This window comes from Malaclemys terrapin, chromosome 14 (genome assembly GCF_027887155.1).
Source record: "Malaclemys terrapin pileata isolate rMalTer1 chromosome 14, rMalTer1.hap1, whole genome shotgun sequence".
Lineage (NCBI taxonomy): Eukaryota > Metazoa > Chordata > Testudines > Emydidae > Malaclemys > Malaclemys terrapin.
In genome coordinates, this window is record NC_071518.1 from 7,970,057 (window position 1) to 8,031,004 (window position 60,948).

General features: G+C 43.8%; 1 protein-coding gene across 2 annotated transcripts; it reads right to left on the minus strand.

The window, feature by feature from the left end:
- Nucleotides 1-29,511: 29,511 nt before the first annotated feature.
- Nucleotides 29,512-60,151, minus strand: LOC128848702 (uncharacterized). 2 transcript variants are annotated; one of them, XM_054048788.1, is made up of 12 exons: nucleotides 59,610-60,151; nucleotides 56,512-56,646; nucleotides 53,250-53,374; nucleotides 51,410-51,478; nucleotides 48,967-49,080; nucleotides 47,505-47,620; nucleotides 45,954-46,009; nucleotides 43,014-43,066; nucleotides 41,066-41,193; nucleotides 38,735-38,891; nucleotides 36,489-36,657; nucleotides 29,512-33,535 (listed from the first exon to the last, which is right to left on the minus strand). In XM_054048788.1, exons 1-11 carry the CDS (start codon nucleotides 59,946-59,948, stop codon nucleotides 36,513-36,515), a joined length of 1,437 nt encoding a protein of 478 aa, XP_053904763.1. In that variant the 5' UTR covers nucleotides 59,949-60,151; the 3' UTR covers nucleotides 29,512-33,535; nucleotides 36,489-36,512. The 2 variants fall into 2 exon arrangements, with proteins under 2 accessions (XP_053904763.1, XP_053904764.1); XM_054048789.1 differs by lacking the exon at nucleotides 51,410-51,478.
- Nucleotides 60,152-60,948: the final 797 nt, after the last annotated feature.

Below are 60,948 nucleotides of genomic sequence, written 5' to 3' on the forward strand. Positions count from 1 at the left end.
ACACTGGAGTCAGCTGGCCTGGGCTCTGTCATAGGATTTGGGGGGGAAGGTCAGGGGGGGGGTTGTTTTGCAATGTAGATATACCCTCTGTGCCTCATTTCTGAATAATGGGAGGTCTCATTCTCCTGGAGTTGTAACCTCTGGAGGACAGGGACTGGTTCTCATTATTCCATCTTGTTGGGCTTCTAGCAGCTATTGTAAATATTAGCAATAAAGTAATAAGAACAATAATTAAAGCCCAAATCTGCATTTTGCTATTAAATACGCTTATTTTAAGAGGCAGGGAAGGATGCAAACTTCTTGCAGTATTGCAAATCAAAAGTAAAATCATGACTCAAAAAATCATGTCTGTTCCCTAATAATCACGTGGATGGCTAAAAAACCATGAGGTTTTAAAAAAACAATGTTGGGATCCTTTTATTTGTTTCTGGGTTTTGAGCATTTTGGATGATGTTTTCAAACTTTTCTCTGCAACTGTGAAGGCTAGAAACTTACTTGTTTTATTTTTTTAAAATGAAAGCTGAAATTCTCATTTTATCACCTGACTCCAGGAGCTCAGGCTTTAAGAAAAACATCATGAGTTTTGTGATACCTGATATCATGAATGGTGGCAAATATTCAAAATTCATGAATCCAGTAATTATGAGATTGGCTTAAAATTCTTGAGATTTTTTTAAAATCATACATTTTGAATTCTCTTTATTTCTCTTCTGGATCTCTGAAGGTGCATTATCTCAGGCTACATTATCAATCTTTTCTATGCAATCAGAAGGGCTAAAATCTTACTTTAAAAAAAACCCTAAGATTACTCCACAATAACTGGACTCCAGAAGCTGGGTCTTTAAGAAACATACTAAATATCAGGAGGGTCACAGTGAAATTGCCACAGTTGGCAACATGGCTGCTCTTGCTTTTCCTTTTCATGAGTGGCTGGTGGAAATGTGCCAGGCTAAGAGAAGGTGCTCCCTCCTTTTTGTAGAGGTGACGGAGTGGGGGAAAAAAAGAACTGAGTTGTTCCAAGCTACTACATCTCCTCAACACTGGAAGTGACTGAGCCATTTGAGGCTATCGCAGGGCAACAGGATGATTGGCTTGCCACTCATGGGAGAAACTGGTGATTGACAGCTTGACCGCAGGCTCCGGAGAGGAAATGAGATCTCTTATGGAATGATATACATTCCGCTTTGCATTTCCTATGAGCTTGTCTGAGTAACTTCAGCACTTACGGTTTTTAAAATAATCAGCATTTTTACATATATTAATTCCCCAGGTTTTTAAAAGGAGAGGAAGGGAACAAATTCCTATTTCTCCAAATCCCAGGCACCAATTAGTAATGGCCAGCTACTGCCTACCTATACTATTACCAATCTGAACACTGGTGAACTGAATAGGTACGGGTCTGAATTAGTGTCTGATAATATCACAGTAATTGGGTCAGAGTCTAATCTGTTACCAAACGAAAATACGCTAGTCAGTTTCATCTTTAGTTTATGGTCCCTATCTATGTATGGACAGGGTGCCCACTGGGGCAGTGTGGAGGCATCTTTTCTGGTCGATTTCTCTTTCAGATTCTCATGCATTAGCAAAATGCTGCAGTGTTTGGGGTTTTTTTTTTTAAAAAAAAAAAAGAACAGCCTCACCGCTGTTTTCATAGGAATTAAAATGTCTGGCAAAATTTCTGTGCATCTTACAGCTAGACCCAGACTTGTGGCTAAATTTGTCCTGAAAAATGTCTCTTTAAATTATACTAATTTATTTCCAATCCCTTTTATGCCATATTGATTGTGTTGTACCAGGGTCTGAGACATCATAGCACAAAGGATCATACAAGTGACACTTTCCTAAACATGATTCATAGAGCATCAATATGTGTGTGTGTTTCTTAAGCGAGAAATGCAGGTAACTTGCTTTTTTTCTGCAGTTACACTCCCTGGATCACGTACACCCCATCTCAGTAGGAAGCAATTCTCCCAAAGATATGTGCTTGGCTTGGCTGAACAGAATGCCTGCTAATCCACAGTGGTATTATTCCCATTAACACCCAGACCATATAATCAGGATCAGAATTTGGCAAACAGTTCATAAGTTGCTCAGTGACAAATGAAACCATGTAACTTTCCATTTACCAGCCTTCTAAGAAAAGAATATGCAAGCACTTGATTACAGCAAGTTATCAGATACCAGCACAGGGATTTTTTCCTCCTCTTGTTGTTTTTATGATGATGTTAAGTTGTTACAATCTTCATTTTACAAGAACATGATGGTTGCCATGTTAACTGATGGAGCTGGGTCACTGATTGCTATGACTTCCCTACAGGTAGAGAGGAGGAGGATTTACAGTAGAGGAAATTCATACTAACCGTAAATATCTTAATAACTAGCCATTTGGGGGACAACAAGGCCTACACATGGACAGCAGACTGATTGCTGTTCCATGTGTTCACCCTCTAGGAAAGCAAGGCTCTCAATTCGTCTTTGCAACAATCCCTTGGGCATGATTTATTTCTTTGCTGAGCTCATAATTTGATTTCTGTTTGGAAGAGGAAAGCAGGGTCTGCCGCACTGGCTCAGACCATTGCTCCAGTGAGTCTATTATCTTACATCCCACAATAGCCGATAGCTGACGTTTCAGATTAAACCTCAGGAGTGCAGCCTCCCATCCCTAGGGATCCACTGGAAATGGAATACCCAGATGCAGACAGGACTGGCCCCACCACGCTGCTCTGCTTGCTCCCAACATTCCAGAAGCTAAAACAAAAGATGCCACATCCCTACAGCTCAGTCCTCACCCAAACCTCAAAGGAACCACGTCCCAGTCACACAGTCATGGAAGGGAAGCAGGGTCTGCCGTTTCCATGGGGCCCAAGGATAGTTCCCAGGTCAAAGCCATTCCATCATCAAAGTCCCATGGGTTTCACGACTTTCTCCTACCCCCAAGGAATTTTCACTTCTCCACTTGTCTAAGCAGAGAGCCCATCTGGCTCATAGAATTTATCCCCAAATTTAAGTGGGTAATGAAGATGGAAATAAGAAATAAGAGTGTGATGTGACTCTTGACTCTCTCTGTAATTCAACTAACTTGCAGCTTCTTAGCGAACAGCTAAGGATTCACAGAAAACACTGAAAAGCAATCTGTTTGGGAGTAATTATTCTCATCGATTAAATATTTCTTCTGATTTTCTTTCCTCTCTTTATAAGAGACTTTTGCGCCCAAGCCAATGAGGAGGTGCCACAAAGAACTGGAGTTTTATTTAGGAATTCAAAGGTTTGGATGTTTCCCTAATTAGCCAAACCTCTTTAGTTGTTGAAATCTAGCTGTAAATATGAGGAAATTCTTCCTTTCACAACCATGAAAAAGTTTATGAAAGTATTTTTAACTTAATAGTCCACATTTGAGTATATGAAAGATGGGCCTGAACAAATCCCGAGGTCAGAACACCCATGAACTTTGCAAAAGTTTGGCTCTGGATCTAAACTTAATGGCTATCTTCATAACTTCTCGTTTTATCTACATTTTGATTCTCTGATCCCTCATTTAAACAGGATCTTAAAGTTTTAATTGTCCATTATGGGGTTTCTTGTATCTTCCTCTGAAGCAGGAAGAAATTGGCATAAACTAGCCATGAATAAATTTAGGCTGGAAATTAAAAGAAAGTTTCTAATCATCAGAGGAGTGTGGTTTTGGAACAGCCTTCCAATAGCCACACAACCTAATTAGATTTGAGATGGTGCTTGATAAATTCAAGAATAGTATTATATGATAGGGATGCCTGCAATAGCAGAGGACTGGATTTGATGACCTAGGATGTCCCTATCTGGCCACAGTTGGAGACATGCTACTAGGACAGCATTTCTCAAACTGGGGTCTAAGGATGAGGGTACTCCTGGGGATCCGTGGGCCTCGTTGATCAACTCCTACCCCTTCCTCCCTCCCTCAACTCCTCCCTCTCCCTCCCAGCACCTCTTGCATGATGGGAGCTGTTCCCCAGAGTGCAGAAGGCGCTGGGAGGGAGGGGAAGATGGGGGGGTGGGGACGCTCAGGGGAGGGGGTGGAAAGAAGCAGGAAAGAGGAGGGGCAGGTGTGGAAGAGGTGGGGTGGGGCCTTGAGGAAAGGGGAAGAGTGGGGATGGGGCCTGGTGCTGAGCAAGGGGCTTGGGGGTCCGCGGCAAAATTTTAAATCAAAATGGGGGTCCCCGGGTTACTAAAATTTGAGAACCACTGTACTAGAGTTTGCCATCTCCAATGCTCCTAGGAGGTCTCCTATTCTTCAAGCTCATTCCCCACAAGAGATCACCACCTTGTGTTTCTGGCATGGCTGAAGAGATGATTATGCTGTTGAAGAGGATCTAGATTTCAAGGGGAAAATGAGCAGATGAAACTCCTATCTTCTACAGCTGGTCCATAAGCCCCAAGTTGAAGAGAAAAAATTACTATAGAAAAGACATTCAGTGAGCAGAAAGATGTCCAAAGTGAATGTTTTCTCAATGTGGCCCATGAGGCCCCAGTTGTTCTTTAGACTAAGGATCAGAATGAGATGTCCTTAAGGAGGATGGTAGTTATTAAAACATTAGTGACTGGTGAGCAATGGCATGTCATGCCATATTTCTTTTCCAGCTAGCTTGTGTGTACTGCACACATTCACCTTCAAGCCAAGGAGTCTGCTGCAGCACCCATCCTCAAGATATATGCAGATAGGCAGAATCAAAAGCTGTACACGTGTGTTGCAGATGTTGGAATACAGGATAAAAAAAAAACCACCTTCCTGTAAACAGAAACTGTTTTTAAATATCCCTGCTCCGTCTCTACAGCCATGTATTTTTCCCTGAATGCTATTATTAACTCAGATCTCACTCAGCACGTTCTCTCTGAGCATTGGTATCTACAGAAGGGCATGCTGATTGCAGATAATTATAATTGTTCAGAAGCTGAAAGCCTCTAACATTTGTCCCCCCACCACCACCCTCAAGAATTTAACATGTCAGACCCTGATATGAAAATTGCAGCAATTGTCAGAGCAGCGTACAAACCAAGCCAATTAATTCCAACACCTAGCCACCTGAAAAAATAAAGCCCCAACAGAATTTGCCAAGCACAAATCAACATTCACTCCGGAGCTATGAACCAGACTTTATATGAGGCATTGGCTTCTAACTATTCTAACTAGGTTATAGATAGTTTTTAGTCTGGGCCTGATTCTGCCCAGATAGATAGGACAGCAAATATCATAATGCCACTATATAAATCCATGGTACACCCACCCCTGGAATACTGCATGCTGTTCCAGTCACACCATCTCAAAAATATATATTAAAATTGGAAAAGGTACAGAGAAGGGCAACAAAATAAAGATATGGAACAGCTTCCGTGTGACGAGAGATTAGAAAGACTGAGACTTTTTAGACTGGAAAGGAGATGACAAAGAGGGGATATAATAGAGGTCTATAAAATCATGAATGGTGTGGAGAAAGTGAATAAGGAAGTGTTATTTATTCCTTCACATAACACAAGAACCAGGGGTCATCCAGTGAAATTAATAGGCAGCAGGTTTTAAACAAACAAAAGGAAGTATTTCTTCATATTACGCACAGTCAACTTATGGAAATTGTTGCCAGGGATGTTGTGAAGGGCAAAACTATAACAGGGGTCAAAAGGGAATTAGATAAGTTCATGGAGGACAGGTTCACCGATGGCTATTAGCCAAGATGGTCAGGGATACATCCCCATCCTCTGGGTGTCCTTTGCCACTGATTGCCAGAAACTGGGAATGGGTGACAGGGTGATGATTACCTGTTCTGTTCATTCCCTGCGAAGCACCTGGCATTGGCCACTGTCGGAAGACAGGATACTGGGCTAAATGGACCATTGGTCTGACCCAGTATGGCCGTTATCATGGTTCGTTTGTTATTATGCCATCTATAAGTGCTTGTTTTGATGGACTAAAGGGGTATGTTTTTCAATTCTTTTAGCTCAGTTGAGGTAGCTTAACACAGTTGAAGAGGCAGGCTAACAAATTTGGAGCTGTGTCACCTGGCTGTGTTTTAACCTGAGGGAGAACCTCAATGTAAGCAGGATTGCAGAGTTGGGTCCTGTTTGAGAGAAAGAGTGTTTTAGGGTGAGAGATGCAAAATTTAGCCCTGCTTGTAAACTAGTGCAACTCCATTAATTTCCATTGGAGCCACACTAGTTTACGTCCCCATGCTTTTCTTTAAAGCCACTGGTCGTAAATGAACATATTTCTTCACTTGACATGGTGACCACCACCTTTAAAATGGAAATGGCTGTTGTGCAGCTGTCGCTCTGCTTTTTAGACGAGAACTTGCAGAGATACTAGTGAGGAAACAAGAATTAAAGTCACGAGGCATTTGTATGGTGAGTGTACTAGATATGGAAGTACCCTGCTGCGTTACTTCGTGTAAGTCATACACCAGGAAACAAAAGCTGCCTCTGACTTATGGGTGGTGATGTTCTATATGGTTTTTATTTTGTGTTTTTTGGCCAATCCCCAGGCATCAGAGTGTGAGTGTCGCCCCACCCTGCTTTAAAGCTATTAGGTACTGCTTTTGAAAACCCATCCTGCTTTCAAATATACATATGGGGCAATGGTGGCATCATGGATCGGCCTTTCACGTCTACGGAAGCTATGTTTAATGCCTGGCTTAAGTCACAAATGAAATGAGTTTGATGGCCTCAGCCTACACCCTAGTAAACACCAGTTCATGTTGCAGCCTCACAAAGCTACAACTAAATTGGCCGCAGAGCTGGGAAGCGCGCCTGTGGTCTACTTCCAAAGAAGTTTCAATTCAACCTCCCCCCCTCCCTTACTGCGACCTTTCTATGTCACTGTTTGAAGGTCTCAGAGGACCTCACACAAACAAGTTTTAGGCTCCAGTATTTAAATAGTTGGCAACATCGACATTTGAATTCTATCTTCAGTTGTAAATTTCACCACTCTCGCTGTATTGATTAGCTAGAAATGAGTCATCCCAGTCAAGGACCTGAAACAACACCACAGTGTGTGCGGAGGATGCCACCCGCTCTGCTTTCACTGCAAGGCCTTGCGCTTCCAGGAGAGTCTCCTCCTCTGCTAGGTTCCCTTCCAGCCCAAGGGATTCAAGAGACCTTATTTGATCCACTTTCATCAACAACTCTGGGCCAGGTGAAGCTGTGGCCACTACCTGAGGATTTGGCCTTCAGTTTATTTCTGGCACTATGTAACAAGGATCTGACATACACTAACCACAATAGGGAGGATTTCATAGTACAAATCTTCACAGCAGTAGATCAACAAAAGAGCCACAGACCAATTATTATTCTCCTGAGGGGACTTGAGACTTGCAAATCAGTGTTGAATAAAGAATGCAAATAATAAATACATTTGAAATGTCTCCAGCCATTCACAGAACTAAAGGCTGAAATGAATCAAATAATTATTTCTTCAGCTCTAGGAAGTCAATGTCTAACCTATCTTTAATGTGCCCATCACCATGGTATCTGAGTTAACAACTACTGAGTGAAGGACCAGTAGAGGGTGCTGCAGATCAGGATTCAGGTGCACTGATAGCTTTGTTATACACAATATTGCCCATCTTCCTGGCAGCTTAATTGCCCAAATACAATAATGCACCATAGGAATGAGAAAAAAGAGAAAGACAAAAGGCTGTGAAATCCCCTTCTTTAACTCCTTCCTAAATGTATTAATTGGCAGATCTCATTTTAAGACCCCGTACACTGATTGAGAAATGTGTCTCACATGATCTGTGTGTATTAGAGATATTAACATTAGATTAATCAACGGAGCATTAGGCAAAAATTTTCATTCAGTGGGTGTTAGGTGTCTAAATCCCTTGGGTAATGATAAAATTCTAGCCCAAAATAGCTTTGTTATCCTCCTCCGTAAAGTTGATTTAACAACACAGCTGGGATGGTTCTAATGTAACTTGGACCTGCTTTTCAGACAAATTTAGATGCATAAATGTATACCTCAGCTGAGCATGCAATTAGTGCAACTATGCACACAACTCAGGTAATTGCATAAACCAATGCACCTAATATACCAGGTAAATGTGCAATTGCCTGATTTTCCTACACCACTGTAGTAACTGACAGGCAAATTGGAGATGCAATTGCATGCAAATTGTGTGTATTTGTGTGTCTAATTTTTGCTGAAAATCTGGCCCACATCCTGCAAATAAGTAACATTATATAGTCACCCGCATATGTCCTTCTTAACAAACGGACTTTTTTAAAGGATGGCTGTTATAAATGAATGAGCAAACCCATAGCATGGAAGTTAACTCTTAAGAGAAATGGAAAGAATACAATTTGGCAGTAAAATCTTGGGCAGTTGGTACATAAATTTCTCACAAGCATGAAGACAACTGGCAGGCAAATGTCGAAGGCATTAACACCTACCTTTGAGTGTAATTATTTCAGGCTGTTAGCAGTCTCAGGGCTAATATGCATTTCAAAAACTCTGCAAGAAATCAAAGCTTGGGAGGTCTGTACAAACCATTTCAGAAGGTTGTAAATTTTATTTAAAAAGGAAGAATTTGGGATTGCATAAACACTGAGCCGTTTTCTGACTAAAGACTGGAGCATTTTACAGCTTCAGTCTTTAGCCATAATCAAATCCTCTCTTACATGAAAAAGAAACCTTGAAATGTAAAACTAAATGTACATTTTAGGCAAAATATCTATGGAAAGATCAAAACACTGAGAGCAAAAGACTTCAGTAAAAACTTCCCTCCCACGCACATGCTTTTCAAATTAAATAACATAGATGGATATTTAAGAGGCCAGATCTGCAAACCCCTTACTCATGCAAGTCACCCTTACTCACCAGGGTGTCTTACTAAGGTTCTGCAGGACTAGGCCCTAAACTCTTGGAGTGGAAATAGAATGGGCCAAATTCATCCCTGGGGGCAACTGCATTTCCAATAAGATGGTGTGTTTCCTTTCTGTCGGTACATGTATTTTGATGGCATCTTTAACTATGAAGTAAAGGCTGGAGGTATTATGTGTGGGTTCTATCATACAACCCCACCTTTTGCCGGACTTCTGTGCTAGCTTGCACAGTGGGGATTGAACCTGTGACCTCCAAAGCTAAAAGCATAATTATCTACAGCTGGAGCTAAGCAGTTATGGTGGTAACAGACTCCCATTGAGCACGGGGACAGGGGGGCTGCATAACACACCTGACTGGGGGTGGGGGTTACACTTCAGCATAGGGCCTTTGAGAGGATTTCTGACACTCTTGGGGCCACTATAACCCTTCACAGAGAGGCACAAACTCCCCCCTGCTCGCTTGCATACCAGGCCACCTCTGACCAGTGCAAAGGCCGGAGCCAAGCCACAGCCCCACCTCTGTCCCCTGCCTCCTCACCTACTTGCACTGGGAGGGTGGGGTGGATAGAGGGAGCAATACCTGCACGCCAGAGACTACAAGGGCTGCAATTACACCTAGTGGTTACACTGGAGCACAAAGAGGAAGGGGTCCTGGCTCCCCGGCACGCTCCTGGAATAGTTGGGCACAGTCTGGCAATGTGCTATTAATAAGGGAAAGAAACTCAGTTCATTTCTAGGGACTTAGGAAACCAGAACATTTTTAGCCCAAGAAATGAAGGACCTATTCTGCCCTCCCTGATTCCACATGCAGAATAAATCCCTAAGGCAACATTAAAAATACAGCTACACACTAATAACCAGCTATGGAATTAGCCGTAGAGATCACGAGCTTCCCTTATATAAACCTGTTTCAGAGCATGAGAAACTTAAAAAAGGCACAAAGATTGGAATCGACTTTTAGTGGAGTCTCTCTACATCAGTTTCTTTCCTGGACCCACTGTTTGTATCATGACAGCAAAAACCTGGGGATGAGATCTTGACTCCCATTCCCACTGACGTCAGTGGGGCCAGGATTTAACTGTAGAACATTCAAATCATTGTGGGTGCTTCTAATTCAGCCCAAATCATTTACTCACTGGATCAATGGACGCTTGACCTCTTTGTACCTTAGTCAACCCAGCTGGAGAACTGGGAGAGAGGCAGGAGCCTAGTGCGATTTGAGATATTTGCACAGATATCTAGCTATGTTCCCACAGCAGCATTACTTGAGAATATACCTGGGATGGCAGAAACTCAAAAGGTATAGATGTTCAGTATGGATGGCCATCTCAGCTACTTATACCTCTTGGGTCTATCGAATAGATCTGAGAAAATTGTGGGGAAGGGGTATTTCATGAGATTTCTGTTGCATCTAGGTTCTGATGGAGCTGACTGTACTGGGAAAATCCCCTCTCACCATATCTCGGCACTTCTGTATCCATTTCTGATTCAGTAAATGCAAAAGTCCATGACAGTGGAACACAAAGGGGTGGAGGAGGCGGGAAAGAGAGAGAGAATTTTATCTGACTTCAGTGAGATCAATCTTGGAATGGCTCCAAAATGACAACTAACTCATCTTCATCAAATGGTTACATAAGCATAAGGTCATTGCGTTATCAGATCATGATACAGTGTCAATGTACATTGATTCAGTGGCATGCTGAAACCCCCACGACATGTCGGGGACTCTTTAATTGTCCTGTAAATTAACTTGGGCCCCTTTGAACATCTCAGCCTAAATTCACAACAGCTAATAACTTTTGGGTTTCCCTTTTGTAATCCCAACCATTGCCAAACTCCCACATTTTATTTTCTATTATTATTGGTTCCATCATGGCTGCTTTGTAGCATCCAGGAACTTGGGAATAGCACTGCCTGTTTCACATGATCTCTGGTGCTCCAGTCGTCAGCATTCAAAATGAAGTCGGCTCCACTCCCGACTCCGCTTTCCAAACTCCGTTTGTGTAGAGAGAGTAAGCAAATAAGCATTCTTGAGCCGCTTGGTAAATTAATAAGCAAATACATTTCTCCCTTCCAGGAATTTAAAACTCAAATGTATTTGTTTCCATCTTGGCAGGTGGACGGGCCACTCCTGCAGTAGAGTGAAGTCACTGAATCACATCAGATAGGATTCTTCTCGCTGGTACTCAGCCCAGTACCATTTCCCCTACTGAGTTCAGAAACACAGTATGTTCAGCCTGCTGTGGAGACCCCCACTACTCCGACCCCAGCCCGATTCTCCATCCATCACCCAGAAATGATAAAACCTCAACCAAGGCAAAACCCAACGTGCTGGCCAAGAGTCTCCACATTGGCTCTGTCAACGCGGCCCACCTGAAAGCAGCAATCATAGGCCCATCTCTGCGCTTGGCTTGGTGCAGCAAAGAGTATCAACCACAAGGAGGAGCAAAGATACGTCACTCTCAGAACCTGTAAAGCAGAAGAGCCCTGTAGAGTGTTCCGGGCAGCTCTGCCTTGTGGTTGTGAAGGTAAACCATAAATGGTAGTGTGGTCAGTGGACATGAGCTACAACAGTATGTTAACAAGATCCAAAGTGTATTATTGTTCCCATTGATAGCTGTCCATCTCTAGATGAGGGCTGGGATCCTGCCTATGCTACTTATCTGGCTCTCTCATTACCATAATATCTGAGAGGCTCATCATCTTTTTAATGTGATTAGCTACGCAACAACCCTGTGTGGTAGGGCAGTGCTATTATCCCCATTGAACAGGTGGGACAACAAGGCACAGAGAGGCCAAGATTCACACAGGAGTCTGTGGTAGACCAAGGACGAGAACTCTCATCTCCTGAGTCCCAGACAGGCACCCGAACCACTTGACCATCCTTCCTCTTCTGTGAAATAGGAACCTTTTAGTATCTGTAAATGCACAACTGCCTCCGTTGTTCAATACTTTCCCCTGTGTGGTGTGTGGAAGTTGGATAGGATAAAGGGAAAGTCTTTGAAAGCTGATTGCCATTCTTTTGGGATTACTTCTTCTGGGATAGCTCCTGTTTTCTGGCATTGGCCAATATTTTGTCATGGGAGGGGATAGATGCTTTTTTTCTCCTCGGGGTTCACGTTGTGGCAGCTTCAGTATGTTGTTTATTGAGGCTGCAGTGCTGATGGGGGAAAGAAGCTGTATTTATCATCCACACTGTGTAATCTCTCCACCCGCTGCACATTTCCGTCTGGTTCAGAGGCTATTTTTTTTCCAGAGGCCAGAGCTAATCCTACCTTAGTGCAGCCAAGGGCCTGCCTGTGGCTTGCAAAATGACTTCACATCTTTTATCCCTTAGAACAAGGCTTCTCGGGGTTTTTTTCACACTGTGATTTTTATCCTCAGCTACTCAGAACAGCTGTCCATCAACTACAAGCCCAGAACCCTTTACACTGTTCCTGCAGTGCTTCAAAGGAGGGGGGTCGGTCCCAGAAATGGTTCAAAAGGAGGCTGTGTTGTGGAAATTAGTGCACACGTGGGAGCTCATCTACTCTGTGCTCCTGCACCTGGCACACTCTTAGATGCCGCCAGCCAGTCCTAAATAAGTAATACTAAAAGTCTTAGCGCATTGTTACTAACTCGTCTGAGAACTGGCCCTCAGAATAAATGGCCACTGAAAAGACTTTGACAGGTTATATATGAATGTTTTAAACTACGTCACCACCGTAATGGCAGTGTTATACTGACTGATGACAGCACCTTTAGCCAAAGGCTTTTCAACAATCATCACGCTTACTGTGACCCCAACAGAAGACATCTGTCTTCTTATAAATTGTACTGTACCGGCAATTATCAAGTGATCCAATAGCTTCATTAGCTTTTAAGTTTAGCTCACCCATGAAATAGGTGAATCTGAGAGCCAGGCTGAGCAGCAGGGTTAAATTGGGTAATACCCAGACGGTCAGCTCTTTGGGGCAGGGACTGTCTTTTGGTTCTGTGTTTGTCCAGCACCTAGGACAATGGGGCATGGCCCAGGACTAGGGCAGCTAAGTAATAATAAAATGTGCATTGAAAACATAAATATATTTTCTTTCAATAGGTTGAACGCTATCCAGAATGATTGCTATATGGTGATAGATGTTATATGTTATCGTGATTGGGACAATTTCAGTTTTACTGGCAGTGGGAGAGGTGACTGTTTTTCAGCATACAGACTGGCCAAGAGACCATTTGATAGGCCAAGTCCTCAACTGGTCTAACCTGACTTCACTGGAACTATGCTGATTTATAGCAGCTGACGATCTATCCCTATAAACCTGAACAAAATGACAAAAAGATTTTAGAGAAAAATAGTATTTTTATTTTATTATCAAAAGGGTGGGTAGATTAAAGGAGACACAGGAGAAGAGACAACTCCCCCATCCAAGAATCAAAGCATAATGCAATGCACTAAAAAGAAATTGTATTGTTAGGAGGCAGATGAAAGCACATGTAAGTTCAGCATGATGTCATGGTTGTTTATGCAGTTAAATCGCTCTTTATCATACACCAGACACATAATGACTTTCTAAAGCTCCCACTGGACTGATGGTCCAACTCTGTAATAAATGTTGACAAGTTTTATATAAAACTGTATATCACTTTCAATTCCCACCGTAGCATTTGAACCTGTGATTAATAACCTCACAAATCTTATCTGTTTGAAAATAAGAGGAGCTGGGCTTGTTTCCTTCAGATTAGGGTTCAGGGCTTAACAACAGGAAAATAGCCTGCTGAGCTCATGAAGGTTTTCATGGCACATAAAAGTAAGAGACCCCCAAAAAATTAAAAATATGTTTAAACATTCATATCACAAAGCAAATAAGATAGTTCATGAGTCCTGATAACATTGATTCATGTAGTCTGTAACCAAACAGTTGTTTTTTATCTGACAGAATAACTGTGAACAGAGAGATAGGCTCTCGTATTTTTAAATTAAAACCTAATTGGCCGCTAAGCTGTACCACTAAAAATAATATTCAGAGTCATATTCCTTGGTGATTTGTCAAAGTGAAATGAGAAAGCTTTGGAAAAAAAGACAGAGCAAAAGTAGGACAGGTCCAGATCCATATTTGGCTTTGACTATGGCCAGAATCCAAAACTGTACTGGGGGAAAAATATATCGCTAGGGACTATGTCTGAGCTTAAAAATACCCAGCATCCTCCGCCTTTATTGTGGGGTCCCTCAACAGTTCACAGACCACACGGGGCTAAAGAATTTTTTTAAAACCCAACAGCACAATGTTAAAAGTCCCCTGATGGACGAGGTGAGCAGAGCAAACATCTGAGGGGAGAGAGAGAGAAAGCAGATTTCTCTAACCTTCAAGCTAATATTCAGCACAGAACAAACAATAACTGTTTCAATGGACTCAGGTTTCCCCTAATCTTAGTCTCCAGGATGCTGCTGTACAAAGAACAAAACTTTGACGGCTGTAAAATCTGGTAATTATACAATAGCTTGTTCAGGCTGGTTAATGCCGATTCAGTGGTGGTGGAGAAGTCCCCACACAAGGACATATTGTGCCCTGGGATATGTTGTGTTACATGGTACATACAAATTTATTTTTATTCTTAATTCACAAACTGGATCAAATCATATAGATTCATAGATTAAGGCCAGATGGGACCGTTAGATCATCTAGTCTGATTTCTGGTATAATAATGGCCAGAGAAAGTCATCCCATTACTCCTAAATTGAGCACATGTTTTGTTTGACAAAGGCATATCTCCCAGAAAGACATCCAGTTTCGAAGACAAATATTTAAAGTGCTCACAAGTCCTTACTAGGAAAAATACAGCAGGGGATTGAATAACTACATTCATGCTAGGCAAAGTTCTGCTCTTGAATGGGAGTGACAGGTTTCCACTGACTTAACAAAACTTGCGTACAAACTCCTAGAAACAAAGGAAAGTCCAGATCTGGGTGCACCTACTCCAATCCACCTGCTGCTTCAGAGGAAGGAACAAAGAACTCTGCAGTAGGTTGTTATGGAATAGCTTGCCCCAGGGAAAGTTCCCTCCCCAACTCCAATAGTTAGAGTTTGGATCTACCCTGAAGCCTGAAGTGTTTCTACCCCTTCCAAGGCTGTTAGTTATTTTTAAAATACTTACTATTGTGACTCTAGATATTCTTGTTATGTTTATAAATGTCCAGTCCTTTTCTGAATCCTGCTGAGGTCTTGGCCACAATGACATCTTGTGGTATTGAGTTCCATAGGCTGTGTGGGAAAGTATTCCATTTCACGCATTGTTCTTTGCTGTAACTCTCCATGGGTGAACTATTTTAAGCTAACAATTTACTCAAATTATTTGTGAAGTGGGCATTGTTTTTGCTAATGTGTTCTTCGTTCACAAATCTTCAATGAATAGCTTGGGAGAATAAATATTATTCATTGTTCACAAAATGGTCACTAGGAGAATCCATTGTTTTTTATTTGGTATTCCTGCCATGTGAATGGTCACTATATGTTTTTATGTTCCTTAGCTGGATAACCTAATTTTTAGCTAAACAGGAAGAATTACAATTTACAGTCTGTCAGCATACATCTACACAGATGATATGCAAACAATATTTATTGATATAGGTCCAGATTCTCCAGTCTGGCCAAGCAGTGCACAGGATTGGGTTGGTGTGAGGAAATTAGTTATATCCACTTCCTGTTTCCCCAAATCTAGGCTGATCTGGTCCCCAGTGCAAGACAGAGTATTAAGGGAAACTGTGTCTTGTGCCAGCTGATGACCAGGATCAGTTAGATGACCTCATGTCTTGGCAGTGCTCCTTTTCCCCTGGCCACACCCACTACACTGGGGTGAGGGCAGGAAGGGAGGTACCATAGGAGGCACTAGCCTGCCAGAGAATTCATTTCACAAAGGGAATCCTCCATGGCCACAAGGTTAACAATAATTTTGCACCAAAAACAGAGTGGCCATGAATCTAGCCATAGACTATACAGATATCTAGGAAGCCTTCACTCCACATACTCAAGCTAACCTTCTTGAGACCAAAAACAACAAGGAGTCTGGTCTATTATTTAACAGTAGAGCTGATTAACAACAAGGAGTCTGGTGGCACCTTAAAGACTAACAGATTTATTTGGGCATAAGCTTTCGTGAGTAAAAACCTCACTTCTTCGGATGCTACCCCCTGATAGTAGAGCTGATTGAAATTCTTTGAAATATTTTTCACAAAAAATAGCTTTTTTGTCAAAACACAAATTTCTGAGGTTCCTTTTCAATGATATTTTGGGGGTTTTTCATCAAAAGTCACCACAAATATGCAGTAACTAAACCTTTTTGAAAGTCTTTTGGTTCTCAGCAAATGAAAATTTTCAGTAAACCCCACAACTTTTGCCTGGTTGGCTGATTTTTTTCAATTCCCAGTTTCCAAAGAAAGAAAGAATAATTAATTTCCAGATTTTTGTTTCTTTGAAGTAAATCCAAAAAAATTATAGAAAAATGTCAACAAAACAAAAAGCATTGTTCGTATTTTCATCAAAATTTTCTGTGGGAGGGAAAAAACACCATTTCTTAGTAGTTCTGTTCCACAGTTGTGAATGGGAACAGAGTTAGTGTAACATGGGTGTGACAGAGTGTACCTGCCCTGCACTGATTCAGCAAGGGTTAAGCAGTCTCTGTGAGCCAAGGAGGTCATGTCCCCTCCGCCCTGCTGGGCATGCTCCAGCTGAAACCAGGATATAAAAGGGAACAGCTCAGCTCAGTCTGGACTGACTGCCGAAGGGAACAGAGGTGTGTTGCAGTCTCCTGCAAAGAGGCTGCCAGTGCTCCAGGATGTACAGGCCAGCCGGGCTGTGACGCCAGCCAACCCCCAGATACCCAACACCACAGACAAAGGCAAGACTGCGGAACCCCCAAGACTACCAGCCATGGGAGGACAGGAAGGAAGAGGATGTAAAACATAAGTCCGTATATCAGAGGCCTGAGGCCTCGGCTAAAGGGGCGGTCAAAACTTTGCTAATATAAAGCAAAATCGGGCTGTGAGCTAGAGGCAGGCCCTGCTCACAGAATCTGGCAAGAACAGGCTGATATTGCAAAACCACACATTCCTAAGAGGTGCTAGACACAGAGCACTCATGCATTCCAGAATTGTGGTACTAGAACACCTTGATATGAGTAAATTCCCTAAAGAGAATATGATGGGTCAGCGTGTTCCAAAGATAGGGTCAGGATGACAGCGTGATGAATAGAGATGTATAAGGTGATGGGTGGTAACCAGCTACATCAGAGGGTGTCAGCTAACTACGTCAGAGGGGCAGTACGTAACTTGTTTGTATTGATGTATAAAATGGAGTCTAGAGAGGGAGTATCTTTGTCTGACTGAGGGGAGAATGGAAAATCCTGCGATTCACTGAGCCAATCCATTGTCACGGGCATACATGCATTGAGTGTACTTGTAGCAAGTATAGGACACCAATACCGTGCTCTGTTGGCAATAAACCTGACCAAATTCCTTCCCTGAAAACCAAGTCTGTGAATTTATTGGAAAGTTCAATCAAAGTCTATCTCCGCTATCTGCACAGAACTGGGATAGCACACAGAAAGAACACACATGCAGCCAAACATCTGACCACAGGAAGTAGCCCTGGGGAACTAAGCACTGATCCGGTTGAGGTACCGGTCTTTGACTCAGCATGTTTTGGAAGGATCCTCACTGAGTAGGTGGCGGATAACCCCACCCCAAATAAGGCCCTGGGCTGAGACCTGGTGGAGTAGGGAGGGCCCGTGTCCCTCTACCCCAGCCACTGTCCACCCCTGGATGGCAGCCCACCACCCTCTGGCCACTAGGTCACAATGCCCTGCCGCAATGGGTGGTTCTACTGACTCTGTCCACCAGGCCGCATTGCCCTCCCACAGAGGGTAGCTCTATTGACTCTGGCTGCTAGGCCACACTGCCCTAGCTAGAAGGGTAGTCCTAGTGACTCGGGCCTAGTCATGGACCATGACCCCATTGTGCAAGGTGCTGTATAAAGACAGAACAAAAAGCTGCACCCAAGGAGTTCCGCTTTAAATGCCATCTTTTGTTAAAAGGGAAATAAAATATTCATAACTTGCCCAGGAATTAAAATAATTATCACAACCAATGACAATTCAGAAGATGAACAATATGTCATTAAAGGAAAAAATAAAACATGGAAAGCAGAGAACCACAAATACATATGGAACACAGGTTAAAAAAAATCAGATAGGATCTTATAAATGAAATGCAGCATCTCATTAATACACAGACGTATAGTATAAGAAGAAAGAAATCTGTGTTGTCCACAAGAGGTCTCTAGAGTCTTTTATAGCCACATTGTGACCTGATGTCCTGTCATGTAATGCAATAAATCATTTGGCCCTGGGTGATTAGTAAATTAGTTGCCCTTATACCTTTTGCAGCAAGGTACACTGAAAATATTACAGAAATTCATTAATAAATAGTATGCAAAGTCCCTTTGGGTTATTGCATCTCAGCAACGGTAACACATCACCCCATCTAGACAAATTTAGCCTCAGGGCTTCTTCATATTTTGTTGTTTAACTTTGTTTTTCAAGGCTTGGCGCAAATTTCCTTGCAGTAACATTTGTTTTGATGCCATAATGGATACAGAACAACCAGCAGTCCCTAGAGATATCAAAAAGAAGAACTGAAAGAAGCATGCTAATAAAAGCTATCCATTCTTCTGGTGTGTGAATTAAAAAAATCTTGTGAGCATTTCCTTATCTAAACAAACTTTTAACTTTTAACATTTAACTTTTGTTCTCACTATTACTGAAAATGAGGGTAAAAGGATTCTCTTAAGGCCCTACTCCTTGTGGTCTTACCTATATACCAATGTAGAAACCAATATACAAATGAAAGATCTACATTCATGCAACATTAATGCTGAGATTTTACTAACATTAAAGCTAGGAAACACACACTTATAATTTCCACAACATCCCATAACTCAGCTTCTTTGCGTGGATTTATTATGCCCACATATGCTTTAAAATACAGTATCGGCCAAATATTTTTAAAATGGCATCTAAATTTTGTACCCATACTTCCTTTGTCCGCAATGCGTTTCAGGAACAGCTGATAGCATTTAGACATCTAACTGCTTGATTATGCCTCCAGATCAGGTAGCCAGACATCTAAATGCTATTATTTGCACCCACAATTCACTGCAGGCACAAAATCGCAGGTGCAAAATTAGAAGTTTGGACTGAGGCTCCTTTATGTACAACTTAGCTAAGTTGTTGTTATGAAAATCATGACCTTGGATTTCCAGACTTGGTGCAATTAAAGTCTTAATCATAACATTGCATTAAAGAGTTTTCTGATTGATTTTTTTTTATTTGTAAAGGCAAAGCCAAAAGCAACACTGAGTGAAGCCCAGTAATATATGTGCTGAGTTGCCCGACTAATGAAGCTGTGCAGGATATTCCACACAGAAATAGGGTCTAACCAAAGCTCTGCTACAAGTTTGATTCAAACCACAGACGTTATAAGTAGTTGGGGTGTTGCCATGGTAGGCCTGGTTTATATTTAAAATTTATACCAGAATAGCTATGTTGATCAGGGGTGTGAAAAAACACCCTCCGGCGACATCGCTATGCCAACAAAACCCCCGGTGTAGATGCAGCTATGTCAACAGAAGAATTCTCCCATTATTTGTAGCTAAAGTCATTCGGGGAGGTAGTGTTCCTACACCAGAAGAAAAACTCCTGTCGGTGGGTCTCAGGAAAGGTAATAATCTAATCTAACAAAATCCAGAGTTAGTGCATAAAGAGCAACACCTCGGAATACAAATGCCAAGGCAGAATGCAGACAATCTTCACATATGAAGGATGGAGAGGAAGTAAATGACATGGACTACAAGGGCCACTTTCAGATTCAACTGTTGGACTATAGCTGAGCAAATACAACTTTCACTATACTCACTGTAACTTTGTGAATGATCCCACTGATTTTGGCAATATTCCCTATCTGTAAAATGTGAAATTCCCTTAGAAACGATTGAACCTTTCAAAATTGTCCAAATTTTTAAGGGAGCCCAAAGTTGTGGAAAAACTATTTGTGAATTTTCATTGCTTTTTGAAACATTCAGGCACTCTGGTTTCACTAACATAAACACTCACGGAATATACATTTTACAGCAGAACAGTCAAATAGTCACAGAAAGCAAATTTTAACTCTGTGGTGTTTAGTTCCAGGGTTATCTGATCAGAGAACAGAAAAAATACCACATGACTGACACCACAAAGTTTTGCTTATTCACACTTACCAGCTCGAGCACTATCTGTAGAACAAAAATGAGTTTCTGAAAGAATCCATAAATCATTGTGAATGATAAATACATTTTGAGAATGTTGTGATTTGTTCTCAAAAAATTCACGAACAGAAAATGAGGGGAAATTCATTGATCAAATCAGTGATTATGAATTAGTCACCCATATATATATATATATATATATATATATATATATATATATACACCATGTGACAGCACTCCTCCAATTTCTGTGACTTAGCTTCCCAGTAATGGAAAGCATGAAGTCCAGCCGACATCTATGGTTGCCACAATTACTATATCTTCTTGCTTAATGCTGCTAGCTTCTTGAATGGTCTTCAACACACAGGCTGTTCCTTTAGCCACTCCATGACTAATTATTATGCCTGATTCCCAAAATAGCAAAAACAATATTAAGCAGACATTATAACAGAAAACAGAAGATTTTAAATCATTAAATAACTGGCTTGTTTTGTCTGCCCTTAGCATAATGAATGGGATTCACACATTGAGTGCAAGAAGTCCAAGAAGTATATAAGTACACAAATACCTTGGGAGGCAGGCCAGACCTCGCTTACAGACAACCCCCCAACCTGAAGCAAATATTCACCAGCAACTGCACACCACACCACGGAAACACCAACCCAGGAACCAATCCCTGTAGCAAACCTCGTTGCCTACTCTGTCCCCATATCTATTCTAGCGACACCATCAGAGGACCCAACCACATCAGCCACACCATCAAGGGAGTTTGAAGTGTTCACCTACTGGCTTTTGTATGTTACCATTCTTGATGTCCGATTTGTGTCCATTTATTTTTTTACATAGGGACTGTCCAGTTTGGCCAATGTACATGGCAGAGGGGCATTTCAAGTAGGTGTTGGTCAAAGTTTTAAATACATTCACTTTGACTCTAATCAGGGTCCTTTTGCATCTGCTTTATGAGACTATTTGAGCAGCCAAGTTCTGATACCACTAATGTTTCTGGACAGCAGATTTCAAAGCCACCTGCCCTTCAAGGAAAACTATTATAAAATGCACATGCACTGTGGGGCTGGAATTGCTTGCTTGCTAATTGCATCAGGGGATATGCATAACAACGGGTGGCTTATCTAACCAATCACAAATCACCACCACTGCTTGAATATCATATGTTTGCAGGGCACTGTTGGTGATCAATCCACAGAATCAAAAAAACATTCTCAAAAATAATCATCCCCTACAGAATGGAAATCCCATACCGAGGACATGGGATCTGTTAGCAGACACTGGACAAAAAGGGGGTTATATTTTATCAAACTATTTGTTATGAACTCAGGTCTAGTAATTAACAGGCTTTTGCTCCTCTCAGCCACAGAGGAGGGTGAGCAAAAGCCCCCTGGTCTCTACATATTGCAAGGTGACTCCATGGATCCATTTTGCTAAATTCTGCACTTTTCCCTTAGTCTCTAACAACTGGAATTATAGCCTGGAAAAACAAAACCAAACAACAAGTAGTTGGATATTCACTTTGGCGTTACAGGTTCAGCTCACAGAACTCTTGGATAGAAGAGAGTACTCTGGATCTGAGGGGTTTAGAGACATACACATCTCCAAACAACTTCTAAAAGGAAAATATCCTAAATGCCAATTTATATACACTCTACCCCAAATTAAAATAAACATAAGACAGTCACCCCTTCCCCTGCAGCCAAAGATCTGGATAAACAGATGGACTTTGACCCACGAATGCCCTGAAGATGAACACTCCTGGGCTCTGTTGGTCAAACAGGGGAAACAAATTCCTCCGATCAGCCCCAAATATTCCAATACAGGAACTATAAGCTCAAGCGATCAGCTGAACTTAGCCCACTTAGCAGAAAATGGGAGGAGAGCAGTCTCTCTATTAGTTAGTTCCCAACCATCCAGGACTGTTAAAGGAAAAGTCAGCTCTTTGACTTGAACCCAAAAGAGACCAGAGTGTCAGTGTAATCCACTCCCATAGGTCAGATACACTGGAGCATTCTGTACTTAGTGTTCTTCAATGGATCCCCATGGAGCATTAACCCATTTGGGAGATGTCAAAGACAAGAAACATGTCTGACAAAATGATCACAAACGTGGGGATTTGCTGGCTCCCAGGCCAAGCTCAGTCCACTCCCCTATGCTGCCTCTCCTGACTGTGCTGTAACTTGTTATAGTTCTGTTAACTGCAACTGGGTTACGACAATTTACACCAGTTGAGGAACCAGTCCTAAGCCAGTAAATCTCACTGATTTGGTTGAACAGTACGCCCTAGGATTTCTGCCTGTTGCATGGAAAATGAAAACTACTGCCATCAAGAGGGGTTGCACTGTGAAATCATTTGCTCAACAACACTACAATGAGCTCCAAAGAAATGTTCTCTTTCCTAAGCAATTCATGAGCTCAGCGGTGCCTTGGAAAACAATGGGAGTACCAGTGTGGCTTACCTCAACTGATCTGGGCAACTCCACAGACAAAACATCTGGGCAGGTGTTACCGAGCACAGCAATCGCAGCCATGGCCTCTGGGGTCCAAACTGGCACACGAGAGGAAGGAATTGAGAGAGTATTTGCGGATAGTGCTATGAGACTTTCAGCTGTCAGAAAACCTGTGATTTTGCTTTTTGTACACAGGCCACAATAACTTGTAATGTTATTCCATCCTTCATGCTGCTTTCAGTCAAGGGGGAGATTTCGAAGGGCTTTATTCATGGTCACTAAGTGGTTAAGGAGTGTAGCTAAATCTAGTAAGTAGTGACTGTTTACATGGTTAGCAATTCTGGGACTGATTTTCAGTAGGACCTCAAACAGGTCTCCTTCTCCTGTGGGTGACCCACTGGTGAGGATATGTAACAGGTCTTTGTGCCCGATCCACAGGGGATATGAGCCTTTCACAGCCCTAGCGAAGGAAACTTGGCTCTTTAATTCAAACTGTCACAGCTTATGCTTATCGCTCTGGAGGGCCCAGAAACAGAGCTGGAGCTGCGCTGTCATAATTTATGAATACTGTATGTTGATCTGGTTATTGGAATATTTACTGTATGAACATGTTGGTTTAGTTTAATGGGGGGTTGTCAGGAAAAGCAAGCAGGAAGGGAAACAATGGCTTAACATAAATCACCCCATGGTAAACACTTAACGATTGTTAAGACATAAGCCTCAACTGTGAGCTTTGAAGTGTTTACCCACTGGATCCAGCCAACCTATAGAAGGTTTTGACAAGCAGGGGCAAGGCCTAAGAATGAGGAGATTAAAAGGACTATAGCAATTAAATAAAGAACACTTACACAGGACCTGCTGAGGGTGTCTAAGGAAGTTAGATCTGCCTAAGTTACCATAATGGGAATGGTAAGTCTTTAGGTAAGATAGACATGCTTGCAGACTGTTATTTTTAAATCCTTTTTCTCTCTAAATGCTTTGAGCCTAGATTATTCTAATGATTCCTTTTGGCCTTAAAGTCTATGAATTTACAAGGTATTATTACAAAAAAAGACAGGGAGACAAAAGGAAAGGGAGAAAAGCCAAGCAGGCCAGGGGAAGAGTAAGGCAAACAAAGAAGGGAGAAGGAAAAGGAGGGAGAACAACAAAGAAAAGAGTAAAGCGGATGAGTCATTCTGTCATTGGAATTGCTTCATTCTTTTGCGAAAGAAAAACTCTAAACAGCACCACCTTGTGGTATCGCTGCCAACTTCCATATGAAGAGATTGCGGATGACGATTTATAGAGGTATATACTAGTAACTTTCATTGATCACTGCAACCAATGACAAACCAGCACAATCCGATAAAGATTAGCAAGGTACACACATCTTGTTACTCAAATTCATTCTGAGCAGAACTCTCTGTACTCTGATTTTATAGTAGTTATACTCGTAACTCCCATGGAAATACAGACATTGGCAGACAGGATCAGCCCTGTGGTCTACCTAGCCCAGTATCCTGTCTCTGATAGAGACCAGTCCAGCTGCTTCAGAGGAAGGTGCAAGAAACCCTGAAGTAGGCAGTTCTAGTCCCCATATAGTTCCATCCCCACACTCATCAGAACAGTGTCATTTTTGAACTGCCTCTTGCGTGCTTCTATAAAGACACAGACTATATGTTCTAACTTGGGTGGTTGAGGTTAGGCACCTAACTCCATATTTAGGCATCTGAATTAAACGTGTCCTGATTCGCAGAGCTACTGAGCACTTTAGGAGAACAAGGCCAAGGTGAGGAGAGTAGGGGCACGAAGCTCAATTATTACTGGAAAACCAGAAAAATATTTGAGATAAATTTGCCCAACTACTCTTCGAATTTCACCTCCCCCTTGGATTAGAAATAACGCAATCACTGCTGCTTTCTGTAAATCTATAACACAAATCCCTTGTAAACTGAGCAGACCCCTTTGCTGTTCTTTGTCTCAGTCTGTGGTGTTATTTATAACTGGATTAAACACCTTGTTAGGTAATTCGCTCCAAAAGGGATTTAATTCTAGTGAGAAAGCTCCAATGCTTCTCAGCTGCTCCACAGGTTTAGCTCCTCCTCCTCCCTTTGGTTTTACGATCGATATTAAATTTTATAGCCAGATGAGAATGAACTTCACTTGCACTGTTTGTACTCTGTAATATTTCTCCAGTGTCTCTTGTATAAGTTCTAAAGACAATGCAAAAACCAACATCCCAACTGTGAAAGGATAAGGCATCTGCACGGGGTAAATTCATAAAGCCCCCAAATCAGATCTTTCAGTGAGAGTGATTCATGCTCTGAATTCTAGAATTCTATTTGTGTTTTAAGGCTTTAACTTAAACACAGATATTTATGGTTCTATGAGGAGCAACTTCAGATCAAGAAAGAATTAACTGAATTTTTAATGGGAAATGTGAGGGACTCCAGAGACATCTGGATTCTGATAAATTGGTATTTTTTACTCATTTGGACTGTTTTTGATTAATTTCATTGTTGGACAGAGAGCTCAACTTTTAGACAGCTTTATTGAGAATAATCTATTTCCTGAGTAATTCCTCTTTTTTTCTGGAGAAAATTCAGTCATGCAGTATAGTTTGTGATAACTTATTTCTCCCGGTGGGGCTCTCTGGGATTCACTAAGTCTGTTATTTGGTTTTACGAACTGTAGAGGCTAAAACCTAAATGCAGCAAAAGTTTGCTACAGCTTTCCACCTTGCAATGGAAATACACATAAGGCATTCCTAGTGGGATTATATCTACTGTAGATATACAAACACAACAAGGAGTCTGGTGGCACCTTAAAGACTAACAGATTTATTTGGGCATAAGCTTTCGTGGGTAAAAAGATGCATCCGAAGAAGTGAGGTTTTTACCCATGAAAGCTTATGCCCAAATAAATCTGTTAGTCTTTAAGGTGCCACCAGACTCCTTGTTGTTTTTGTAGATACAGACTAACACGGCTACCCCCTGATACTTGTAGATATACAAAAGACAATCACCTAACTTCAGGTAAATAATAAGTAACATTTGACACCAGCAGAAAAGTTAAAGGGAAATAAAGGTCTAGGTGTATAACACAGTGAAACCATTTTCCAAATCAGGTAACTAGCTATGAAGTGATTGACCGGAAATGCTTAGAATGCCAGTCCCATCCTGGTCCCTCTTTAAAAGTCTTTAAATTTAGCAAATCTAGGCAGCCCACGTACTGCTCCAGTGGACTTTGCAAATATTTGACTTGGCCCATTGACTGCATCTCTCCAGGTCCCCCAGAGTATGTCTCCACTGCTGCTGGGAGCCTACCTCCTAGCCCGGGTTGGTCTGCTCAATACGGGCTAGGTCTGCTCAAAGCTAGTGCACTAAAATTATTAGTGTGGTATGGACAGCAACTCAAGGTAGCCACTCAAGTTCTGACCCGGGGGTGGGGTGGGCTTGGACGTGGGTGGCTAACTTGAGCCGCCACGCATGACGCAATGTCCATGTTGCTATATTTAGCTCACTGGCTCCAGCAGAGCTAGCACAAGTCTGTCTACTTGGGCTGGAAGGCTCAATCTCATCTGCAGTGTAGACATACCCTCAATGTCCAGACATAAGGCACCATTATCACTATACTCTGGCTGTATCCCTTTGTGCTAGACTAGGGCAGGCTGTATGGTACATTTCACTTCTAGCTGTGAGTTTCCTCCGTTTTATTGCTTCCTGTCAAAATCCTGAATGTTCAGCATGAGGACCTTCATGCTTTTGGAATTCCTGTTTTATTGGGCAGCAGTATCATTTCCTAAGATTAATTTTCCACCGAGAAAGGAGCCATGAAAAGGGACAACGTTGCACGGTTTAAATGAAGGTTTTTGGTAGGTGATTTATTTTAAACATAACACAGTTCGGCCATGTGTTCTGGACACACAGATCGTTGTAAAGTAATTTGCAGATTAGGGAGCAACCCTGAGATGTGAATTCTTAGCTCTTAAACTCAAGCAAAAGATGCCTTCATGTGCTTCAGGACCTGGCAAACAAACCCCCATGTTTTGAACTTTATTACAGTTTTCTGACCCCTTACTACTATTTTAAAAATTTAACTCAAGAGGGTTCCGTTCTCATGTCCCCAGCATGGCAAGGGAGCAGGAATATAGGTCTCAAAAGCTGATGGATGGGAGTGGAACCTACATTGCATGTTACCCTCTTCCACTTCAACAGCAGAAGCATATGCCAGCCCCATGAACAGCACCCTGCAGAAGCTCTCTGGGTTTGGGGGATAGTGTAGGGCTGCTGGGAGGGACAAAGCTGGGAAATCTTCAGATACAAGGTGAAGAAACCAGATTGAACTCCAGATCTCCAGGTTCATCATGAGTTCCTGTCCACATCCTCTATCCTCTCCACGCTACCCAAAACTCCTCCTCAAGTGGAGTAAAACTCCAACTTGGAGAATTCAAACTCACCAAGGCTATGGAGTATGTCTCCCTGGGAGGGGGGAGGATTTGGCTCAGAAAGCTTCCTCTCAAAGTGGGTGTCATAACTATAAAGGGAAGGGTAACAACCCTCCTGTATACAATACTATAAAATCCCTCCTGGCCAGAGGCACCAAAATCCTTTTACCTGTAAAGGGTTAAGAAGCTCAGGTAACCTGGCTGACACCTGTCCCAAAGGACCAATAAGGTGACAAGATACTTTCAAATCTTGGGGGTGGGGGGAAAGGCTTTTGTTTGTGCTCTCTGTTTTGGGTGTATTCGCTCTTGGGACTAAGAGGGACCGGACATCAATACATGTTCTCCAAATCTTTCTGCACAAGTCTCTCGTATTTCAAACTTGTAAGTTACAGTCAGGCAAAGCGTATTAGTTTAACTTTGTTTTCCCTCTAGCAAAGGAAAAATTTCACAAGTTGAGAAGTTTACCTCTGTTTTGTTGTAGCTTTGAACTAAGGCTAGAGGGGGGTTCCTCTGGGCTCTTTGAATCTGATTACCCTGTAAAGTTATTTTCCATCCTGATTTTACAGAGATGATTTTTACCTTTTCTTTTTAATAAAATCCTTCTTTTAAGAACCTGACTGATTTTTCCATTGTCCAAAGACGCAGGGGTTTGGGTCTTTGCTCACTTTGTAACCAATTGGTTTAGATATTATTTTCAAGCCTCCCCAGGAAAAGGGGTGTAAGGGCTTGGGGGGATATTTTGGGGGAAGAGAAACTCCAAGTGATCCTTTCCCTGTTTCTCATTAAAGCACTTGGTGGTGGTAGAGTACCAGGTTTTAACCGAAGCGGGTGGAAATAAGCTTAGGGGGTTTTCATGCGGGTCCCCACATCTGTACCCTAGAGTTCAGAGTGGGGAAGGAACCCTGACAGTGGGTTAGAAGAAAGAACCCATATTTTGAATGAGCAAGATGCATTAGCCTACCAAAAGAGAGATCGAAAGGGTATATGATTAGTCTCTATCAATACATCGGGGGATAAACACCGCAGAGGGAGAAGAGCTATTTAAACTTGAGGACAACATTGGCAGAAAAAGCAAATGGCTATAAACTGGCCCTGAATAAATCCACACTGGAAATTAGAAGAAGGTTTCTAACCATCAGTAGAAGAAGGTTTCTAACCATCAGAGAAGTGAAGTTCTGGCACAGTCTTGCAATTGAAGTAGTGGGGGAAACAACTGAAGCTAGTTTTAAGATAGAGCTTGATAAGTTTATGAACATGATTATAGGATGGGGTTGCCTGCCATGGCAGAGATCCCTTCCAGACCTGTGTCCCTACTCTGACTTTGGTATATTTTATAACTTTTTTCTTTTTTTCTCAGCCGATGCCATATACTTTATATCAGTGGTTCTCAAACTTTTGTACTGGTGATCCCTTTCATATAGCGAGCCTCTGAGTGCGACCCCCTCCCCTTATAAATTAAAAGTTCTTTTTATATATTTAACACTGTTATAAATGCTGGAGGTAAAGCGGGATTTGGGGTGCAGGCTGACAGCTCACAACCCCCCATGTAATAACCTTGCAACCTCCTGAGAGGTCCTGATCCCCAGTTTGAGAACCCCTTCTTTATACAGTTCTGTGTAAGAGAATTGAAAGCAGACCATTGAGTAGAATTTCTTGTCTCACATCAAATTTAAGTCATTTAAGGCAGGAGTTTTTATGCAAAATGCCTTACACAGTTCAATGAAGAGCTCTACTTAGAAAACTAAGGCATGATACTGTCCTATGCCATGAGACAGTGACCCAAAAGCACTTTCTCTAAACTATCACAAAATCAGTGTTTCCCAAAGTTACTTTTGTTATCTGGGAACTATCAGTAACCACGTGGTTATATGTAGAGGAGTGAAAGGCTATAAGTGATCTCAAAGTATGAAGGAAGCTTCAGAATGAAATCCTGATCCTATTTACAGTCAAATGCAGTTTTGCCACTGATTTAAATGAAGCCAGAATATCACTCACAGGGTGAACTCCCATTAGCTTCAATAGGGCCAGGATTTCACCCAGGAGATTTTAAAGCCGCCTACTTCGGTGTGATGTCAAACCATGATCAATCTAGAGTGGCTGTCATTAGGACTGGATGCCACACAATATTTTCCAATACAAAAGAAAGGCCAATTCACTCTATAACTTCTAAAACACTAATAGCTCTAAGATGTAGGACTTCTCTTTCTGGGACCCATGAGAAGAAAGCTAAACACAGAATATACAGCTCTAATAATAATACTGTAGTTTTATACAGTGCTTTCAATCAGCTCTCAAAGGGCTTTCCGAAAGAGGGATGTAGCATTATTCCCATTTTACAGATGGGCAAACTGAGGCACAGAGTGATGCAGTACATGCCCAAGGTACCCCAGCAGGGCCAGTGGCAGAGCCTTGAAAAGAAAGCAGGTCTCCGGAGTCCCAGCCCATGCCAGATTCAGTTGTTTTGCTATATAGCTTATTCCTGGGGGAATTATGCAGCAAAAAATTAAAAATTCTGCACACAATATTTGAAAATTCAGCAAAATTCTGCATATTTTATTTGTCAAAAATACACAATATAATCATGCCAGTTTCAATTATTTTGCTAATTTATTTCAAAATATGTCAGCAAGTATGTCTGTAACAATACAGACCCCCCAAAAAATATTCTGGTAATTTTTTTTTTTTTGACAAATAGATTCCTTACTAGGCATATTAATACAGAACTTTGTGCAATTCATTTAAATTACAATACATCAATCTATCAGTACATAGGGGGATAAACACCCCAGCAGGAGAAGAACTATTTAAACTTAAGGACAACGTTGGCGGAAAAAACAAATGGCTATAAACTGGCCCTGAATAAATCCACACTGGAAATTAGAAGAAGGTTTCTAACCATCAGAGAAGTGAGGTTCTGGCACGTCTTGCAATCGGAGTGGAGAGGAGGGGGAGAACTGTATTTCCTGCACCTGTCAGAAGCAGTGTGAATGCTTGGGGGAGTCAGGGGTAACGCAGGAGCTGAGGGAGAGGAAAGGAGCCTACGAGTGAACTTGGAGGGTGTTGGGTGTGGGAGGGAGGTTTTTCTTTTGGGGGGGGATTATTAGGGTGATGAGAAGCCTCCCCCATGCAGACACTGGCTGACCCCAAGTCTCTCCCATTCAGTCAGGCACGTCTGCCCCCTGTCCCCGCACCCTTCATCCCCACACGTCTCTGCAGCCGCCCTCCCATATCCCCAAGCTCAACGCTGTCACCCCACTAGCTCCTGCGCCAATGCTCCAGTCTGTCTCCCCACTAGCCATTCTGTGTGACACCACCCCCCCAGCAGCCCTGTTTTCCCCCTCCTTATCTTAATCTGGCTCAGCGGGCAGGGTGCTGTGATGAGCTCTACTCCTGCAGGGGGAATTCTGCAGCCCTGGGCACAGAATTTTGTATTTTCCCGAATAAAATACTGTACATTTTGCCTAAGTGCTGCAGTTCCAGCTTTTTCCCACCAGAGGCCGCTGTGGCGCTAGAACAGTCGGCATGAACGCCGCTGGCTGTTCTGGCCCTACAGCGGCCTCTGGTGGGCAAGTCGCGAAACTGCAGCACTTAGGCAAAATGTTTTTTATGCAGGAAAATACAAAATTATGCGAGACAGATTAATTTGCGCGTCCGCGGATGCGCTGAGTTCCCCTAGGCGTAATAGCCTGTAATGGCTGAGAGTGAGGAATTTTGAACACAAAGGGCATTAAGACTCAGGGTTCAGAATCAGTGTTATGTGTATATTATTAAGCCAATGATTGGAAAAAAAGGGGAGATCAAACTTTGTTGCAAAACAGGTATTGCATGATTAACTAAGATATCACTCTGAAACCTAAGATATCAGACAGACGCCAGGAATGGTTTGTTCCACACAAATGTTTAAACAAGAGCAAACTGTGCATTATGGTTTTTCCCGCTTAGAGATCTTTTTGTTTTTAATGGCTAAAGCCTTTCTAACTAGCATTTACTACAATGATTTACTCATTCAAGATCAGAGTGGAAAGGTTCCAAGTTCTAAATGTTACCCAATCTCAAAACTTTGATTCATGTCTGTGTCTTTGTTTAGCCAGGTTTTGATTGATAAATAAAGAATTTCCGTGGTTTATAATCTTCTAAAAAGTAACTGATTTTAAAAGTTGTCCAACAATGAATTATAAAGAGCTAACATATTTCTAAGTATGTGATAGACAGTGCACAATAATATATACTTAAATAATGTACAATGTATTCACAGCTCACAGTAGCAAATGTATTGTACTTTCCCCCTTACTCCCCCCCCAAAGCCATTTACTAAACAATTGTCTATTTGCCAAAGTGTGCAGGTTTTAAAATACAATGCTTTTGCCTTGGCTGCCGAATACTTACACTAACTGTTAAGTAATCTATTCTTAAAAGTACATGGACGGATAATTATTTTTAAAAATTGACTGTTACAACTAGCCAAGCATAATGAAAAATAAATTTCCCTTATATAAAAGTTGCCAAATTTACTATCAATGGATTTCTACACAGGCACTTAAGCCCCTCTAATGAAACAGGCAAACGTTACAAGAGAACTTTATTCCTGGGGAAACTAGATAATTTGAGAATTTGGTGATGGGCTACAAAGCTTTTTAGCAGTTGACATAACTAGTCTGGGCCACACACTTTACCACCTGATGTAGTGTTGGTGACCTATTTCAAAGGGATTGCTTATCTGTGCGGTGATCTCAGCTTGGTTTCTAATGGACAGGTATCCATATCAGAAAAAAACCATCATCTTTGGCTCTAAGGGTATGTGCAGACTACCCGCCGTATCGACGGGTAGTGATCGATTTATCGGGGATTGATATATCGCATCTCGTTAAGACGTGATATATCGATCCCTGAACATGCTCCCTGTTGACTCCGGAACTCCACCGGAGCGAGCGGCGGTAGCGGAGTCGATGGGGGAGCCGCAGCCGTCGATCCCGCGCCGTGAGGATGGGAGGTAAGTTGGTATAAGATATCTCAACTTCTGCTAGGGTATTCCCATAGCTGAAGTTGTGTTTCTTACATCGACACAGCCCCTCCCTCTCCCCAGTGTAGACCAGGCCTATAGTCTCCTAGCTGGCATTCTGAGCATAGAAACTAAAAATGAATATTCAGGAGGCTGTACTACCCTCTTAACCCTATAGGTGGCACTCCCACCTAAACTGGTGTTAAGATACATTGACAAGACTTAAACTGCAGCTGCACCGTGCATCTGTTCTGCAGATACATGGGACTTCACTCTATAGGGCTGTCAGTCCAGGATCTTTCACAAGAATTATACTAATAAATAACACTGCATTTCTACTGTTTTATGGCATATTATAACCAGGGCCGGCTTTAGCAAGAGCGGGGCCCGATTCCTGGGGGCGGGGCTTGGTGCAAGCCCCGCCCCCAGGAATCGAGCCGCGCCACGGGGGGGACGGGGGACCCGAGCCGCGCCGCGGGGGGGATGGGGGACCCAAGCTGCGCCGCGGGGACCGGGCCGGGCTGGAGCCGACCCGAGCCGCGCCGCGGGGACAGGGCCAGGCAGGGGGGGGACCCGAGCTGCGCCGCGGGGGCCGCGCCGGGCCAGACCCGGGCCGCGCCGCCGGGGCCAGGCTGGAGCCAAGCCGGGCCAGAGCCGCTGGGGCCTGCGGGAACGGGCCGCGCCTCCCTCCCGGAGCCCTTCTCGCGCCCCCACCACCCCAGCTTACCTTGTGCTGCCAGCCCGCCCCTGCTTCTTTTCAGACTTCCCGCGAATCTCTGATTCGCGGGAAGCAGGGGAGGGGGCGGAGCGTTCAAGGTAGGGGAGGAGGGGGAAGTGAGCTGGGGGCGGGGTGGAGAGCTGCAGCGCGGGGCCCTCTTGGCGTGGGGCCCAATTCAGCCGAATCGGCTGAATCGGCCTAAAGCCGGCCCTGATTATAACCATTCAGTGCTGTGAATAGAATGCAGATTTTTTCTAAGAGATTTTTGTATTCTTAGATATAAACCATAAACTTTGTACTAGAAATATTGGTATGACTATTTAATATTTGCACTTAGCGTTGTAGGTTTGAAGTGCTGTCATAGTCTTTTACTTTTTCTGGTTCTGCTTCTGGTACAATTGTAGACAGACTAACAAATCTGGGTAGTTTACCACAAAATGTTCTGTGCCCATTTTGTAGTGACTTCTAGGGATAAAGAAATCAAGGAGATTGTCAGAGGGATTGTCAAGGATCAGCTGGTCCTCCGACTACTACCCCATGCAACTCATCCATGTGGGCACTAATGATACTGCGAGGTATGACCCTCAGCAGATCAGAAGTGACTACAGGGCTCTGGAAGTAAGGGTGAAGGAGTTTGGAGTGCAGGTGGTGTTCTCTTCAGTCCTTCTGGTCAAGGGTTGGGGCCCAGGCAGAGACAGATGCATCCTGGAGATGAATGCCTGGCTGCGAGGATGGTGTCACCAGGAGAGCTTCGGCTTCCTTGACCATGGGATGCTGTTCCAGGAAGAAGGACTGCTAAGCAGAGATGGGGTCCACCTATCAGGGAAGGGGAAGAGCATATCTGAATACACACTGACTAACCTCATGAGGAGGGCTTTAAACTAGCTTCAAAGGGGGCAGGTGACCAAAGCCCACAGGTAAGTCAAAAACATGGAGACCTGGGAGAAGGGTCGGAATTTGGGGGGAGCATGGGCTGTTATAGCAGGGATAAAGGAGAGACAAGACAGAACGGCGGGGGGGGATCAAATCAGTATCTTACATGTCTGTATACTAATGCGAGTAGTATGGGGAATAAGCAGGAAAAACTTAAAATGCTAGTAAATAAATACAACAATGACATAGTTGGCATCACAGAGACTTGGTGGGATAATACGCATGACTGGAATATTGGTATGGAAAGGTACAGATTGCTAAGAAGGACAGGTGGAGGAAAAGGGAGAAGGTGTTGCCTTATATATTAAAAATGTATACTCTTGGACTGAGGTTGAGATGGAAATAGGAGACAGACTTGCTGAAAGTCTCCAGGTAAGGATAAAAGGGGTAAAAAACAGGGGTGATGACATGGTCGGGGTCTAATCCAGACCACCTAACCAGGAAGAAGAGGTGGATGGGGCTTTTTTTAAACAATTAACAGAATCATCCAAAGCACAGGACTTGGTGGTGATGGGGGACTTCAACTACTCAGATATCTGTTGGGAAAATAACACAGCAGGGCACAGATTATCCAACAAGTTCTTGGAATGTATGGGAGACACATTTTTATTTCAGAAGGTGGGAAAGCTACTAGGGGAGAGGCTGTTCTAGATTTGATTTAGACAAATAGGGAGGAACTGGTTAAGAATTTGAAAGTGGAAGGCAGCTTGGGTGAAAGTGATTATGAAATGATAGAGTTCATGATTCAAAGGAATGGTAGGAGGGAGAACAGCAAAATAAAGAAAATGGATTTCAAGAAGACAGACTTTAGCAAACTTAAGGGGTTGGTAGGTAAGATCCCATGGGAAGCAAGTCTAAGGGAAAAAACAATTGAAGACTGTTGGCAGTTTTTCAAAGAGACATTATTAAGGGCACGAGAACAAACCATCCTACTGCGTAGGAAAGATAGGAAGTATGGCAAGAGACCACCCTGGTTTAACCAGGAGATCTTCAGTGATCTAAAAATCAAAAAAGAGTCCTACAAAAAGTGGAAACTAGGTCAAATTAAAAGGATGAATATAAGCAAGTAACACAAGTATGTAGGGACAAAATTAGAAAGGCCAAGGCACAAAACGAGATCAAACTAGCTAGAGACATAAAGGGTAACAAGAAAACATTCTACAAATACATTAGAAGCAAGAGGAAGAGCAAGGACAGGGTAGGCCTGTTACTTGTGTGTGGGGGGAATAATAACAGAAAATGTGGAAATGGCAGAGGTATTAATGACTTCTTTGTTTCAGTTTTCACCAAGAAGGTTGGTGGTGATTGGACAGCTAATGTAGTGAATGCCAGTGAAAATGAGGTAGGATTAGAGGCTAAAATAGGAAAAGAACAAATTAAAAATTACTTAGAAAAATTAGATGTCTTCAAGTCACCAGGGCCTGATGACATGCATCCTAGAATACTCAAGGAGCTGACTGAGGAGAAATCTGAGCCATTAGCGATTATCTTTGAGAAGTCATGGAAGAAGGGACAGATTCCAGAAGACTGGAAAAGGGTAAATATAGTGCCCATCTATATAAAGGGAAATAAGGACAACCCAGGGAATTACAGACCAGTCAGCTTAACTTCTGTACCCGGAAAGATAATGGAGCAAATAATGAAGCAATCAATTTGCAAACATTTAGAAGAAAATAAGGTGATAAGGTTAACGTATAAAGGTTGCGGACGATACCAAGATGGGAGGGGTTGAAAGTGCTTTGGAGGATAGGATTAAAATTCAAAATAATCTGGACAAACTGGAGAAATGGTCTTAAGCAAATAGGGTGAAATTCAATAAGGACAAATGCAAAGTACTCCGCTTAGGAAGAAACAATCAGTGGCACACATACAAAATGGAAAATGACTGCCTAGGAAGGAGTACTGCGGCAAGGGATCTGGGAGTCACAGTGTTGCTAAACATGAGTCAACAGTGTAACACTGTTGCAAAAAAAGCAAACATCACAAACATCATTCTGGGATGTATTACCGGGAGTGTTGTAAGCAAGACATGAGAAGTAACTCTTCTGCTCTACTCCGTGCTGATTAGATCTCAACTGGAGTATTGTGTGTGTCCAGTTCTAGGAACCACATTTCAGGAAAGATGTGGACAAATTGGAGGAAGTCCAAAGAGCAACAAAAATGATTAAAGGTCTAGAAAACATGACCTATGAGGGAAGATTGAAAAAAATTGGGTTTGTTCAGTCTGGAAAAGAGAAAACTGAGAGAGGGGACATGATAATAGTTTTCAAGTACATAAAAGATTGTTACAAGGAGGAGGGAGAAGAATTGTTCTTCTTAGCTTCTGAGGATAGGACAAGAAGCAATGGGCTTAAATTGCAGCAAGGAAGGTTTAAAGGTTGGGCATTAGGAAAAACTTCCTAACTGTCAGGGTGGTTAAGCACTGGAATAAATTGTCTAGGGAAGTTGTGGAATCTCCATCATTGGAGATTTTTAAGTGCAGGTTAGACGAATACCTAGAAGAATGGTCTAGATAATAACTAGTCCTGCCATGAGTGCAGGGGACTGGACTAGATGACCTCTCGACGTCCCTTCCAGTCCTATGATTCTATGAAACTCTCTCTCCAAATATCTATTTTGCCAGTCCAATGCACTCTGCTTTGCTCAATATAGTAACCAATTATCAAACTTCTCGAGGTCCCTTTCAATCCTATGATTCTATGATATAGCTTGAGTTTCCAAGACAGACCTGTCACATACATGCATTTATAACAACAGAGATGTCACTGCAAAACTCCACAGCCTGGAAACTGGAGAGCTGAAGGTTGAAAGATGCTGGCTCCTCGTGAAAACTCACCTTGTTCCTGAGCTGCTTCCGTAACTACGTGAGCTGATCTAGCTGGGCTCCTTTGTCCCCCATGTCCCTGGTGCATTGAAAGTGCTCGTCAGTGAATTGGGAGCTGGCAGGAACGGATGGCTCCTTCAACCTAGAGCCAGAATTAGGAATAAGCTGCCCAGTTGCATCTCTAGAAGTACAGAAATGATGCATGTTATGCCACAGGGGTAGAGAAGACAAGGAGTAAGACTGCCTTTCTGTCATGAATACTACATTCTCAAAATGTATGTATATCTCTCAGTGCAAGTCAGGCTAGATCAGTGGTTCTCAGCCTATTTACCATTGTGGGCTGCATGCACACTATATACTACCTATATGGTCCTGAGGATGTCACATGAGCCGCAGCTGTGTGCTGATTGGGCCACGGGTTGAGAACCACTGGTCTAGATGACCATGGTGGTCCCTTCTGGCCTTAAAGTCTATGAGTCTAATGAGCTATCTGGTTACCTGGCAACAGTCTTAGACCACAATTTTCAAAACTAACTAATGTTCCATTGGAGTCCAGTTTTAGATACCTTAAATGAGTCCAATTTTCAGAAAGTGCTGAGCACCCATCCTCTGAACATCACGACCCTTTAAGAGGTTTGAAGTTGAGTCCCAAGAATCATTACTAATTTTGGAAAAACTTGGGCTTAATCTTTTACTGGATTCTCTAGTGAATCAGAAATAATCATACTTCTCAGCACAGCCGAGTGAACAATTTGCAGTGAAAGATGTATTTGGTGACTGTAGCCTTTCCTCCTGTTCACAAGTTGTGACAATTTGAGTAATCTGTCTATGTACAGGTTATGAATTCTGGTTAATTTTATACAATTGCTGTATCATCAAAGGCCTCACTGTGTAGTGAGTCAACCGTGGGCTGATAGGGTCCTTGATATATCACAGAATAAACAAAAAGAAGTCATTAACCGTAACAGCTGGGCTCTGGCTGAACAGTGGGTATGCTAAGCAGGACGCCTGAGCTGGAAAACGCATTCAACCAAGTTTATCTTCAGGGGAGCGGAGAATGGAAAATCTCCCAACAGGAAAACACAGAAACCCGGGGCTACTGCTCACATTTAAAAACACAGAGGGACTCAGAGAAAAGGAAATCTTAGGCAGGAGAGGAACAGACGAGCATGCTTTCATAGCAGAGGGGGTCTTCTTTGACTGTGGGACTAGCCAAGCCAAAGGAAGCTGGTTGGAAAAGTGGGAGACTCCATGTTCTAGAGGAGGAGCCAAAACAAGAGAGGTGCAGGAAAGGCGGACTTGGGATCCTGAAAGGACATTGCTCCAAATCCTGAAGAACACTCCAGAATGGTAAGGAAACTGAGGCAGGGATGGGATAGAGATGTTGTATTCTTTAATATAGACCTATATATTTCTTGTGCTGTCTCAAGTAAAGAGTAATTGTTTTAAAATCCCTTTTGCAGAATCTGGGTGTTATGTGCTTTATCTATGATGTGTCCCTGGAGAAGTAAACTGTAATCCAGAGTGACCCCAAGGCTGGAGCTGTAAGAAAGGATGTGTGCTTAAGCAACTGGGGATTCTGGGGGAGCTGGCATAAGTCACTGGGTCTAGGCATTTGGAGCCCAGGGTCTCAGCTCTCAGAAGGCGGTGTTAAATGGAGGAGCTGCACCCCAAGAGTGTGCCTCAAGACCCAAACCAGAGGCAGTGCCACACTGCATGTGGGCCCAAAACAACCGTCTGGTGAATGGCCAGCAGGGGGAGCTTTACCAGGGCTGTGTCCAAAGTTACCCCTGAACAAACGATGAGTTTATTCATACTTTGTCTGCTACTTGCAGTTGTTTGACAAATCTTTCGGCTGAACAAATTTCAGCCTTGAGAGGCTAAAGTGCTGTTTGTGAATGGATAATGCTTGTGATTCATTATTTACATAATGTGACAGGCCACCCAATTTGACATAGACTCATTCATTTCCCCAGAGTGGATGGGCTTCCAACTCACAAAGCCAGCAGGAGATTCAAAGATGGCTGCACAAGCCCTTGTGATGCACACATAGACACAAGAATACATGCATAAGTATTCAGGACAGTTTTGCTTTGGAACAAACGGTGCTTATGCAAACGTTCACAGAAAGCAAACAGCAAATGCCACGGCTGGCAATTCAGATGTGTGCCTTTTGTTCGAAAGCATATTTGTTTGCTGTCTCCACTCAGCTCTCAGCATAAGGATAATTTCTTTACTCCTGTATACCAGGATCTCACCTGTAATAAAATTCAACCAAGCCCCAGCCTGGGACTGTCCGATTCAGTTGGAAATCAGCAATGCACTCATGGAATACTCCTGTTCCGGTTAAACCATTATATACTACAGGACGTGCCTGCTTGTCGAGTCTAGCACAAACCTCAAAGCACTGGCCACCTTAGGAAGGGAAAATGTAGGCAGGTTTCCTTGACGATATGACAGAGTACTTAGTCGAGATGAAACAAGCAAGAGCTTTATGATGATTTCATACAGTTCCCCCACCCCTAAATCTTTCTTTTTTTAAACATTTCTAAGTATTTTGTGTACAAAATGTACACTTCTAAAGCTTCTTTGGCCCTCCACCATTCTAGGTGTTTTCAAGCAGCTGGTTCCCAAGCCAAACTGGGAGCTTTGACCAGAGGAGACTGGAAATTTCAGCACTCATTTCCCAGCTAGTTAAATCTGAGCAACACAGGGATGTTCAGCACAATTGGGGATTTAATTAATGGAGATATCCCATCTCCTAGAACTGGAAGGGACCTTGAAAGGTCATCGAGTCCAGCCCCCTGCCTTCACTAGCAGGACCAAGTACTGATTTTGCCCCCGATCCCCAAATGGCCCCCTCAAGGATTGAACTCACAACACTGGGTTTAGCAGGCCAATGCTCAAACCACTGAGCTATCCCTCCCCGAAATCCTCTGTCTGATACAGCTACCTGAGGCTCCCGGCCGCCAAAGAATTACACATGTGCTTATACTTAAGCACTCCAACAGCCTCACTGAAGTCAATGAGACTATGCCAGTGGTTCCCAAACTTATTCCGCCACTTGTGTAGGGAAAGCCCCTGGCGGGCCGGGCCAGTTTGTTTACCTGCCGCGTCCGCAGGTTCGGCCGATCGCGGCTCCCAGTGGCTGAGGTTTGCTGCTCCAGGCCAATGGGAGCTGCTGGAAGCGGTGCGAGCCGAGGGACGTACTGGCCACCGCTTCCCGCAGCCCCCATTGGTCTGGAGCAGCAAACCGCAGCCACTGGGAGCCACGATCGGCCGAACCTGCGGACGCAGCAGGTAAACAAACCGGCCCGGCCCGCCAGGGGCTTTCCCTGCACAAGTGGCGGAACAAGTTTGGGAACCACTGGACTACGCCAATGCTTAAAGTTAAGCACATGTGTGGGTATGTCTATGCAGCAACTAGACACCCATGGCTGACCCATGCCAGCCAACTCAAGCTCGTGAGGCTCAGGCTGCAGCCTGCGCTCTGGGACTCTCCCACCTTCCAGGGTCCTAGAGCCTGGGCTCCAGCCCAAACCCAGAAGTCTACACAGCAATGAAACAGCCCTGCAAACCAAGCCCAAGCGGGTGTCTAGTTGCTGTGTAGACATACCCTATACGTCTTTGCAGGTGAAAAAGAGTCTGGTAACTGGACCCTTTGAGAGGTAATCACACACAATTAAACCACAACAGGATAAATAAAATTATAATAGTGACTTGTAGCAGGGTGTTCTGGCTATTGAAGGGACAGTCTGGAACTTACAGCCAGTACAGCCTGGGTGCAATCATGGAGCACCCTGCCCCACCCTTGGGGCTAAGCTATATAAGCAAGAAAAGGGAGCTTAGTGAGACAGGAGACCAGAAGCCATGCTGACTGCAGGCCCCCCACACACACACATCACGAGCCTTACCTAGGCCCTAGAGCAGGGGTCGGCAATGTTTGGCATGCGGCTCGCCAGGGTAAGCACCCTAGCGGGCCGGGCCAGTTTATTTACCTGCTGACGCGGCAGGTTTGGCCGATCGCGGCCCCCACTGGTCGCGGTTCACCGTCCCGGGCCAATGGGGGCGGCGGGAAGCGGCGCGGGTGAGGGATGTGCTGGCCGCGGCTTCTCGCCGCCCCCATTGGCCCGGGACGGCGAACCGCAGCCAGTGGGGGCCACGATCGGCCGAACCTGCCGCGTCAGCAGATAAATAAACTGGCCCGGCCCGCCAGGGTGCTTACCCTGGCGAGCCACGTGCCAAACGTTGCCGACCCCTGCCCTAGAGACTTTGTTTTTCTGCCCATATGTCTGGTTGCTCTGATTCAAGGCCCTGACTCCTAGAACATTTTAGAAGCACTAGGAACTCTGCTGGCTGGGTTGGTTTGGAGAGGGGACAGGCTTGTTAGGTTTTTTTTTTTTTTGGTCTCCCCCTCCTTGTATTCTGTACATGAGATCTCTGGAAAATACGGCAATCAAATAGAGCATCTTGCAAAATTCCCCTTGCTTGTACCTGTCTTATAATTCAGTGAAATTATTTCCTAGACTCTAAAGCATTTTGTTTAGTACTGAAAAAAACTGAAGATGACCTGACTTCCTTTAACTTACCTGCAGTGAAACTGACTTGGTATAAATCTCTGATAATACCATCATCCGCCATTTCAGCCAGTGAGCCATTGGACCAGTCAATGCCAGCCTTCTTCCCATCGGGGAAAAGAACATAACCTACAGTGAGACTGAGAAAAACAAAAAGCAGAACAGGGCTGGTGCAGGTCACTGTTTCCGATGCTCAATTAAAACGAACAACCTCTTTCATGGAACAGAATGCTGGCCCTTTAAGGGAGGCTACAGGCAGGTACCACCCTAATTCTGATTCAGCACAGAACTGAGGACGTGTGGTTCCCGGAAGACCCCTGGGAACTGTAGATGGGTGATAATGCATGCTGGGAAAGGGAGCAAGGAAACTAAAGATCTCTTTGCTCTCTAGTAACAAAGAGTAGGCAAGAGGCAAGACTTACAATGAGGCTCTTGAGAGGACGACAGTGAAGGGATGTAAGAGAGCCAATTGGATAGAAGGGTCAGCAGTCAAAAAGGCTGACAATGTTAGGCGCTATTAGAAGATATAGAAAATAAGACAGAAAATACCATAATGCCACTATATAAATCCATGGTGTTCCCCCACCTTGAGTACTCTGTCCAGATCTGGCCAACCCATCTCAAAAAGTGGAACAGGAAAAGGTTCGGAGAAAGGCAACAAAGATGATCACGGGTATGGAATGGCTCCATATGATGAGAGATTAAAGAGATTAGGGCTGTTTAGTTTAGAAAAGAAACGATTAAGGGATATAATAGAGGTCTATAAAATCATGAATGGTGTGGAAAAAGTGAATAGATAACAGCACAAAAACTAGGGGTCACACAATGTAATTAATAGGCAGCAGGTTTAATGCAAACAAGACAAAATACTTTTTTAAACAATGTACAAATAACCTGTGGAACTCATTGCCAGGGGATGTTGTGGAGGCCAAAAGTATAAATGGATTCAAAAAGGAACTAGCTAAGTTCATGGAGAATAGGTCCATCAAAGGCTATTAGCCAAGATAGTCAGGGATGCAACCCCATGCTCAGGCAGACCCTGAATCTCTGACTGCCAGAAGCCAAGAGGGGAAGATAGGGCTGGATCTCTCCAGAATTACCCTGTTCTGTACATGGCTTCTGAGGCTCTGGTACTGGCCATTATCAAAGACAGGATATTGCGCTAGATAGACCACTAGTCTGACCCAGTATGGCAGTTCTTATGAACCTCAGGGAAGGGGATTTTTTATGGATTTTACTACAGAGCTAGAGGGCTGGCTAGAAAGGGTTGTGAAGAACCTGAGAAAAGATGATGTTAGGCTAAAAATCCAGAAGTCACCAAATCCAGGAAGGGGAGTTCTAAAGTTTGAGGATACTTGTTGAAAACATACTCACTAGCCCATTTCACTGGAAACTTTAAACCGCCTGCCTTTAAGCTGTAAACTGATTCCTCAATGTAAAAAGATTGGGACTCCTGGATTTATTTCCCCACAGTGACTCCTGATTTGTTTGTGTCCTCTGGGCAAGTCACTTAACCACTCCATTTCAATTTGCCCGTCAGTAAAATGGTTATAATGTATCCTGATTCATGAAGTTGATGTGAGATTGGATGAATGTTAGGAAAGTGCTTTGAGATCTCAGATGCTATATAAGTACTTTCTTGTTAATAGCTACGTCAGTATCACAGACTACAAACGGCCAGATTTTAAATGCTTGCCTCCAATCTTTCACTTGCAAGTGCACATAAAATAACTTGGATCTCTGGAAGTACTCAGTTGGTGCCTGTAAATCATATACTTAGACAGCTGAATGATCTAAACAGAGATTGCAAATAACCGAAGGTGAAAGCTGGACCCATGATTATTTGCAACCACAAAACTATGGAGGCAAAACCCAAGGTCCGGCTGTGGTCTGGAAGAAAACCTGGCCATACCAGTGCAGAAGAAGGCAGGTATAAGTTCCACAGACTGCTTGAACTTACTGTGTTGTAGTTGCTGGTACACAAACAATAGTTAAGTGTGCTGACGTCCCATCCTGTAAGAAAAAGAGCAGAGCTGGGAAAGTATTCTCATTGCTTGGAGCAGATGAGACACCTGAGTTTATGATGATATCAATCAAAATAATTCCTATTTGCCGCTTTCTTCCAGAAAGCCACCGATCTCCTAAAATGAGAGATTCCAGAGAAGACCAGGCTTATGTAGCATTTTACTATTGCATGTTGCCAAACTTTCTTGCTATATCAGCTTAAGTACTAGACATTTTATATTTCCCATGAAGAGCATTCAGTAAATGTGAGGCAGACAATTCAAACCAGACACATTAAGGACTAACCTTGATGCAGCTGTGATGTTTAATGGCTGTATGTGTTTTCAGAGAGAGGCTGAATGGCATTCATGGAAGAAGCCATGGAGATGAATGGGAGAAGGAGACCCAAAGGGAGCATAGAAGGACCACGCAGCCAGCAGTAGCAATACGATGAGCACAGGCAGTAGCAGCAGTAAGAAATGAAAGCCGACACAGAGGTAAGGGCTAGAAGTGTCTGAGAACAGTACACAGGAAAAATGTTAAATAAAGAAGCAAATGCACCTTCATTCTTTTCATACTTGCCCCTACCTTGATTCTAAGGCTCTAGAGTATGTTCCTTTCCTGCCATTGTCGTGTAAATTTCAGCCCATCGTGAGTTGCATATACACACAAAGGAAGGTTTCAGAGTAGCAGCCGTGTTAGTCTGTATCCGCAAAAAGAACAGGAGTACTTGTGGCACAGTATGGGTATGCCAACTCTCTACCAGTCAAACACTTACTCCTTCCTATCAAAGCAAACATGTGGATGGCTTCTAATCAAAAGGTGGAAATCATTTTAACTTCTGAGGTTATGTGTACACTGCAAAAAACAGACCCAGTCTCAGAGCCCAGCTCAACTGCCTTGGGCTCACGCTATGAGGCTGGAGCCTGGGTTCTGAGACCCTCGCCTGGTTTCAGAGTGTGAACTCCTGCCCGAGTCGGAATGGCTACACCGCTATGTTAAGCCCCGTAGCATGTGCCAGTTGCTCCGGGCTCTGAGACTCGCTGCCAGAAGGATGGGGAGGTGTTCACTGTAGGCATACGCTCCGTAACTGTAAACAAACTGCTCTGGGGGTATCACCTGGTGATAAGAATTGTAAACTCCAGTGGCTCAGTCCAACCCTATGACACATCTGCACAATGCTGCATGTTTAATCAAGGCAGCTGCATTCATGCATACAAGATTTACAAGGCATGCAGCGATGTTGGCCACGTAAGATTGAGCCCTCTCATTCTGTTTCTTTGCTTGGGAGTTTCTCTCTTGAAATGCTGACATTTTGGAATTCCCTACACCTGTATCAACACAGGAAATGCCTTCTAAGAAGCCTTTGCCTGGCAAGATGCCCAAGTTTGGATTCCCCTCGTGAATAATTCCACCAGCCCAGCTGCTCATACCAGGATGTTTCCGCATATTCCTTCAGCATAGCCACAAAAATGTATCATGGGAAAGAAACAATATGGAAATATTTGTAGAAACTTTCATTTTAGAGCTGACTTAGAACGTTGCAAACCCTCAGCTGGTCTAAATCAGGGTAGCTCCAAGTCCATTGACGTCAAAGGAGCTGTGCCAATTTACAGGAGCTGAGAATCTGTCCCCAGAAGTGATGAACTGTCACCCGCAGAGATGGGCAGTGTATTGCAGGGACCCACGGCCAGATCAAAACAAGATGCCTGGCAAAGGAGGAATGAGACATTGAGAAGCTAGAGAAATAAATGTAAATGCACTGGCGGGGAGGGCTCCCAGACACAAGGACATTTTATAAAACCTCCCTATTGCTATTTCAGAGGTGGGACTGTGGTGAAGTTCCCGATAACAGAAAAGCTGCAAATCAGAATTGGAGCTAACAAAAGATGTAAAGTTTTGAGTGAAACATGGGAGGAAACAAACAGATGTTTTAGAAGCAGTTTCCCTAGGAACAGAAAATAGCAAGAATGGATGTGTATCACCCTGACGCACACCCTTAGAGGAGATGAAATATCACCTTCAAAAAGCATTAACAGCCACATCCTTAGAGTCCTCATGCATGAAAGCAACTAATGCTGCAGTACCCACCAATCACACGCTGAGAACTCATTCTCAGTAGCACATTCTCACGCTTCAAAGTTCTTGTAAAGCGTGCAGCTCCAGTCCCCTGTAGATTTCCCTGGTGCAACGGGAATCCCCAGGTGGAATAGAGCCTGCACAGTAACTTTGTGCCACACCCTCAAATCGAGGTTGGGGGCGGGGAAAGGAGCTGGAGCAGGAGGTGGCAACCCTAGGGGAAAGGGTGTGTAGCTGGGGCATCACTATACCTGGCAATCCCCAGCTGCAGGAGCAGATCCTTGGGGTTGTGGACAGCCAGGCATAAATTAAAGCAGTGCTCAAATTTGTACCAAGGCATGGGACTGGTCAGACCAAACGGAAGGAACTTAAAAATGTCTTGAAGTTGGAGGGACAGGGGGTGGCAGGCGTTCTGTGCCAAGCACAGCTCAGACAGACCAGAGGATCTGAGCCATTATCTGATGTCTCAGAGGATGGCACTGCCCACCTACGCACCTACCAAATTGCACAATGTGACTATCTCAAGTTGATCATTTGCCATTAATCTCCTTGTGTGTTCATTGTATAAACAAACATCTCGGATATGCTTAATGAGGTCAGAGTCCAGCAAGCATGTGCTACTGAGAACTTGTTCAGTGAGTGTTAATGTTAGGTTTGGCAACGAGACAACTTGCTAAAAGGCAAGGTCTAAAGATGTGGCTGTTATGATATTTGATTTCCTCCTAGGATATTGCTTCTGGATGTTCAGACATATCCTACAAGTCGAGTGAAGTTTGCATTTGATCTCTAGAGTGCTGAAAGGCACGATAAGACCTACCTCACAATGCATCAAAATCATGACATATCGGTAAATCTCAGCCCAGTTTCGGATGCCTGGGGGGAAAAATTGAGAATATGTGCTTGAAAGATCACCTTTATTGAGCACTTTAAGTACAAGCATTTATATAAAGGTATCGTATTTGGCTTCCTTATCTTTAGCCAGAGAAATACGCTACCAGGCAATCATGTACTAAGTTTATAAAAATGCCTGTAGGTAGAAATATCAATGAAACTGTTCTTATTAAGGTTTAATTTTAGACCTGACTAATGTTAATTAGTTGCAATAATAGCTAGTGGCCAAACATTCCCCTTTAACTTGTTCAAGGCCCCAAGCTAGCAAACAGGGCTATATGGCTGTAGGAATCTGCCTGCCCAGGGTAGTGGCATGACCAGGGCTGCCCAGCGGATTCAGAGGGCCTGGGGTCTTCGGCAGCAGGGGGCCCCCACCGCCGAATTGCCACCGAAGACCCAGCACTTCGGCGGCGGGTCCCAGGGCGGAAGGACCCCCCGCCGCCGAACTGCTGCTGAAGACCCGGAGCGGAAGAATTGCCCCATTTGCCCCCACCTTTGGGCAACCATGGGCATGACCCCCACAGGATAGACTCTTCTTTGCTGTAACTAGGAAAGCTCTTTAGAACTAATTCAAATACTTAACTGTGTTAAAAGAACAGGAGTACTTGTGGCACCTTAGAGACTAACAAATTTATTAGAGCATAAGCTTTCGTGGACTACAGCCCACTTCTTCGGATGCATACCTGCTACTCTGTTAACTGTGTTAGTATCAACAGGCTAGCATAGCCCCCTTACTCTGTACTGACCTAACCAACCCTGGGGACAGGCCTGCAGGTATGGTAAGGGTTTTCATAGCTCCTAAATCCCTTTCCCCATTGTGCAGGAACCACAGAGGCTAACGCTGCCTAGAGGAAGCAGACGCCCTCGCTGAAGTGGAGGGAGGTAGGGAGGCCTGTGAATCGGGGGGGCTCAGAGTGAGCTCTCCACAAACAACACCTGTGTGGAGGGAGGTTGCAGGGCCTTATGTACCCCACTCACGGCCCCTCCATTCCATGCGCACACACTGCTTACATGCAAGGCTGGAAGGAATCTTCAACCCTAGTGGGCCCCTTAGCCAGACATTAACACCATTTCAGAGCTGTCAGCTGGCTCCGACTGTGGGGTTGGACAAAGAATGAGTCTTCAATCTCTTAGATTGTCTCTCAGCCATATGGGCCATGGAGAGGGATGAAGTTCTAGGCACTCCTTCTGCTAGAGGAATGTGGCTGGGTGATCACAAGACAGCGTGTTCTTCCAGCACAAGCTTTGTTTGGCATTTAAAGTGAGAAAGCATGAATGAGCTTGCAGTGGGAAGATTCTGATCATTGCATATCATAAATTCAGCTGCAAAACGTTTTTTTGTTAAACAATTTTAGATCTAATCATGAAACAGATCATTTTATGAGTCACACTTAAGAGTGATCATGCCGCAATACTTAATAGCCAAAGTGATAACCTCTAAGTTGTCACGTAATTGAATCGTTCAGGATATTGTTACCATAAGAGTGGCTCCGAACACCTCTCAGAGAGACCTCTTTCTTCCCATGACCTTCAATTTCAATTTCTCCTATAGACTGGCCCCATTGTTCATAACGAGAATGTTTTTCCCCATCTCTGGAAACAAAGGGGGTGGGGGGAAGATCATGCAGTTAAGAAACAAAGCTTCTTATTCAAACACATTCCCCAAACCCCAGTCAGAAAAGGGTTAATTCTGTTACGAAAGACACACAGATTTCAGAACATCTGGATCCCAGCTGCAAGTTGTCAGATATATTTTTGAGTTTTAAGAATATTGCTACGAACTGTTTAGCCTGTAAACAGGTTAGACAAAAAGACACCCTGAGGCTATAAGACGTTCTTCCCCTCCTAAAATAATTGCCCTCTTTTTTCCCGACAAAAGCGACAGTTCAGTAGTTGTCACTTAAAAGTCAGCATACGTCAACAACGATCTCACTGTTTTTCCCTGTACTTAGAATAAGAGAGACAGTTTTCTTTGGCTTATTCTTCTCTGCCTCATCAGCTATGTCTACGGTGCGAGTGAGGGCTGTGATTCCCCTGCTCATGTACACGTGCATGGGTATAAATACTGTGTAGCCCCAGTACCATGGGTAGCAGCAGCGGCGGCACGGCTGAGCAGAGCACCAGTTTCAGGCAAGTTTGTACTTGGCACGGCTCAGCCATGCTCCCACGACTACATTGCTATTTATACTCTTCAGAGTTAGGGCGAGTGTATGCACACGAGCAGGCGAATCACACCCCCTAGCTCACAGTGTAGACATTGTCTCGGTGTAATGGTGTAGTAATTTACGCCTGCACCAAGTGGGTGTAAAACGCTGCCATGTCAGAAGAGACAGAGTAGCATTTTTTACTCATTTCACAGACACACACTTGCCTACACCAGGTGCCAGGCAGTCGAAAAAAAGGGTCAAATCAGGATCAGAATCCCACTGTGCTAAATGTTGTAAAAAACACCAAGAATGAAATGGTCCCTGCCCCAAAGAACTTGCTGCCGAAGGCTCTGTTCTTACAAAGGGCAGATCCTGCACTCACATGAAGCCCCACTAAAGCCAATGGGATCCCAGGTGAGTGAGGTGCCTGCACAGAATGCATGCCAGGATCGGGGTCTAAATTATGTGCATAGCAACTGTTGGCAAATACTGTCTCCTTACTGGTGACTACCGTATTTTACAATAAAAATGTACCTTATGTATTCATCTAGGCCAGGAGGTAGCTGTGAGGAGCAACATTCTTTAATGTACGGATTTAAATTAAATTATTCTTATAAAATAATAAAAAATACACACAACCTTCAGAACAACGGCAGAAACTTACACAGACGTTGACTGTATCTGATCAGCTTTATTATGAATTGGTCTGTGGCAAAACTAGCTGGCAATACTAGCCGGGCTAGTAAAACAAAAGTTACCATCAACCCCAGAAGAGTTAAAACTGTCTCTCACTCTTTGACTCTCCGGAAGAACTCTGCACTCCACTTTTCCAAAGCAAAGGCATGTGCAAACACTTTAGGGTGACTGTCAAGGTTAAAGTCGAATATATCTGAAAAGGAAGTCCAGCTACAAAAGAAGAGAAAGCAAAATCTCATCAGTTTTCAGTTTTTGTATTGAGTCAAACCCTGCAATCATGATTCAGACAAAGCTTCATTTTGTCTGCAGGATTTGTGCTTTCGTATTTCTCATGCTTGGAATCGTCCGATTTTTCCAATATTTCTAGATATTACAGTTCTCTAGGGAAATGAACAAGGGATCAATGGAGCAACCATGAGGCAAAGATGCAATTATTGCATAGCAGCACAGGACATGTCAGCTAATTACTCGTCAAATTGGATTGGCAGTGGGGATAGCACAAGATTCTAATCTGCAATACTGCTGCCTCGTTCTCTCTCATTGTGATCTATTGTAACTTACACACTCCATGTAGCACAAATGCCATGTACTTTGGTCAGCAGAATATTAATTTGGATGGAAAGTGAGTAGCCACACCCTATAGATCAGGAGGAGTAGGGAACCACAAATCAAACACAGGCCAACTCTACACTACAAAAAGCCATGATGTCTGGGCTATGAAGACATATGATTGACATATATGTGCTGGCAAAAGTCCATAGTGAAGATACAGTTATATCTGCCTATAGTTTCTATGCTGTTGTCACTTCCTAGCAGCATATCAGAGCAGGCAGACAGTTACATGAAGAGTTGGCTCTGTGCACTATTTGCATGCACGTATAATCAAAGTCAGGGCCGGCTCCAGGCACCAGCCCAGCAATGCTTGGGGCGGCCAAAGGGAAGGGCCGGCACGTTGGGCTGTTCGGTGGCAATTCGGTGGCGGGTCCCTCTCGGAGGAAAGCACCTGCCGCTGAAGAAGAAAGCGGCACGGTGGAGCTGCCGCCGGAGTGCCGCCGATCACAATTGCAATCGCGGCTTTTTTTTTTTTTTTTTTTGCTTGGGGCGGCAAAAACCCTGGAGCCGGTGCTGATCAAAGTACTCTGGAGAATACAGCCCTTAGAAAAAAATTGTTCTGAAAATATAATCTTAATTAGGGTGACCAGACAGCAAGTGTGAAAAATCGGGACAGGGAGTGGGGGGTAATAGGCACCTATATAAGAAAAAGCCCCAAATATCAGGACTGTCCCTATAAAATCAGGACATCTGGTCACCCTAATCTTAATAAACTAAAAAAATTCTAAATATTACTCAAGATCATTTTTAATAAGCTTGATTTTTCCCAGTTTACAGATTGCTTAAGGGAGATGGAAAGCTGTGGGGTTTTTTAAGGGATACTATAAAAATGCGCTTCTAATTCTAGATTAAAACATTCCATACCCCACCAGTTTTGACCCTTGCTATGATGCAGACATTGGATTTGTTTCTTACACAATCCATCACGGAGCTGCTCAGTTTAATTCCTTGTGTATATATTTCTGTCATTGATGCAATGCGTCAAATCCCGCCCTTGGATATGCATGCAAAATTCCAAGTCCATAGATAGGCAAAAGCAGACTGTGGCTCTGTGTTAGTTAGCTTGTATTCTCTTTCCTAACTAGATGATTATAGCCACAACAGCCTTACTATAAACCAGGGGTCGGCAACGTTTGGCACGCGGCTCGCCAGGGTAAGCACCCTGGCGGGCCGGGCCAGTTTATTTACCTGCTGATGTGGCAGGTTCGGCCGATCGCGGCCCCCACTGGCCGCGGTTCGCCGTCCCAGGCCAATGGGGGCAGTGGGAAGCGGCGCGGGCGAGGGATGTGCTGGCTGCGGCTTCCCGCTGCCCCCATTGGCCCGGGACGGCGAACCGTGGCCAGTGGGGGCCGCGATCGGCCGAACCTGCCACGTCAGCAGGTAAATAAACTGGCCCGGCCCGCCAGGGTGCTTACCTGGCAAGCCGCGTGCCAAACGTTGCCGACCCCTGCTATAAACTATGGTTGTTCATTACTCTTTTTTTTTTACCCACCACTTTTGCACAAATACAGAAAATATATGAATAGTGGCACTTAGATGCCCTATGAGACTATACAACTTTTTTAAGGCCTAACTTTGACAATTAAGCATATGGCAGCTTTCCTTTAAATTAAAAGTTTCAAAATATAAGTAAAGTTTTTGCTGTAGTGAGTTAATAAAATGACAAATCACTTAACAGAACACTCAGGCAACGATTAGGTAATAGATTTGTATTTATCAGGCCAATCCTCAATAAATTGTTTTAGTAATTTAAATGGGAATTTTTTTTATACATACAGGAGAATATTCACCCTGAGTTCAAGGACAAAAAACAAGGTCCGTGCACAACTTAAGCAGAATTAGAATGGGTCAAGATCTGGCCCACAACTTATTATTTGTACTCTTACAAAAAAAAATGGATGCATGCATCAAACTGCCATGCTCTTACTGGAAAGAGAATTTAACGTGGACAAGTTCGCCCTCCTCTTCATTCCACTGATGCCGATACGGTCCTTTTCTGGAAGATCAGACGTGTTGTTATCTTTTCTTGTTTCTGTATCAGCAGCAGCATTTACCAACATTCCTTACATTTTTTTTCACTTCTCCCTTTTCATTTACTGAGCTGTTGTGTAATTCATATGCTTTTATATCACAACATTTAATTAGTTTAAGTCCAACGAACAGGAAAGCAACAATGGAGAGGGAAGAAGGGCTTTATTAAAATCACCTGTTTCTGTACGTGGGCAGGGCAGGCAAACCAGAAAAATCTGAAGATAAGAGTTGTAAGTACTAAGCATGCTTGATAGCTTTCGTGAAGCCAACATAGGTAGCCAACTTTTATAGGCTGATACTTCTGCAAGTCATATCCTCATTGTGAGAGCTGAGCCAATCTGATCTTGTGGAGGATGGAGAATTATTTTATATAGTTGCTACAAGATGTTCTCAGGGGACTTGGCTAAATGATAGTGCAAAGCCAAAATATGTGTCTGGTGTTGTGGCTTGGAGTAAAATTTTCAAGAGCCCCTAAGTGACTTAGGAGCCTTAGCTCCATTTTCAAAAGTGATTTAGGTGTGTAGTCCATGAAAGTCAGACTCCTAGGCCCAGATCCTCACAGCTATTTGGGGGCATAAAAATGCAAATAGGCAACTAACATGCTCCAGTGCATTTGTAAATTCCAGGAGGGGTCTAGCTACATCTTGAGGCACCTAAACACCCTGTGAAAACACCTCCAGGACCCTTTCTAAAATGGAAGTCACTTACACACTTTTGAACATTTCAGCCATAGCCTCAAAACCTGTAACATTTTAGCTACAGATTTCCCATCTGAAACAGCATGTGTCAACAAAGGACTGAGTACGGCTAGCAGAAGGATCTCCCCCAGACCACATTTTTTTCTGTTTCCTGGCTAGGCAGAAGTGTTTGGATATGGACAAGATAAGAAACACTTCAGTTCTTGGTGTTGCCTGAAATTTTTATCATTGACACTGTACATTTTAGATCACACCAGAAGTTATCTCTGAAGAAGATCAGAGGGGAAAGAACGAGTGTATGTGTGCTAAAGTAAAATGTCAATGTTAGGCTGAAACCCTTCATTGTGATGCAGATGTTACAAACTCTACTTGCATGATATCAACAGCAGAGTTTGTTAAAGTTGGTATCAGAAGACTACACTGCTAGACTTATTACCTAATAGAAAATTATTTAAATATATTTCCAAGTACTGGTTAAAATGCTTGAGCTGTTTGTATTAAATGTAAACATTTGTACACTAAGCTACTGCGTGGTATGGTGCTGTCTTTGAATAGGATTTGAAGGTGATAATAAGAAATGGAATTCACTATTTCGAACTCTGTGTTATGCTTTCTAAATTACCCTGATCAGACAGCACTCTAGCTTGTGCTTCAACAGAATTTAGCTGAGGCTCGGGGAAAAGGCTACTGTAAGTGTTGGTACACAACCTGTCCTGAAACCATTTTTGTAGTTGCATGATTCATCCCATGTAACCATTCTAACTAAACAGATCCAGGTCCTGTTGTGCAGGGCACTCTCTGGCCACGTAAGTAACTTACCTAAATAGATAATACAGACAAAAGACGGTTAAAAACGATGCATTATCACCATCCCCATTTTACAGATGGGAACTGAGGCAGAAAGAGAGGAAATGACTTTTCCAAGGTGACACAGCAAGTCTCTGGTAGATCTGAGAACTGACCCAGTTTTCCTGAGTCAGAGTCCAGTGTCTTAGCAATCCTCTCCCCCCCTACCCCCCAGAGGTGATATGATAATACCTGAGTCGTCCATTGAATTTTATTTTCCAGCGTCTGTATGGCTCTAAGCACTCAATCATCAGCCCGCTGCCATGCCAGCATTTTTCAGATTCATCACTCACCATCATGTCCGGATGTACTGGGTGCTAAGAGACAATTCAGTAAAACATTCATTGAATTAAAGTGTGGGGGTAAGGCAGAGGTGCGGTCATAATTTATTCATCTGTTGTGGGAGGAACATTGACAGCGATAGCTTTTTGATTCCACATATTTCACAGAGGAAAAAACTGCATGTAAAACACCCGAGTTGATGAATATCAAGTAATTACTGCAGACAGCACAAGTGGTAAATGGAATGAAATCATAAATTACTATTCTAGGACCTCATGATGCAAACACTGTCAAGAGTAACCGCAGGGCCAGTGCTACCATTAAGGTGAACTAGGTGATTGCCTAGGGCGCCAAGAAGGAGCGGGGGGAGCTGCCGCAGGGGGGGGGCCTCAGGGCGAAGGGGGGGGCGGGGAGCTGCCGCAGGGCTGGGGGGGGGGCGCAAGGTGGAAGTTTCGCCTAGGGTGTGAAATTTCTTTGCACCGGCCCTGAGTAACGGTTACTACTACACTGTTCTTAGGGTTTGTCTACATGGGAAAATTGACCAGCGTGATTATACCAGGATAAAACCACTTTTATTCCATCATCCATCCATCCATCATTATTCCTATCATTCTGCCAGTCAATTTCCCTATATAGACTTCAATGGACTGCTCACAGTTGTAAACTTAATGGAGGAAATCCCTGGCCCCATTGAAGTCAATGGCAAACTAATAATACCTAGCTTTTGTATAGCGCTTTTCACCACTGATCTCAAAGAATGTTACAAAAAACTCCTACTGATGTCCATGGAGAGATGATTTCACCCTATGCCATTATTCTGCACTACTTTTTAAATGTAAACTGCATTATGGAAGGCTTTACGGGGTTAAATACATGACAGCATATATCATATAAGTTAGAGGAAGTAGTGCTGTAAAAAAGCAATCCACTCTAATACATACACTCATGGGAGTTGATAATCGAGGGGTACAGAAAAATGAAATATCATGGGAAAGGGAGAAAAATGTGTTTTATCATGAAATTTGGAAAGAGATGATATTGCGACAGTGGTCAAGGAAAGGGAATGTTGCAGATGGCAGGAGCTGTAGAGGACCATGCAGCTGGTAAAGAAAGGTAAAGAAATTATTATTATTTGAAATTACTCCTGCAGAACACATCGAACAGAACCCTTACCAACCCAGGGCCTGACTCTGCAGTTACTGCACATTAGTAACACCTCTTGGTGTCAATGGGATTTGCATCTGTTGTGAGTCCCTCCCCTTGTCACTCTCTCTTGTAAAAATAGCTTTATATGCAATATTTTGGCAGAGCTTTGGTTTACGAAAGAATGGGGTTTCTGTCCTTTGCATACATATGGTCCCAGCCACGAGCCAGTTTTGCCTACTCATTCTAACACTCAGCAGTTTTCAATCACTGTTTTAAGACTTCAGTTTCATCTGCCATAACGGAGTCTGAAATACCATCCTGTTCAAATCACCAGGTATTTACTGCAGGTAATACTACCCAGGTAACAGATAATGAAACTGAACTGCCTAGCAACGGCTAAACTCAGAGCAGTGAGTCCCGGTTATACACACATCTCCCTTACTGCAGCTAGGCAAACAGTGGGAAAATATATCGGCATGTTTGCTAAACGTCACTTATGATTCAATTCAATTAAACTACTTAATATCCCTCTGCCTCAATTCCAAATCTGCAAAATGGGGATGATAATACTTCCTTGCTCTCACCCTGTGTCCATCTCATCTATTTAGACTGTAAGCTCTTCTAGCTTTTGGTGGTTCTAGGTGTTACTATTATGAAAATAAGAAGTGTATTTAGCTCCTAACTTGTTTTCTGCAAACGTTTAGACTGTTGCTTTTTAGTCCCATTAATGTTTAGAGAAGAACTTTTATTCATGTGCATATAATTCTTTACCTGCAAATGACTGCATTTGTGCCAGAAGTACTCAAGAGAAACTAAAATATGTAGTCTACTAGACAGCCAAAAAATCTGTTATATTTTTCTCTATTCCACAGTCAGGAAAGAATCCATCCATTTACAAAACCAAAAACCAACCCCAAAACACACCTCAGAATAGATTTAATGGTTTTTAGCAAGAAATAAGTAGCCCTACATGTATCTCCCTAAAATGCTCCTTGTCCTGGTCCTAAATAGTCAACACCTTACGGATTTCTTGACACACTTGTTTATAAAATGTAGGTTGTCCAGTGACAGAACGGTAACCTTACCATGTCACTTAGGTGAGCAACCACTCAGATTACATAGGATCATGCAGCTCACAGCACAAATATGTTCCTAAGAATCTTACAAGCTCAATTTTAAATCACAATCAGTATGTGGACAATTTGTGAACAGTAAAAAGGTCAAATCCACCAAAGACATTAGTTTAAACAGCTCTCACTAATCCAAAATCACACACTACTTCAGGGTCATGGCAACAGCTACATTCAGTGCAGGAACATGGAAAGAATGCATTTTCCTTGTCCTCCTGCATATTGCCCTACAGCTGAGTGAATCATTTATGACCCAGTAATGGATGAACTAGGATCACAATTGTATTTTGCTTCACGCTGCTGTTGCCAGAGCCCTGGAAAAAGAGCTACTGTGGAGTAGAGGCATGTTGAGCTAGTAAGACCTCCTTTGCTGCTGAAGGATAATGGAGAAACAAGAGGATGGGGAAAGAGACTGAAACATGGTGAGGGGAAAGAAAGGGACAGACACGTTACCTGTAATTGACCTTAGTCATAGCACTGCGGTCTTGCGCAGAATTCCAAATGTTGATGTTTATGAAGAGGCAGAAAACTTTAGTTTCTTCTTGAGTTACTTTGTATCCATTCTTTGAGCAGTCTCTCAGGGATCCATATTGGCCACTAAATCGACCATCACATTATTCACACTGCTTGTATGTTATACCCCATCTTTCACCCTGCTTCTGTCTTGTCTATTTAGATTGTCAACTTTTGGGGGCAAGGACTGTCTACTCTCCATTTGTCCAGTGTCTGGTACAATGGAGCCCCATTCTGGGTTGGTCATTAGGCATTACCATTGATAACAGAATAATAATCTTGGGGTCATACCTCAGTGTTAAATTTCAGATGGGTAATGAACATCACCCTTGAATGTTATCCCCGAACTCCAGCCACCTACCTTCCTCTCACCCTCCACTTACTTCAAACTCTCCAATTCCGTCCACGCGGAGAAAGAGCCACATTTCGCAGAGCCCATTCGGACGTCTGCCGAGACGTGTGATCACAAAAGTCTTGTCGGTTTCTGCAAACCCAGTGAAGTAAACTGAATCCAGGGCCTACGGAAAGGTCAAGGAAAAAATGCTTTAGCAATGAGAGAGAGAACAAAGAACAAATGGGAAGTGAGGTGTGTAGGGAAGAGTGATTATGCATGTCAAAAATCATCAGGCCAGCTACGTTTTCCCTCTAGTCAAAGGATGTAGGATGTTCTTTCTTCCTAATGTGAGTCCTTTGTAGAATGACACTAGTGGACTTGATCCAGAGACTGCTTTTAGTCAACACCTGCAATCCCCACCCCCAAGTCCCTTCCAACCAAATAGCAGTGTATTATACTAAGCCTCACAATACTTCAGGCAAGTATGTAAGTATTCTCATTTCTATTTATACAGGGCTGCCAAGAGGTTAAAAGATTTGCCCAAGGTCAGACTTGGTCAGTGGGTGCACTCCCAGTCCACTATTTTTAATCAGCTGTCAATACTTCTTCCTCTTTTAATATTTGTACGACCACATTCCTCTTTAAGAAATGGACAGAAAATAATCTCTTCATTCCACAGCAATGACTTTAACAACTGATGATGCAATGGTTCCATTTATTTGCTCGTTAGACTTTGATAATTTTTTTTTTCCTGTTTGCTGACTTCGGAGTTGAGAAACAATGAGAGGAAGTTGTAGGAGAAGGAAAATATGACTGAAAACCCTGGCATTGTGGTCTGTTGGAACAAGCCTGATATTGTCCTAAATCAACCAGGTTGCTAGTTTTGCAATGAATAGTGTCACATCTCCCCCTAAAAGAAATGGGTATAACTAGAGTGCTTGACCAGTACCCTGCGGAAACCCACTGATGTATTTCCTGCCCAGAGCATCCACAACCAAATTTTCATTCCTTTTAATATTGATCACTTCCATCTGGCAGCACCTGTGCCTTTCCTTTGATGTAGCCTGTGGAGCCTAGAGCTGGCCAGAAATTGGAAATTATGACTCACAAAAAAACTTTACAATTTTGACATTTTGCTTTGTCCCAAACAGGGACAAAAAAAGACAATTTTAACCAGCTCAAAATGCTGGGAAAATTTTGTTTGAGAAAGATCAAAACGTTTCGTTTTGGTGATTTTTGACACATTTCAAGTCCAAATGATTATGTATTGTATGTACTATTGTAGGCCTCATCATGGGCCTTCTTATGTTTCATGTGTTTTAGCATGCCTGATGTCCCCAGGCATTTGGAGTCACAATCCAGACTGACTTTACATCTGCCCAGCTGGCAAACAGCACTGCTCTTAGCCCCAATGTGAAGTGGTTCCAAACCCAGGTGCTACACTTGTTACACCAGAGTCAAGCTGAGACAGTAGCTCAAAATGGTATGCAGAATATTCAGATTTACAGGGAAGATAGAATTTTATTTCAGTAAAATCCAGTCACGGTCCAAATGATAAATGTTAATGCCTTTGTTATGTGCTTAGACCCAAATTTTCAAATTCAGCTGTCTACATGCACAAATTATGCAACCCCTCACCAGATGCAGTTTCAAAAATCAGGTTTGCACATGCATAACCTGACTTCCTTGTGCATTTTGGGTGTGGATAAATTCCTGCCTCTGAAAAATGTACTCAGAATAATGCTCAAAAATACTTACTTCAGGTGACTAAGTGCCCATGTAAGCACCTAAATATGCATATATGTGCCTGATTTGAGGTAGCCAAGTTTGATAATTGGGTCCTTTATTGAGCAAAGCAGAGTGCATTGGACTGTGAAAATAGATACTTGGAGAGAGATTTTCAGGACCATTGTTGGGATTTTCTGGGAGCATTCCAGAAGAGGTGCTCCATTGCTCTCAGTTTGAAGAGGAAAAGTGTGAAGCCGGGTGACAGGTGAAGGTTACAGTTTGAACCACTTTTCAGACCACTCCGGTGTAGGAGTGTTGTTTGGTCATAGAGTGACTACAGTTTTGGAAGGCGATCTCTGTCCTTGCCACAGAAAGGGCTTTCACAGAACTGGAATGGAAAAAACCACAAAGAGTTCTTCCAGCCCTACTTTAAGATGCACATCCAATATCACATATTACAATTTTCATGACTTGCTTTGTGTCCCGGTGCCTCAAACACCGGCTTTAAAAACAGCCTTTTATTTAAAAAAATAAAACAAAACATAAAAATGGCCGTACTGGGTCAGACCAAAGGTCCATCTAGCCCAGTATCCTGTCTTCCGACAGTGGCCAGTGCCCGGTGCCCCAGAGAGAATGAACAGAACGGGTGGATCAAGTGATCCATCCCGTCGCCCATTCCCAGGGACACCATCCCCGTCCATCAAAACCACACACAACGCCAATGTGATGATAATCAGCTTGAAAAAGAGAGGAAATTCTTGATTCCTCAAAACCTTTAGAAAATGTCGCAAATTGGTAGGCGTTTCTCAAAAAATGACAGTGGGCCAAATCCTCAGCTGGTGTAAATCAACTTGACTTCAATGAAGCGATGCCCATTTACAGCTGGTGAAGATGTGGCCCTATATCTTTAGCTATTCTGCATCTTCCGCCTTGCCCGCCTTGCCCACTGTCTCACCTCTAGCTTCTTGGCCCTGCAATGTCATTCTGATTCAAGTTCCTGCAACTGTGGTTTTGTAAGTCGGGGAGCCCCAACTGAGATCAGATGCCCACTGCACAGACACACAGAAGCATCCCGGCCAAGGGGAACTTACAAAGACAAGACAGGACAAGAGGGTTAAACCATCAGACGGAAGAGGAGCAGGACTCAGGTAATGACCAACATGTTGTTGCATGAAACGGCTATACCCAAAGCGGGATGGTCATTTCTAACCCGGCCAGCTTCTAGTGGGAAGCCCAGGTGTGTAAATGGAGCTATGGGGCCTTACACGGTTACACCAGCCAAGAATCTGCCCCTAAAATCGCCACACATCTGCCGGGAGGAGGCGCTGGTCCCAGTCCCAGTCCCCGGAGAGGTGCCGGGCTCCAGCCCCCCGGGGACACCCTAGCCCGAGCAGCCGGGGATATAAGGGGCGCACTCACATGGGCATCGCAGGCCAGTCCCTGCAGCCGCTCCAGCTCCTCCGCCCCACGGCCGGGCTGCCCGCCCGGGGTAGCCGAGAATACCGCCTCCGTGCCGGCTCCTGTGTCCCTCCGCTCCAACCGGGCGGCGGCGCTGCCGCGCTCTCTCCGGCGCCGGCGGAACGCGAAGGAGAGAAGCCCCCACATGGCCCATTTCTTCAGCGGGAAGCAGCTCCCCGGCACCGAGTAGCGGCTGCAGCTGCCGCCCGGCCCGGCCGCGGGACAGCGCTGGCTCCGCAGCAGCCACCCGGCCAGGAAAAGGCACAGCGCGGCCAGCAGCAGGCTGAGGAGATCGGGCATTGTCCCGGGGATGCAGCGCCGGCTCCCTCCTCCCGGGGCAGCTTCTGAGCCTGTGTGTGTGTGTGTGTGCACGGTCCAGCCCCTGGCTACACACACACTCCCCGCTACACAATCAAGCCCCTGGCTAAACACACACTCCCCGCTACACAATCAAGCTCCTGGCTACACACACACACACACACACACACTCCCCGCTGCACGATCCAGCTACACCTCCCCCCACCCACCCACCCACACTTCACTGCACGATCCAGCCCCTGGCTACACACACACTCCCCGCTACACAATCAAGCCCCTGGCTACACACACACACACACACACACACACACACACTCCCCGCTGCACGATCCAGCTATACCTCCCCCCACCCACCCACCCACCCACACTTCACAGCACGATCCAGCCCCTGGCTACACACACACTCCCCGCTACACAATCAAGCCCCTGGCTACACACACTCCCCGCTGCACGATCCAGCTATCCCCCCCCGCCCACACACACACACACTTCACTGCACGATCCAGCCGCTGGCTACATACACACAGTCCCCACTGCACGATCCAGCTACACACACACACACACCCCACTTCACTGCAGGATCCAGCCCCTGGCTACACACACAGTCCCCGCTGCACTCTCCAGCCACACCCCACTCCCCACTTCACTGCACGATCCAGCCCCTGGCTGCACACACACTCCCCATTGCAGGATCCAGCTACACACACACACACACTTCACTGTTCACTGTAGGATCCAGCCCCTGGCTACACACACACACACACACACATACACTTACTTCACTGCAGGATCCAGCCCCTGGATACTCACTAGTACCACCGCAAGCTCCTGGCTACACTCGTGGTGCCCTCAGCCCCTGGCTACACTTCACCCTCTTGCTACACACTTGGTCCCAAGCTATAGTCCTTTGTCCCTTTTCCTTGCGCACATGCTGTGCAGAGTCCTCCAGCCCCTCGATGCCAAATCCTAGCTCACAACGTCC

Bases quoted from the DNA above. Each gene is read 5' to 3' on its own strand.
- LOC128848702 (XM_054048788.1), bottom strand. From the start codon at position 59,948: ATGCCCGATCTCCTCAGCCTGCTGCTGGCCGCGCTGTGCCTTTTCCTG. The intron at 51,479-53,249 runs GTATTATCATAT...CTGATCTTCCAG, and splicing joins AAATTCAATGGACGACTCAG to AAAAGGACCGTATCGGCATC. The intron at 36,658-38,734 runs GTGAGATCCTGG...CTGTACTTCTAG, and splicing joins TTGGTTGAATTTTATTACAG to AGATGCAACTGGGCAGCTTA.